This window comes from Sinocyclocheilus rhinocerous, unplaced genomic scaffold, assembly GCF_001515625.1.
Source record: "Sinocyclocheilus rhinocerous isolate Xijiao unplaced genomic scaffold, SAMN03320098_v1.1 scaffold323, whole genome shotgun sequence".
In the NCBI taxonomy this organism is placed as follows: Eukaryota; Metazoa; Chordata; class Actinopteri; order Cypriniformes; family Cyprinidae; genus Sinocyclocheilus; species Sinocyclocheilus rhinocerous.
In genome coordinates, this window is record NW_015643640.1 from 325029 (window position 1) to 384076 (window position 59048).

The 59048-nt window shown below is 36.9% G+C and overlaps 1 protein-coding gene and 1 long non-coding RNA gene across 2 annotated transcripts in view; one reads left to right on the forward strand and one right to left on the reverse strand.

Annotated features, from left to right (window-relative positions):
- Nucleotides 1-17225: 17225 nt before the first annotated feature.
- Nucleotides 17226-35710, reverse strand: LOC107757585 (uncharacterized). Its single transcript, XR_001641948.1, has 3 exons — nucleotides 35700-35710; nucleotides 29969-29971; nucleotides 17226-17313 (listed from the first exon to the last, which is right to left on the reverse strand). It is a non-coding gene; the product is annotated as an uncharacterized LOC107757585 (long non-coding RNA).
- Nucleotides 35711-39239: 3529 nt separating this feature from the next.
- Nucleotides 39240-59048, forward strand: part of LOC107757564 (slit homolog 2 protein-like) — a 69984-nt gene continuing 50175 nt past the window's right edge. Inside the window, exons 1-4 of the mRNA XM_016575082.1 lie at nucleotides 39240-40518; nucleotides 41423-41494; nucleotides 43227-43298; nucleotides 47803-47874. Of these exons, the coding sequence (XP_016430568.1) occupies nucleotides 40361-40518; nucleotides 41423-41494; nucleotides 43227-43298; nucleotides 47803-47874 (374 nt within the window). The 5' untranslated portion in view covers nucleotides 39240-40360. The remainder of the gene's footprint in view (nucleotides 40519-41422; nucleotides 41495-43226; nucleotides 43299-47802; nucleotides 47875-59048) is intronic.

Consider the following 59048-nt stretch of genomic DNA (forward strand, 5'->3'; position numbering starts at 1 on the left):
ACACACACACACACACACACACACACACTCACACACACATGCACACAGTGTGTTCTGCGAAGTGCATAACTGTGGCCCAGTGAAGCATATAAGTATAAACGGTGTTGGAGTTTATATTTCAGGTCTTTTTTAGATCTAATAAGCATGTCATATCAGATTTCATCCCTTGAAAACAAATCTATTACACATAAACACGAATACACCAGTCAGTCATGCTGTGGTATATGATAATTACCACAATCTCATCTCATCTCATCTCATCTCATCTCATCTCTTCTCTTCTCTTCTCTTCTCTTCTCTTAGTAATGAGTTAAATTAATGAAATGATAATAATTAAAATCCAATAAATGCAGAATTAACCCATGATGATGGATAGGATCAGGATCACAATGAGTCCACAATGATCCTGAGCAGAGAATTCAAATATATCCTTGTAGTAAATGAGCTTTATGGAAATGTGTCTGCAGATGTCCATTCATCCATTAATTCATCACACGCTCACTCACTCTAATGTGTTGAACAGTGCACTGAAGTTATGTTGTTAGAACAGGTTGGGGAACTATTTTATCCTGGCTAAGGTTCCCTCTATTTCTCTCCTTTGTCCCGAAGCCAGTGTCTCTCCAACAATAACAGCTTTAATAATAAGAGCGAAGGTTAAGACGCTCAGATTAATATTTGAAGCGACTCAGATTTCACCTTCACCAGTAGAACTCACCACATGGATCCAGGGGGCTAATGTCTGAGTGAATGGGACTTTTCCAGCGGTGAAGAAAGAGCAATTTTGGTTTTGGAGTGATTCATGAAAACAGAAGAGAAAATGCTCACACGTATATGCCAGGTAGATTAGTTATAGAGCCGAAATGGTTTTCTCTGTCTGTCTCTCTTGTGTTTTTTCTTTTTTAATTCAAAGAAGGCTTGCTCACAGGTATCATACTGCTGAATACAAAGAGCCGCACACATTTACACAGACATATGGAAGGAAAAGGTCTTTTAAGGGAGGATGAATCCTTCTAGTTTTATTACAGTCAAGCTCTTCCACAGGTCCATGTGGAAAATCTTTTGTAATGTGTTTCCCTAGAGAAACACGATCATTTCTGTGGGGGAAACAAAGCTGTGAACTCCAAGGATGGACTGTGAATCTCATCTCATTGTTCAGCAGATGTTCTCCATGGGTACCATCAGCCTGGAAATGTGAAATAATGCATGATTTTTCAAAAGATTTTTCCCTGTACTCCAGTGAGGTGTACCTTGTGTTCACTACAAATGAATGGAATAAGATGTTTCAAATTGGTCATTTAGCTTTCAGAGGAAGTTAATAGTGGACAAATGCTATCTTACACACACACTGAAGGTCTGAAAATGTCAAAATAACCCACACCTGAAATGTAGCCAGCATGACAACCTCTTCAATCTTCTCAATCAGATGCTATTCTCTCAATCAAGGGCTCTTTGTCATCATCTGAGACATTGGACGGGAACACTGTTCTATCTTTAGACAATAAAAGCGCCGAGACAGGTTTAACGGGTCAGCTCTTAAACATGACGGATGGTGTGCCCATGCATAGTGAGCTTTTCATTTGCCCAGTGATGTTTTTTTATTCATCCAGACTGCGCCATCTACTCCGTCTCGCTAAGATTTTCACGTAGCATTTTACAGCTAATTGACTGGTGACGCAGCAGCCACACGGGGATTTTTACAAGTTAATTAAACTCTGTGTTCTTTAACAGAGACTCAGCGTTGAAGGTCACAAGGCTATAAAGTTTGAGTGTGGATGTGTCGGCTGCAAAAAAAAAAAAAAGGTTGAACCCCTTAGCTGACAGGTAGCAGAAGAGCTGGTGTTGTCAGAATATATTACGGTGTAGCTTCATCTGCGTTTAGCATTATTGTGATGTCACAAGAGACTCCGCTGACTCTGTGGAACAGTTCGGTACAGTTAGAATGGTGGAAAATGTAAAGTAGGCTGATATTAAGTGGCTCGTATTCAAACAGGTTCTGCAGTGGAAGCAAAGCAGGAACATTAATAGTTTGGTAATAGTGTGCGCTGCTAAATTGCTGTAATGAGATCATTGCCCATAATGACAGCTTGAATTAGCAGAGCTGTCTTTGAATAAGCTACGCACACCCCTGTCTTTTCCCTCCCGATGTGTGAAATGTTGACTCAGTCACTGCAGGCTCCATATATCAGCTGTGTGCGTGTGTTTGTGTGGATGTGAGTGCGTTCATAGTAGCAGCAGATCTCTGGAGGTATCAGCTATGTGCATGTAGGACACTGAACACACTGAACACACTATTTGCTGCCAATTACAGCCCAGAATTCATATATAACTCAAACGTTTTTTTAAGATGCAAAGTTCATTTATTTAAACGTTGTGTTAAACCATTTTTAATTTTAATACAATGATCAGAAACCTCACCCTTACAGTCAAGTTATAAAGCAAAAGCTGATATATTAAACACCAAGTGCCTCATGTTTAAAACTTTGCATTGATTTTATACTAAAAATATAAACAGCTGATTCTGCATGCACAAATAAGTTTTTAAAAGAGTTTTCTGCATGCAGAATTTTTTTTTATGCAGAACCTGCAAAGATCAATTAGTAAAAAGATTGTGCATATATATACAAAACATACAAAGACTCATCTGCATATAATTTATATATGCATATAATGCCATCCAAACTTACATTTAAATTTTTTCATTTAGCAGACGCTTTTATCCAAAGCGACTTACAACTGAGAAAAACACCAAGCGATTCGTCATAAAGAGGCAAATAAACACAGGATGTGCTCGTAATACAACATTTCAGACATTGTTCAGATTAGTACAAGATAGAACAGGGAGGGAGAGATTAGGGAAAAGTAAGTTTTTTTAGTTTTTTTTTAGTAGGATGCAGTCAAACATTGACGGAAGAGATTTCTCAGCTGCTTCAAAAAACATCTTTAAAAAAAAAAAAAAAAAAAATTTTTTTTTTAAAAAAAAATACTTTTGGTACACAAAAAGCCCATAAAACAATTTTGAAGACTGTTTTCACACTATTTGCTGCCAATTACAGCCCAGAATTCATATATAACTCAAACGTTTTTTTAAGATGCAAAGTTCATTTATTTAAACGTTGTGTTAAACCATTTTTAATTTTAATACAATGATCAGAAACCTCACCCTTACAGTCAAGTTATAAAGCAAAAGCTGATATATTAAACACCAAGTGCCTCATGTTTAAAACTTTGCATTGATTTTATACTAAAAATATAAACAGCTGATTCTGCATGCACAAATAAGTTTTTAAAAGAGTTTTCTGCATGCAGAATTTTTTTTTATGCAGAACCTGCAAAGATCAATTAGTAAAAAGATTGTGCATATATATACAAAACATACAAAGACTCATCTGCATATAATTTATATATGCATATAATGCCATCCAAACTTACATTTAAATTTTTTCATTTAGCAGACGCTTTTATCCAAAGCGACTTACAACTGAGAAAAACACCAAGCGATTCGTCATAAAGAGGCAAATAAACACAGGATGTGCTCGTAATACAACGTTTCAGACATTGTTCCGATTAGTACAAGATAGAACAGGGAGGGAGAGATTAGGGAAAAGAAAGATTTTTTTATTTATTTAAGTAGGATGCAGTCAAACATTGACGGAAGAGATTTCTCAGCTGCTTCAAAAAACATCTTAAAAAAAAAAAAAAATTTTTTATAAATAAATACTTTTGGTACACAAAAAGTCCATAAAACAATTTTGAAAAGGTTTTTTTCTAGTACCTTTATATAGTATGTACCAGTGTGCGGTCTGTAGTCTATCTCTCACAGCCTCGTTTTTATCAGTATAACATTCAGTAAATCCGTTTTAACTTTACATCTTGGTCGTAGATGCCACCTGTGCAGATTCCGCTCAGTGGAAGTACCATATATAATATTAGATAAATATTTAGCTATGAAGATTTTGAATTTGATTTTATTTTTATTTAAATGTAACATTACGATTGATTTTTTTTTTTTTTTTTTTAAATGTTCTTTATTAAAAAAAAAAAAAAATAATGATATGTTTTCAATTAAATTATAAAATAAAATAAAATTACGCATTTTTAGATTATTTGAGCTAAACTGGAAATAGTTTTGTACACACTGTGCCTCTTTTGTTTTCTGTATCCAATATATTTGTGATTCAAAAGCCCCAGGCCGACATGTCTTTGGAAAACTCACTTTTAGATGCAACATTATTGTTTTTGACTTGTCTTTTACTGAAGGTGAGCTTGTTTGTGTAACTCTAACACATCTGTCATATACTATCATTGTATTGCTCTGGGCTTTTGTTAAGAATTTGTCATTTTATTGGAAGCACAGTGTCCTTGATCAAACAGTAAGTGCAAAAATAAAGCCTTAATTAGAAGCATATTACCAGATATAGTCCAAAGAAGCAATGCATTTCAATTCGCTGTCTGGCATTAATTTAGCTCATAACGTTACATGCTATTTGTACAAAAAAAAAAAAAAAAGAATATGATTATAGTTAAAAGCAAATAAAAATTGTTTTCCTTCTTCACAGTCAGTGGATGGCTCCTTCCAAATGCAAAATACACATTATAAAGAGCTCAGTTTCTTTGACCTGCATTTACATTGTCTTTCCCCAGCAGTAAGTGATTGATATCACAGGACATGAGATGGCTTTGGTGCCCTCACCAAATAAAAAATAATTTGTTAAATAAACGAAACAATCTTGCTCGATGCAAGACCGGGGCTGTTCCCAGATGAAACTTTAATCATCTGGAAAAAGAGGCCTATCAAAACCCAACGATAAAATAATTGTATAACACTTCACTTAACATGCTGTTTAATTTAAGAGCTGGTGCAAGTGGTAAAATGCACGGACTCTCTCCTTCTTTCTCTCACTGGCTTGCTAACGTTGTGGTCTGCCACATTGTCTGGAGTCATTTGTGTTTGAGGTTTCGAAGCTGTGATGTGGTGTGTGTGACTGCATGTGTGTATGATGTGGTTATAGAACATACTCTTTAAAGCAAACTGCATCAAAACCAATGATAAACAGAATCTGTGCCGCCTTTTATGCATCGTATCACTCCGAGATGCCGAAAAAACAGCACGCCTGGCTTTTGGCCTTTGTTAGCGTACATGTATATGTATATGTGTGTGTGTGCGTCTCGGTCTGTCTGAAAGTATTTGAAGTTGAAAGCACTTAAGAACACTTCACTGCTGGCTCTTCAAAGCTGGAATACTAAATTTGATGTGTGTCTCTGTACGCTGAGTTCTGTCGTGGTTTCACAATCATCCATATATTCATACATCATAGAGTGCATGGCCTGTGATCGCAATGGGTGTTCCCTGACAAAATGTGTGCTCGCATGTGCAGATTGACTAAGTGCTTCTGATGACTAAGGGAGTTTTGTTGTGTGTGTGTGTGTGTGTGTGTGTATGAAAGAAAGATGAAAACAAAAGGCGAACGACATAATCGGATTTCAGAAAAAAGCACCTGATTCCTATTCTCCACACATTCCTGCCTTTTGGTTGAGTCTCTGGCAAATCCCTCTCTTCTCTTGCTTTGCTACCTCTCTCTCTCTCTCTCTCTCTCTCTATCTCTCTCACTCACTCACTCACTTTCTGGAGTGGCAGTAATTGATTCAGCTTTGTGATGAAGGGTTGAGAGAGAAAGAGAGAGAGCCCCTCTACTTCTCCTTTGATTTTTAATTCCCCTTTTCTCTTCTCCTCTTTGATTATCGTTTTTATTCTTTGCGCGTTGCTGTCTGAATTGATTTTCAAAGCAGATGAAAGGTTTCTTTGCACACGTGTCTGCGTATGTTTCTATGTTTGGTGTACATGTGAGAACGGATGCATGTTTTCCATGTTATACTCTTTCACTATATAATAGTTACATTTTAAACAATGATAAAAACCTAAATAATAGGACACAGAAACACAAAGGAGAAAGTAATCAACAGCAAATAATGTGTAGTTGATTAAGACAATCTTATTTGCTCTAGTATGCAAACAAGTCCAGAATTGATACATGGTACAGTGGTAAAAATAACTGAAATATATAAAAATATAATTCCCCAAAAAGTATTTCGAAAATGATTAATAATATAGGTGACCAAAATTCAATGTCAGTTCAACGTCAGTGTTCATTTGATGTCTAATGCCGACGTCAGCTGACGTTGATATTTTGTTGTTTTTCGGTTGTGTTGAAAAGTAACCAAAATCCAACGTTAAGTCAACATTAAAACAACATCAAATTGACTTTGATTTTCATTCTCAATGTCAACCTGGCGTTATATTGACATCTGCCTGCTGGGTCCCTTTAAAGAAAGTTCTGAGTTTCCCACTTGTAATTATGACATTTGTGGTGGCTTCCATGTTCATTCAACTCATAAATATGATCTTTCCAACATGACTTGAATCCACTAATAGCCCCATTATATCCCCCCTCTGTTTCTGTCAATATTTTCTTAATATGCAGTAGATATATTAAGAATGTTATTGTGGTATGTTGTGATTGTCTGACACCTGTGAAATGCAATAATTGTTTGTTTTCTGATGCAGTCTCTTTACCGGCTTTGTTGACATTTCCAGACTGTCTGTGTGTGTGTGTGTGTGTGTGTAGTGTGTGTGTGGGTCTGTGTGTGTGTGTGTGTGTATTGTGAAGACACTGATGGTTTGTGATATTTCTGTCAGGCAGATTCACCAGGCCACACGTCTGTCTGGTAATGTGTGAAAACCAGTGAGATGTTCACATGTACAAACCAAACGCACACGCGCTGATTATTGCTGTCATTAACAGCTGGTTGGAATCCTTACACTCAAAACAAACAACCTAGGGGTGGGAACGGTTGCCAACAGTTACCATGTAGCACAAATGCAATCCTTGCACAGTAATATTTCTTTTTTTTATTCCTCTAGCATTATTCCCTTATTTTTTGTTGTTTTATAAAGATTTGAATTGACAGAGGAGGTTTGAAGAGGTGTGCATGTGTAATGTAGCAGAGCAGAAGTGATGCACACAGACGCGATGTGTCTTGAGGTGAACAGAAATGTGTGGATCACCTTTAGGCTCTGTCATTTAAAGGACAGTGTGACCAGCAGGAGACAGGGATGAAGAACTGGAGCTGTGTGTCAGTATGTGTTGAGGTTTATGTCTGTGTTTGTATGGTACAGAAGTCAAGTCAGGTCAAGTCAAGATTCGTTGTCACTATTTTCATCACAGACTAAGTGAACAAAAAAACTGAACCAGAGTGAAACCAGAGCAAGACTGTAATGAGGGAAATTTCCATTTTAGTAAACACAAACAGCAATTATATTGAGATATTGGAGGTATGGGAACTCTAAAATCTGGCCCAAAGCAAAATAAGACGTGACCACCCATTCACTTGTGCATATAACTTTTAATTCAAATTAAACTTTCTGCAATAAAATTGCTGCGTCTCAGGCCTAAAAGTATGTAATTTCTATCAAATATCATATGTTGTGTTTTTTAGCACATATATATTATTTATATATTTTTGTAGACTCTGAAACTGAAATTATTATTAATATATTGACATCTGAAAAATACATTTGTTTGCATATGAGCAAATTTACAGACAAATTAACAAACAAGTCAACAAATGTTTGTGGATTTAAGTTATAGAATTTCATGAAACTGATACAATTTTATTGTAATTGTTTTGTAAGTTACATTTTTAAATAAATTTACTTTTTCAAAAAAAAGAAATATTAATAAATATTTAAACATAACATTTTTAAGACCATAGCAGTTGACCAATGTTAAATCTAAAATATACACAGTTTACAAATTTACCTGATTTGACGACATTAAGGTTTTGCACACAAATCGGTAAATCTTTAAAACACACATTGCTGTTTCCCAAAAAAAAATCAGTGTTTTAACTATTTATTTCTTCATTTTTATTCATTTCATACTTAGGTTTGATGATAGTTGTTCATATTTAGTTTTACATTTTATAAGCTTTCGATTCAGTGATATTGTTTACAAACGTTGCACTGATGAACTGATGAGATCATCCTGGTATATCAGAGGTACAAGAGGGAAGTTTTTTGTTCTGCGAATTTGCAAAAGATGGAATGTATGTTCTTGATTAAACAATGAAATGGAATGGATTGACCAATAAACTGCCAGTAATTGTTTTTGTTTTATTTAGTAAAATTTTTACAATTGAAATTGACCGTATGCCATTTTAGTTTGTTCTAGTCCAATGTAACATCTAGAAGCAAAGCGTAATAAAGAGCAAGAATTGTCTGAAACATTAATCCAGGGTGCAGAAACAGTATAAAAAGATTTTGTGGAACAAAATGACAGAACAAGAAGATAGATAGATAAGAAAAAGTAGAAAAAAAAAGAAGGGTTATTTGTTAGGTTGACATAAACTGTCATAAAACTCAACACTGTCATTTTCGATGAAAGCTGACATCATCCATTACGTCAACTGTGTGAACAGGCTTCTCTGATCTAGTGCTACAGATCTGACCAGAGTGCTTAGAGCTACCATTGCCATATAAAATATGGAATGAATCAGGGCGTAAATAATGCATGCTAAGGTCCTGAAGTGAGCATGAACGTGTGGTAGTGTAACTTGGATTTATGGCTCGACTGTGTGTGAATTCTGGCTTACAGGTGAAGGTCAAAGATCATCATCTGGTGCATGTTACACCGGATAGAGGTGAGAATAGCGTCTTTTCATGTCAACCTAATAATCTCGTCATTTGTCAGACACCATTTCTTTCCTCCCGGGAATCGGTTGTTTATTTTTCATTTAATTTATTTATTTGGAGCACATTGTAATTTATGTGTTTTTGGCACGAACAAGGAAGTAGAACTCAAATCTAGAACCTTATTTAAGCAAATGCTTACAACAGGACATTGCCATTGCAGATATATCGTTGTGTTTATTTCTCCAATGCTCACAGACAGAGAAGAATGCTCACACATCTGGTCCAAAGGAAAGCAGCCAGGGTGCGTGTTTGTGTATGTTTGACATTGGTTACTCTTCCATCGGCACTGTTTTGTCTTAACTTTGACTGTCTTTCTCTGTGTGCCAATTCTGACATGTCTTTCTCTCTTTTCACAGTGCTTTCTCTGGTTTTCTGGGTGTCACCTTGCTCCAGGGCTGTAGGGGGTAGCGATGGAGTGCTAGCCCCAGATCAAAGCCTCCTGGCTGGGTCAGTGCTCTCGCTGTCCCCTCTCTGAGCTCTGGAGGTGCTGGGACTCACATCTGGTGCTGACTTCAGGCTACTGATGATGTCTGCCGCAATCGGCACTGTCACCTACAATCAGGGACAGAGTGGTGAACATAGTAAACACAGACACGCACAGACTTTTTATATTACCTCTTATAGACGTCATGGCTTGATATTTACTATGCCCTACCTCTAAACCTAACTCTCAAAGAAAGCTATTGAAATGATTAGATTTGACATGATTTGCCAGATTTATGAGCCTTGCAATTGTGAGGCCGACTTCAGAAGTAGGTTTTCAGCATTTTTTACTCTATTTGTGGGGACGTTTTGCAAAAAATGAAATAAAAACTCGTTTTGGACGACAACAAACTATGACGAAAATCATTGGCATTTTCGCCTGTGAATAAAAACGAGATGTTAGGGAGGGAAGAGATACTGTCAGAACGAATCTCCTGCATGGAAGGTTAGATAAACTGTAACAAACTGATTTACCCGGCGAGACATAAATTAGCATATTTGTCTCATAAAATGTTAAAAAATGTCAACGTCTGGGAGTAAGAGAGAGCAGACATACTCAAATCGGTCCGGTTTTCTGCGCGCACACATAGAAAAGTGCCTCTCGGACAGCGCATGGGCACTGAATTCAGTCTCTTTCACGTCTTATCGTACATGAAGAGAAAAATACACATAAAAAGAAGCAAATTGTCATGTAAACGCACTCGGTTATATCTTAAGTGAATGTAAACAGTTGGGAGAATATCAGATGTGTTTTAGTATACTGGATCTTCAGTCTTAAAGGGACAGCGGCCTAATTTAGTTGCTGCTGTCTTTGTGATTAATGCTAATCAAACAATGAAATAAAGAGAGAAAATCACTTGTAATGATTAGTAAATAAGTATTAACCTAAATTTAATTTACATAATTATGTCTGCTTGAAAGAATGAAGAATGTTGTAAACGAGTTGTTATAAAAATGCATATTATATAAGCGTTGGTATGTTCCTGTTTCTTTATGAAAAGTGGATTTTAGTTGACTAAATCTACAGTAGATTTAGTCGACTAAAACTAAAACAATTTAGATGACTAAAATATGACTAAAACTAAATGGCATTTTAGTCAAAAGACTATGACTAAAACTAAATCAAAATTTGAGTCATACCTGTTTATACACTCATATATTGCCATTTTCAATCTTGATTATTTGCTTTCCCTTTTTCTTTGTTGATTTGCAGCTGATGTGCGATCACATATTTTGTGATCAGATGGCTGTAGCAGATCTTTTTGGGTCACTCACTATTTCTTCACCACTCACACTCTGATAACAATCTTTGTCCTTTGGAGAGGTCGGACGGTGAGCTGTGTATCTATTTAACATTCCTGTGGGAAGAGAAACTGCCAAACAAAGATTCCGGAGGTTTTAGCCTCAAATATCTGATGAGATGGACAGCACAAATGAAAACACACAGACTTCCTTTCTCTTTTTCTCTCTGCGAAAGATGCAAACACTGCTTTGATGCTTCAGTCTCATTTGCCAGGAGCTACAAATACCTTGAGTGAGTGTGTGACTGTACAAAAATACCTCTTGTTTAATGTCAAATACCTCCAAGTCTTTTTTCTTCTTCCCTGGAGTATGTTACAGTGTTTTGACATTTGTATGGTTTAAAAAAACTCAACAAACTGAGGTAGATTACTCAGTGATGTGGTTTTCTTGGTTTGTATTACTGAACAAAAACTCAACACATTTACTTGTCTCATGATCTGTGTATAGGTGGTTTTAGTGAATACAGGTGTCTTCCTCTGCTGTCTTATGATTTTATAATGTAGCATATTGGTTTGTGTGTGTGTGTGTGTGTGTGTGTGTGTGTGTGTGTGTGCGTGTGTGTTTTCAGAATGTTAAAGAAACAGTTCACCCAAAAATGAAAATGTAATTATTTACTCACCCTTGTGTTATTCCAAGTGTGCAAAAATTCCTTGAGAAATTTTAAAGAATGTACTGGTCAGTTTTTCCATACAGTTACAATGGGAACTGGCGCTTTCGAGCTTCAAACGCACCATGGAAGTCTGTGTGCTGTATTCCATGTCGTCTGAAGACATACGATAGCTTTGTGTGAAAATCTTGACAGCCGTCTAGCTGTCCTTGGCGCATTTCTCATGCCTAAATCATGAACAAGTTGTTGTTTCCAGTTGAATCTTTTCAAAGAAACAGTTGATCTGGTTCACAGAACTGTTCATTCATGAATCAGGTTTAACTCACTGACTCAATGATCCAGCAGCAGATAAAGCAGTAAAAATCTCACAGAAGAGGAGAGAGAAATTATCAAGTTTTGTAAGTTTTGATAGTTCCTTAAACAAATCTTTCATATGAGTTTGTGTGATACTTTTATGTTGATTTGCATCCTTTTAAAAGCTTTTTTAAGGTTTTGCATCCTTTTTTAAGGTAAAAAATAAGATGATGGTTCACATAATGAATAAAAGATGGCAGAATTTTCATTTTTTGGTTGCCCTTTAAAGCTGCAGTATGTCGTATTGAGCTAGTGGTTGAAATGGGTACTGCAGTCACGCTCACGCGGGTTGCCAGATTGAGGACACACAACAGGAATGAGCGCTAGTGACAATGGAAAGTCACGAGCCTTATACTGTAAGTTGATGAGTTGATTTACATGTGTTTTAATATTCCTCTGGTCACAGAGCTTTTCAGATGGATGCTGAGGCTTTTTAGATCTGGTAGAATCTGCGATCTCTGACTCAGTTCGTTTGCTGGCTTCCATGGCTGCAATACGCTGTGTTTTCCACCAACTGGCAACCCGGGGTGTGGAAATCCTATTGGAGTAAATTGGCAGTGGGCGGAGTCACACAGACCAAAACAAAACCAGACATTCCGACACGGAACGCACAATTTAAAGCAGAATAACTAGCTGTAGCGTTGTTTTTCAGATAAACAAGTATGTGAATGTAGCATGTTTCCTAAATATCTGCAAACATATTATGGTATTTTTATGCTTTAGTACAGTCAAAAAATTACATACAGCACCTTTAAATTGGGGCCACAACTTGTACTACAACATTCCAGTCTCACATACAGAATCAAAAGCAAAATTAAGCTGTGCAACAGTTTATAGTTTTCTTTCTCTCCAATAAAGTGACTTTCACGTGTCAGCGGTTTTGTCTAAACTAAGCGACTCTTTGCGTTTCTGTGCCATTTCAGAGGCATGTCCCCGTATAACCTGCTTGCTGACCCTGTCAGCAAGTGCTTCTTTACATTTCACTTACAATTCCTCAGAAAAAGTTGTAATTCACATTGAAATGAGGCTCGATGAGTTTTCTATTTTTTGATATAATTCAATGTACCTTTTGCATTTTACACTGTCATCTGCAGTGCAATGTTAATTTTGCACTAATTAAATGTCATTATACCTTATTACCAAATCAGCCCTACTTTTTTGCACATTTCTGCTTTTTAATAAACACTGTCATTCGCATTGTAACAGTCACCTTCAAGTCAACACACAACACTAAAGTAATACAGTTATCTAACATTACAAAATAGCATAAATACACCCTGATGTACATAATAACAAAAATAGCAAAGATCATACATTTCTGGGCATTCGCTCTTGTTGTTTTCTAATATTAAAACAAAAAGGTAAAAATGACTTTAAACCTTCAAAAATCCATTACTTTAATGCCATTTAACCATACAATTACACATTTTGTCATGAGAAACATTGTATGGGTTTTCCTGATCAAATTCACTGGTTTTTGCTTTAGTGTTACTGTCACTGTAAATATGTATTTTTTTTGCAAGTGTAGATTTGTGGAATGGGTGGACCTCATTAGAAATACTTAATAAAGCCTGCAGTCTTAGTATCACACTGTGAAGCTCATTAAAACTCAGAAACTAAATCCAGCTGCCGTGCTATATGTACACACACACACACACACACACACACCATAGAACGTAAGTCGGAGCTTAATGTAGCTCTCTGCTGTTAAACTGTTCGCAGTTACAATCATTAGCACATAAGAGTAATAACATATTCTTGTAGCAGACTACGACTTTTAATTCACACAGACCTGAGCCACATAACAGTTACATGTGCTACATATTATAGTTTCTAGTTCTTGTCAGTTCCAATGTAGGTTACTTGTCTAACCCATCGATATGTCTGTCCTTATATTCATTCATAAATGGTGTTCACCCCCCATCCCCCCATCCGCCCATCCCCTCTTGCTCTTCTTGTTTCCTTTCCTCTTTCTTGTCCACTCGGGCGTGCTAAATGGATGTGTTGTCTTTGTAGCGGTTCATTGAAGAACATGACTGTTCTTCATACAAACAAACCTGCTCCACTAATCAGTGCTCTAATGAGAAGGGCTTTGTGTTTGTGAATGAGCAGTTGGATTTCTGTTAGACGACCCCCATTGTGACATACCTACAACACGATATAGCGAGGTGTGTGACAAGTGTGCGTGTGTCCTCAGATTTATACAACTCTATTAACTTACTACTGTTTTGACCAATACAATGCTTTTGATTTTCCCTGTAGCTTTTTCGCATCTTAACTAATAAATAAATATTCCAGGTTCAAGTTAAGCTCAGTTTACAGCATTTTATAACAATCTGCAGCATTTATAATTATAAGTTCCTTCAAAAGTCTTGGTTACAGTGAGGCACTCACAGATGAAGTGAATGTGAATATGGCCATTTTGTAAATGTATACAAATATGCAAGTAATAGCATATAGCCACAAGACATAAAACAATATGTGTTACATGATTTTATAAAAAAAATAATAATACTGTTGCCATGACAACGTAATGTCAAAACCCTCAAACAACTTTATAAATTATTTAAAGGTGCGTGTAAGTGATTTCTGAGAAACACTGTTGAAAGTGGATCAGACCAAGCACCAAAACACACTTATAGCCAATCACCAGTAAGGGGCGTGTCCACTAGTGATGGGGAGGTGCCTGTTGCATAGCATATTCATGAATTTGGGGGTGGGGCTATCAAGATAGGGGTGTGATCCTTTTGGGTAGGGGCCAGTTTGTTTTGGTGATTTCAAATATCAATGGTGTTTTTAAACAGCTTTACAGCTCCAATAATACACATTCACATTTCCGTAACCTCAGTTCTTGCTTTTTTTTTTTTTTTTTTTTAGTTTTAAAGAAGTAGAATTTATTTATTTTCTTTGTGGTAATCAATATTATGCCACAAATGCTGTCAATTACTGACAATTTAACTTAACAATTTAAACTAGCTGTAATATTCCTTGGTTATCAAGAATCAGTATCTTGGTTGTTAATGCATGTAAAAGTTTCTGTCTCTTCCTAAAATTATATTATTATAATAATAATAAGGGTAGTTTGATCAGGGGTCAGTTTTTAATGTTTTGTTACTTTACAATTAGTGCCACTTAAATTAGTTCTAAGCATTTTCTCACATTGTAGGAATCTAATTATTCATCCTGCAACTGTATTTAAAAATGGCAATAGACAAAAATTCTTTGGGGGCTTGAAAATCTTTTCTAATTGTTATCTAACTCTCTCATTTTCTCTGTGTAGTTCGTCCTCTCTCCTAACCTCTTTCGATAGCTTGTGACTGAAAATGCTTTTGAAATGTAACTCGAATCAAGGTTTGGCTCGATGAGTCAGTCTCCAATTGAGTTATTAATTTATCTTCCCCTGCAGTTATAAACATAAATGCTCTCAAATGTCAGCAAATAAACCATTAACACATCTGTCAAGAGAAGCACGTCTGAGAGGTTTCCTGTCTCTATTCTGTGTGGAATTATCACCCTCATCATTTTTATTTCCTGTGATATATTGAAATATCACATGGTCGATGGTGACTTTTACTTTAGTATGTAATCAAAGAGTTGCACATGGATTCAGGCTACAATACATAATTATCCTGCTGGGGAAAACATGTTGTTTTTCATATTTAGCTTGCCATATTGCTTTATTGTTCTCCATATTCTGTACCCAGGTTCAATAAGGTGCATTTTTAAAATAATATTATTTCTATAATAAAAAATGCATCTCACATGTGCAAAATGGCTAAACCTGAAAAACGAACAAACAGCCATTAAAACATTAAGTTCTTAGTTGGGGAAAGAGAAAAATAAAAGGATATTAAAAACAGCCCAGTTGGTGGCAATCTGCATCAATCAAGTAAAATGCCATTTAAACAAATTAATAATATGTAGTATAGTGTACTTTTTCTTTTCATCTGTTTCCATGGTGACTCCTGAATTTGGCGCTTTGTTGGGAATGTATTTCTCTTTCACCGTAGAGGTGCACAAACTCTTCAGGACAACTTTTCTGGAAACAGTAAACCAGCGTAAGTAATATTTTGTTTAATCAACTCAACAGTTTTAGGTTAATGTCATTGTACATAAACCTTGCTTTCGGGAATACATCCCAAAAGTGTGCACTGCCATTTTTAACTTTCAGATGCTTCCAGAGTATTTTAGCAGTACTAAAAACAAGTATTTTTTACCCCAGCTCAGAATTGGACTTTATAACTCGCAATTGTGAGTTTATATCTCACAATTCTGACTTTTTTCTTAGGATTGCAGGATATAAACTCACAATTATGAGTTATAAAGTCAGAATGACAAGAAAAGAGTTCTGACTTTATTTCTCGTAATTGCGCGTTAATTAATATCTTGCAATTCCGACTTTAGGACTCAAAATTGCAAGTTTATATCACAATCTGATATCACTGATATAAAAAGTCATAATTGTGAGATAAATGTGCAATTACCGTTTATTACCTTTTATTCATTATTAACGTAATCATAAACAGACTCGTTTGTAGTGCAAATAATTTACTGCACTTTGTTATTCTTCTAGTTACTTACGCAGCTAATCAGTCAGAAGACTTGCACATTCACTGAAAATAGCTTACTTCTGCATTGAAAAAATAGGCTGCATCCGAATATTGTATAGAAAAATATGCAAAAATAATATGTCTGAATTCGCAGTGTTTAATTAAACAAAAAGTACCTGAATACCTACGATTCCAGCAAAATTCCAGCGCATTCTAAATGCAATGAAGCAACTGAACTGCTGCTGGTAGGTCACATGAATCTAAGAATGAAACTTGCTTTCTCTTGGAGACTGGTCTTGCCAGGCTATACCTTGAAAAAATTAACTTGCATTGATTTGAGGACTCAGAGCGCATCTTTGTGAGAATTGAGATGTGCTGTGATCTTGTTGCTCAACTAATCGTCCCGGTTTCTAACTGTTCAATTCTCTCAAGTCTGCATTGGATACGTCCTCGGTATCAAGAACACATCTTGTGTCCTCTGCACTTGTTCTTGAGTATTGGAATTGAACTTTGATGGTTGATGATGACGTAGTACAAGGACACAATGATGTAAGATCGCTTAAGAACGCATATCGAGAAACGGCCGAAGAATCTAGTAGCCGTCCGGACAACTATTTAGCAAATGCAGCCTAATGTTTTAAAGGTTGAAAAGATGTTTTAATCTGTTCAGTGTACCATAAAACACATGGTCTGTCTGGTTTGAACCCATTGGACTGGTCTGTTGTTTTGTTAGGTGCAGTGAGTCCCTCCTCTAACACCTCCATTTGTAAACACCCACAAGCTTTGAAACTTGTCATGAGTTTTGATTTGGTGGGGTTGTATTGGTACAAGTGTTTCACTCTGAGGCTTTTGGACGGCTTTTGTATTGTTCTTTTGGAAAACCCCAGCATGACATCAGCATGGTGTGGTTCAGATTGACTTTGCCATAAGAGTCAATTAGAGGCTCTCCCACGTGTACTCTGGGTTAGTGCATTTGATCAGAAGAAGGTCTGGAGATGATTGTTGTTGTGTGGCTTTTGTTTCAAAGAGACGTTTGATTTTGGCGCATTTTAACTGTCCACCCCCCCTAAAGTTCAAACGCTATGGCTCTGTTTCTCTCTTTCTTTCTCTGTCTCTCTAGGCCACATATGATGTAGAACTGTTTTGCTTGATATGTATAGTGAGCTACGCCTCGATGATGTGCAAAACATTGGCATAATGCAGTACATTGTTGACACAATCTGTATCGAATAAAGCGCTATATAAATAAAGGTGACTTGACTTGCATTCTTTTCTCCAGCTCTGTCTCTCACTTTCATGACAGGCTCCGTGTGTGTATGTTTGTATTTGATCCTAATGCAAGCAACTTAAACAGCGTTTAATAATATAACAATTCACTCCAAAATGAAAATTCTGTCATTACTTACCCACCTTCATGTTGTTCCAAACCCACAGGAACCATTCAGCAACTCTTGCCATTCAAGTTTCTGTAATAGCACCATTTTTTTTTAATTCTTTGGTGAATAGAAAGTTGAAAAGAGCAGCATTTTTACCAATTAAAAAATGGTCTTGATAAATAAAAGTATTAATTTATTAAAAAAAAAAAGAAAAAATAATCATCCATAAAACTCTACATTCCAAGTCTTCTGAATCCAAACAAGGATTCTGCACGTCGAACAGATTAATATTTCAGTCATTATTCATTTATAATCTTCTCTTGGCCAAAGATTGTGTTCAGATTCCAAATTCTGGTTACAAACTAGCTTCAGAGGAAGCTAAATTATTCTGTGAAGAATCACACAAATTTGGTCAGTTCCTTTGATACACTGAAATGTATTTTTTAGCCGAAAACCGAAAATAAAAACGCTAAAGTAATTGAAATCTTCATGCTGTTGATGGTGTCATGTTCTCAGGTGATAAATGAAACCAGTTGTAGTTCTTCAACAACAAGCTGCCTTTTGATATTTCAGCCTAACACATTTGACTTATTGCTGCAACATAGTTTTATTTTTTAACGTGACTTATTAGTCTTGATAGAAATATAGCGCACAGCTCAAATTGGACAGTTTTTGTTGGAGTTTTTCTTGTCAGTTTTGGAATTTGACAGCCTCTGGTCACTAGAAACTAGGATCTTTTGTAAGACCATACTGATATGGCACGACATGAAGGTGAGTAGTAAATGACAGAATTAGAATTTTTGGGTGAACTATTCCTTTAAGGAATGCAAATATTAGCCCTCACATGCTCTCTGTGACCTTGCATTTTCCACCTCTTTGGCTTTGCAATGATTTTCTATGTGACTTTTAGTAAATGAATATATGCGTTGTTTTGATTTGAGCTCTCTGGAGTGCAGTAATAGCCCTGATGATTACACGCTATGGACAGATTTGATTGGTGCTTAATTCAGATGGTGTTTAGGTTATGCCTAATCACTTACGGCCACTGCTGACAGGCCCAAACATCTCTAAGGCTCACATTCCACAAACTGCTCCCAAGAGTGGGCCTATTTAATCATTAGCAACCACATTATTAGCATTCTGAAGTTACAAAAACAGCTTTGGAGGCGGCATGAGCTCTTCCTAATATTTTGATGGGGAGAGAGAGCGTGTGTACTTATGACCGGCAGTTTATTCCAAGCAGACAGCTTAGACAGATAAACAAACACACACACATGCACAGCCTCACCGTCACTCAGTGACCTCAACTGGAGAGGTAGATGTGTGCATCTGTGTGTGTATGTGGAATTTTTTATCGATTCATTCACGTAACCTTGAGTAAATAAGTAGGCCTATTCCTGGCACAGTATTTCCTCATCTTGTTATTTTAAATAAGTATTTACATCAATAATAGCAATTCAAAACAACATTGACATGAAATTAGTTTTCAGCAGTTAATTAAAAATACCTTCCTGCAGCATAAATCAGAAGAGTTTGTGTTGAAATGCTGAAGGCTAGAAGTTTGTTATTCTTTGTGATGTTGGTTAGTCTCATGATGTCTTGCACTCTCTTTTTCTCTCTAACACACACACACACACACACACACACACACAGGTTTGTTTTTGTGAATTGTGGGGACATTCCATAGGCGTACTGGCTGCTCAAAACACAATGGCCTCCATCATTACTCTTGTTCTCAAATATTTGCAAGTGTCTTATTGAGGAGATTCCGTCTCCATCTATACATGCATTTGGACAGTCAAATGTGTGTGTGTGTGTGTGTTTTCCCTCTTTGTAAAAGTCAGAACACTTTCTGTAGACTGTGGGAAAATATCAAATCATGGGAATGTTTGGAGGTGCTGTCAGCGTTCAGTGTGTGTGGTTTTGTGTTGTCCTCAGTTTCCTTTTTAAATTAAATGTTCATATTTTGTGTGCGTGTGTATCTGTGGTTCAGTGGTGTGTGGTGGACTTCAGAAATGTGAAGGCATTTATTTTTTTTACATGTTCCATTTCCATTTGCTGTTTGATGTTTACACAGTTTCTGGATTAAAGTTATATGGAACACTGTTTACCTTACACTTGTCAACAAGCAATCAAAACTAAATTATATACAATTTACAAAGTGCCCTCCAAAAGTTTGGAAGCACAGTAGGCAAAATATCAGCACAAAACCTGAAATTCTGTCATGCCTTTGCATTGTTAAGGGACAAAACAAACTGTGAAAACATTTTGATGAATAAAAAAAAAAGTTTGAAGAGATATTTCTAATCAGTATCTAAACAGTTTTCTGATTGGAATGTTACTAACCTTAATTAACAATCAGTCAGTAAAGCTCTAAAGGTGTGCTGACACAATGAGCTTCAGAAAATAAGTTTAATCAGACATCACAGACCCATGTCTGACTGTGACTTGTATACAGTATATGCTGGTATTGCCTAAACCCCCACCTAGAGCATAGGGCACTGTATATATGAGTTTATATTAAAATTGTTTTTTTTTTAAAGTAACTCACATCTCTCAGGTTTATGCATAATGTATATTTTTTTAGACCATTAGTCAATAAATGGTGGGTAAACACAACAGGTGTCATGAGTGTATTGTTTTCTCTTTAATTATTCTGTTAATTTCCACCAGTTGCAGACCATCTGCAAACGTTTCAGTTTAGCAAAATAAAATTGTGATTAACCAATTGCAACAAAGGCAACATGAAAAAAAAAGAGATGTCTGCTTCTGAAACTTTATTGTTGCTGTACGACAGTGTATCTGTCAATACACTACCGTTCAAAAGTTTTTTTAGAAAAAGTTTTTGAAAGAAATCTCTTATGCTCACCATAATTGGCTGCAATTATTTGATTAAAAAAACAGTAATATTGAGAAATATTTTTTTCAATTTTAGTTTCAATTTAAAATGTAATTTATTAAATGAGAATCAAGCTACGCGCGAGTTAAGTGACACACTTTGTTGTGTGTGTGTGTGTGTGTGTATACATGGTTGTCATAAAAAATTGAGTGAGCCCATGATGAAAGCATTATTGTAATTCTCACTGTTTGCGTTTCGGCAGTGTAGATTTTCTGTGTGTGTGTGTGTGTATTCCACACTGGTTGCACTCTGTGCATGTGTGTGAAAGAGAAAGGGAATGTGTAATTGATTGTAATTGAGGGATAAACCAAAACGAACTCTGGGCTTAAAGTCCTAACCACACCCGTGATGTCATCTAAATGACATCAGTATTCCCAGACCAATGCGGCCCGCTCCTCACTATGTCTAGTGTGCTTATTACACTATATACTGTAAATGTGTGTATGCTTTTAGATCTGTTTTTTTGGGGGAAAATTCCACATTGTCACATTTTCAGAACAGCCCTAAGGCCACATTGTGCCTCTTATCTAATATTTATGTTTGCAGTTCCAACAGTAATCTTAAAGGGAAAGGGTGCTGTTAATTTACTCATCCTCAGCCCATCCATGTAGGTGACTTTTTTTCTTCTTCAATAGAACAGTAAAGATGATTTTTAGCTGAAACCGTGATCCTTGGTACCAGAAACTGCGAGTATTGATATATTTAATTAACCATGGGAGAAATTATGATTGCAGCTTATATCACGATTGTATGTTTTTAGCATTTTAATTTTGCTTGGAGTTTGGTTATTTTAATATATAAACAATAATTTAAATTCAAATACTTTTCAGTAATTCTGTGTCCCAGAAACCCTCTTTAGTAGGCATCCAAACCCTGCTTGAGAACCACTGAATATCCACCTTTTGCTTAAAGAGCCTCCTGCTTTTTAAATGATGGGAGGCACTTCCGGTTTGGGGAAGTGAACAGAAATGAAGTGAAAAAAAAAAATCATTTCAAATGCACTACAAATAATCCTTGCCTGAATGAGCTGAAAATGTTCATTTATGTTCTGTTTTCAGACATCCAGAGAATAACGTCACGGTTGGTATTTAAATGTGACATGATATAACAAGAATATCCATGGCAAGAGCTCTTCTCACTCTGCTGCATTCTTTTCCTCCTGATTATTTTCTTTTTTCTGTTGTATTCTGCTGTAACAACATGAAAAATGACTGCACATTTGTGATCTGCTCTCCCGATTTAATTTACAATATATTCCATGAATAATTCACTGCAATGCAGTAAGAATCTCTCATTTTTCTTCCCAAATCCTCACATCTCCTTCCAGATTTGTTGTCATACGGATGCTTTAAAATGTAATCATCTCCCATTTTCACGTCTAATCTCTATTAGGAGTCTTAACTGGAATGTTTCAAGAGAATGTTAATACAATATAAAAAATAAATAGATTTTATGTTCAATGGTTGAAGGGTGAGTAGAATAATGTCACTTCATTACCCAGTTTTTGAACATTATTATTTATGCATTTATTTATGAATTAAATATGCATTTTCAAAATTATAATAGATTGTATTTTTTATTACATTTATTCACATTTATAGTAATGTATGACAGATAAATGTTGTAAAACCCCTTTTTATTCAGCACAGCTGTTATTTACTTGTCATTAACTAATATTAATAATAATACGAGCTCAGTAGTTGGGTGGATATGTGTTTTTGATGCTCAGGTTGATATATGCCTCCTGCATGTCTGGTGATTGTAAGCATCTTGCCCTGGCTGTAGCTGAGCCTTATGGGAATTGCAGTTTTTCTGACTTTATGAGCTGTGGACAGCTTCAAAAGTGCAGGAGATTGTACAGAGAGAGCATTCGATTTGGCAACACCAGTAAGGTGTTTTTTCCTCCCTCTGTCTGCCTCTCTCACACACACTCTCACACACATGTGGTTTGAGTTTAGTCGCGTCTCAAGCTCAGAGCTCTCAAATACACACACAGGCCACCCTGATCCCAAATAATGTGCCAAAACTCACTGTGTGTGTGCGTTTCAAAATGCTTGAAACTTATGTAGACTATATTGTGCAGCATTTTGCTCGATCTAAGATGAACTCGCTCTGAAGTGTGTGTGTGTGTGTGTGTTCTTGGAATCAAATGAGTATATATATTTTTTATTATCTGATTCAAAGATGAGATTATATTTCATTATTGTATTTTAGTAAATGTATAAAATTTGACACACACTCGTGCTATATTCCCACTATATTTCTTTCTCTTTCTCACACACATGCTTCTGGGAGATGGATTGATGGAGTGTATTACTTCTATTATGCCATTTCTAAGAAATGTGGAAATTATTTAGCACTCATATCGCCCAAGTTATGTCAGTGGAATCATGAAGTCATACCTCATTCCAAGTGGAAATAAGGCCTAGAAATAGAAAGATGGAGTGAGACACAGAAAGAGAGGGAGAGAGGAAACTAAATAAATCACTTTCCGTAAAAACTTCTCAAATGTTTTATGGCTTATCTAAATAATTTAATAGTTTATAAGAGAGATATTAAGATACATATTAGTTTGTAGACATGTGTTTCCTATCCCCTGCAGTCCTCCAGTCCTTCAAAAGTTTTCCCATCAGTAATACCTACTGAGAATCTATTGAAATGTGTATGTGTCTGTGTGTGTGTGTTGCTAGAAGAGTTGGCTTATTATTATTATTATTAATAGGATAATAATAATAACTATTATAATATTAATAATATTAATAAATATTAAAAATATATACAAAAAATAATTAATATGAATAATATTATTAATCAACACATTAAATGTTCATTTTTAAATCATACAATAATACCCTGCTAAACTCTGATTCTACATTTTATGTTGCACAGCCAAATTTTGCCAGAATAACAGAATGTCATTTTGAAATGTTTGGTTCTGTGGTCATTTTTGGTAACGCAAACTGCACAGCCTTCGCTGTTAGACTTCGTTGGTAGTCTTCAGGTTTAATAGTCTGATCAGCTTTATTCCTTCCAACTTTTTACACCATCAAACTCTCATCTGCGTTTACTCTGACAGGAGGGAGTGGGATGGAGACTCATCCAGTTTTCATTTGCAAAAGAGCACCGCTCACACTGACACACATGCACCACTCCCATAAACAAGCATGAAAGAATTCAATAAAACAAGCATCTGTCACCCAGACATTCACAGACAGCTTCAGCCTACACTTTTAAAAGTACTAAATACGTGACTCTGTGGAGTTCTGAAATGTTTGTGTATAATGACCCTTAAAATATGTATAATTGACCGTTATCCCATGCAATCATTTTCCATATCTGTGCTATAGTTTAAGGTCTCTCTTATCACTCAGTGTTCACTTTCTTTTCACATAATTTCAACTGAAAGCAATATTGTGTGACATTTTTTTTTTTTGCATGTATTTATTTGATAAGTAGCTGTGAGTGGGGTCATGTACAAAAAAACTAAACCTCTTCATTGTGATGCAAGACTCCTCTGTGAAAGGGATTTATTTTGTGTTAATGACAGGATGAATTACATATTATCTGTAGATTTGTGCCAATTAGTGTGACAGGTGCTGTTGAAATTAAACTGCATAGTAATAATATAAGTAATAAAGTAATATTTTAAACAGTATAATACTATGTGATTTAAAATTCAAATGTATTTCTGTACAGACATACAAATGACTGATTGGACCGGATCAGTCCTCTTTGGGAACTTGTGGGAAATGTAAATGACTGTTATTGTGAATCAGTAAAGGTTTTACTGTCGTTAATGTTGTTTTTATTTAAGTAAAATGAAAATACACTGAAGAGATCCTGGTTTTGAGATTCTTTTGCACTCTGCTGAAGGTCATATTATTTATTTTTATTTTTGTATTTTCTGTACGGCACTTTGGTCAGCCTTGGTTGTTTTTAAATGTGCTTTACAAATACATATTGTATTATTGTCATATGTCTGATATGACAATTCTCAACTCGTTTTATGGCAGAATCCTGATTTGACGCTGGACCTCAAGTGGAAACCTAACACAGAACTAAAAATGTTTCTTGTAGCATATATATATATATTTTTTTTACCATGCATATTAGGAGGATATGGACCTAATTTGGCTAGCTTATACAAAGTGCCAGATAAAACTGTAACAAAATAGTGTAGTTTGATTTGATTCTTGTTTTGTCAACAACAATAAAATGTACGAGATGGGATTTTCTTATGCATTTTAAAAGTTTATTTTGGAATCCTATAACACGCAAAATATATGGTTAGTTATACTTTGAATGCATTTAGCATTGTTTTCCTTGCTGTCTCTGACCCTATCAGAACAAACCTTGTGACTCGTTTTTGGTTTGCGACCCACGAGTTTGGAACCTCTCTAATGGGCTACAACATTTTGTATGAGTAACCAAGTCAGTGATATCTATCGTCTTCACAACATGTAGCACATTCAGCAAAATCAGCTCCAGCACTCCATCTTAACTGCTTCCTTTTCAGCTGTAGTCTTAGTAATATCACGGCCCAATACTTGGTGCTGTAGATCAGTCAGTGATCCAGATCTGTTTTAGGACATGCTGTTGTTGTAACTTCATTTGCATGTTTGCTGAAACATTTTCAGCCAGAAGTTCCATGCTGGCAGGCAACTGAAGCTTTCTATGCTTGGAAAGAAAATCCCTGTGTTCTCAGTGCTTGAAGTTGTTAGTTCCACCTTGGATAACCATTGCCTTATAGTGTGTTTAGCTTAGCTGTAGTTTAAAATCCTGCCTGCAAACGTCTACCACTTTGCACTGCTTTGATCAAATCAAATAAAGGCTTTCAGGTCCACCAAAGACAATTTTTATGTATATCCCATAAATTATAATATTTTATCAGTCTTAAGATGCGGTCACATTAGTAAAAAAAAAAGGTCCATTGTGCATCATCAATAGTGTAGTGATGTATAAAGCACAGCTCACACAGCAGTCACTTTCAAACCATGCATTCGCTGATTTTGCTTGACCAGCTTGAACCCGATGCAAAATCTGTGGGGGCAAATGTTTCACCCACCCACAAAACTTAATAGCCTCTTCAGCATTTACTTTTAGCATTTTGTAATTTCTTTGCATGGACACAATCAAGATGTTACCATTACTGCAATGCATGTTAAAAAGACACCTCATCTTATTAACATGCATTGCAGTAAATTACATGGTAACATCTTGCTTAAATGTGTGCATAGTGTCACTTCATATTAGATGACATTTTCATCTATCCGCCTGCATGAATTCCAGCAGATGCATTTACCACATGATAACAGTTATTTTTTAAAAGCCCCTGCTGGATTTAAACTATTTAGACTGAAATGTGACAAATGCAGCCTGCAAGTTGTTTGCGGTCTCATCTGTCCAGAATTCGTCTAAAATATTTACCATGCCATGAGTAAAACATATAATCCATCACAACTCATTCATTTCTGATGTCGTATTTTGGAATGTTTCACCAAGAAAAGCAGTGATGCAAATAACTTTGGGATTATTTGGGATTTGTGTGAGCCTGGCAATATTTTTTAATTTTAGTAGTTGAAGAGAATAACAGTGCTTCATTTTATTATGGTAATGGTTGTACCGTAACGTTTTTTATATTGTCATATATTAACCTCATCAGGATTCTTATTATTGGACCGGCCTTCACACTTTCCCTCCATTTCCTCAGTTTCCTGTATTTGAATGTACCATCTGCAATGATATATTGCAATACTTATCAGAGAATGTGAATACCATGCACTTATTTCCTGTCTGAACTGAATGGAAAGGAAAATTAATTGGATTGCATACCAATTTCTCAGTAAATTACATACATTAATTTGAGACTTAGATGCATAATTTAATAAGTGTTTTTTGAAAGAGAGCGTATATAATATAAGTAATAAATAGTCCAACCATGGCAAGCCGCATTGTTGCTAGACTGCAGGTCTTATGAGGGTGTTTTGTTGGACTCAGTGAATGTGTGTGTGTGTATGTATCCATGTATTTGGGGTGTACCGCTGTGTGTTGTGCTTGGCCTTCTTGCTCTAAATGGAAAGATATATTTGCCATAACCCTTATCTGACTCTCTTTTCTACGCAGCTAATTCAGTCCCTGCCTGTGTGTGTTTGTTAGTCTTTATAATATAATAGGAACATACTGTATAGGGTCCAAAGTTAATGCTCCCCAAGCCCCAAATATGTGTAAAAATTGGCTTTGGAGAGTAAATAAAATGGAGATGATTTGTGGCAGGTAAAATTATAAGAAATTATAAATTTTATATCTAAATTATAAGAAATTATAAGTAAAATTATGTTTTTTTTCTGTGGAGCACAAAAGAAAAGACATTTTGAAGAATGTTTTTTGTCCATATTGGTAACTCCAAAAAGAACATAAATGTAGCATAAAACTATTCCTTACGACTCAACTAGTGCAGTATTTCTTTCTGATGTTTGCCTCAATAAACTCCTAATTAGCTGCTTATTAATAGTTAGTAAGGTAGTTGTTAGGTTTAGGTATGGGGTTTAAGGATTAAGGGATCAATATAAGCCATTATGTGCTTTATAAGTAGTAATAAACAGCCAGTATCCTAGTAATTTACATGCTAATAAGAAACTAGTTAATAGTGAATAGTGTTTCCTAAACAAAAGTGTTACCTTAAATTTTAATATAGTATTAAATATCACACACATATGCAGACTACATCAAATATAGAGACACCAAACATGTTTGCCATATAAACCAGAGGTTTGACATGGAAGTTGATTTGATGTTGTCTGTGTATGTGAATGTTGATCAATATTTTGATTTGATTTGAAAGTAAAAGGCTTATGTTTAATTTCTCTTCATCATACAAAGTGTTTGTGTAGCTACCAGTCGAGTCGTATGGATTAATTTCAGCTTTCATTTTTATGTCCTCTTGGAGCTTGTACATTTTTGACCTCATTCATAATGTGAACAAAACAACTAAATAATTCTTTAAAATATCTAATTTTGTGTCCCACAGAGTTAAGAAAGCCATACGAGTTGAGGGTGATTGGGAGTGGGTGAACAAAGTGTGAACAGTGAGTTGTAACAATACTATGTTGTGTGCAGTTTAAAGGTTGGACAATGACTTATAATATCTGAACAGATTTTAAAACACTGCGCATCCTACACTTGCTGACTTTGTAAATGGTTATGGAAAAAAACTGTGCATCATACACTACTAAACGAACGAAGGTTGCACAATACCAGACTTTCATGTCCTTCCGAACACAACAAACTCGTGCAGAAACAGTCACCTCATTTCTAGAAGAAAACAATGGGTTTTCTCCATGCAATGAGGACTAGACTAGAAAAAAAATAAAAAAATAATCAAAGTCCGTGGCCATCATACACAATACATTTTTTGAGAAGTCTGTCAACTCTGACGTCCCAACATCTGGAGACTGGTTATGACTTTCTGCGACTCTTCCAGATTGCAAATTGTGGCAGAAATCTGGGCAAGAGTTGGGTAGTGTATTCCAGCCTTAAGACAAAAACTGTCTGTGGAATTTTTAATTCACCCTTCATTGGCAGGTGTGGCAAAAAGTTATTTTTGAAGCCTGAGTGCAAATATACTGAACACACATAATTTTAGCACTATTTTGACCACAGTGCTGATAGGTCTCTTAAGAGCTGTTGAAAGTGCTGCTCTATGCGCTCTTTTTAAAGGAGAGCACCCTGAGTGGTCGATATTTTGGTTGATATAATGGTTTTTAATGAGTTTATTTAATGGTTTTTATATAGTTTGGCTGTTCATTTGTGGTTGCTCTTTGGTTTGTGAATGGTTAGTGTTTGGTTGTGTAATGGTTTGAGCGTTTCCAGATCAGTTATCTCTCATGAGAGGCTCATTCAGTGAAACCATCTGTTGCCTGACAACCCACTGTTGCCAGCAGTCACTGTGTCTGTGTGTGTGTGTGTGTGTGTGTGTGTGTTTGGCACAGCCTGAGCTCGGTGAGTGGTTCAGTGGGCCAGCACAGTTTGAGTCTGGCATGAGACCTCAGTGAGAGTGTGTGGAAGTGATAGAGAAATGCCACACTGGCAGATAACGCTCTCACATGCCACAGGCCAACCTTCATTTCTCTCTCTCTCTCTCTCTCTCTCTCTCTCTCTACAGGTTGACTGTGTGTGTGTGTTTATTTGTGTATTAATAGTTGGTTTAATCTGCATGTGTATGTCTTGCTTAGTTATATCACATGGTTTGAGTTCACACTAATATTTTATAGCATCTTCCTGCTGTTTTGACCAGAGACCGTATAATGGGGAGGAGAGGGACCACTCTGAGAAAAATGAATGGGAGAAACAGAGGAATTATGACCCCACATTTCAGTTCAAACAGCCAATTGCCTTTATCCGATTAAAGTCTATGCTCATCTATATATGATTTTAGTTATTTGATGTATGATATTTATGAATATATGATATTTTTGTCAGATTTTATTGATTTTATTGTTACCAATATGACCGTTGAGTGACCTGACTTGCCTTAAAGCTAATAAAAGTTCACCCATAAATAAACATTGTCATCATTTATTCAACCTTGTGTCGTTCCAAACCTGTACAACCTATTTTCTTCTGTGGAATATAAAATAAGATATTTTGAAGAATGTTTTGACTGTTTTTGTCCATGCAAAAAAAAAAAAAATATATATATATATATATTTTTTGCATTTTATTTATTATGCACTTTTCTTAACCCAGAACGCTACAACTGCAAACATAGGTAACAACAATAAGCATGGGTTTATATATATGTTCTACAGAGAAGAAAGTCATACAGTTTTGTAACAACATTAGAGTGAGTAAATGATGACAGAACTTTATTATTATTAGTAGTAGTATTGTTTTTAGGTTAAGAGTCCCTTCTTTTGTGTTAGTGAGATTAAGCGTGTTACCCATGCTGATGCTTGTAACTGTAACTATTTAAAGGGATGTTTCACCCAAATACGTTCGTGAACTGGACATCACTCTGGACAGCTTGCCTGAGGATTACAGGTAATAATGTTATAAATAATGTTCAGTTTCTTGCACAGACTGATTGTTTTGCTTCATAAGACCACAATATATCGTCAGGAGCCATGGCTATTCATTTTATTTATTTATTTTTCCAAAGACGGGCAGCCGCTGACTTGCATTTTATGAATCAGCAAGGCACACGGTTCCAGCTAAAAATCTTCTTTACTGTTCTATTGAAGAAAATCTTGAATGGCCTGAGGGTGAGTAAATTAATAGCAAATTTTCATTTTTGGGTGAACTATCTCTTTAAGATGGGTTTAGGTCATTCTGACTAAAATACATTGTAATATATCAGAGAGGTCACTGCCATTATCATTATTGTTATGGCTATGAATTGAAGTCAGTTCACAAGTATCTGGCATCATTGTTGCCCCCTCCTTTTCCCTCTTTCTCCCTTCCGCATAGGAAATGAATCTTCTGGCTACACAGCAGTCTTATTTTCAGAGCAAACACCAGGAGTGTTTGAAGTAGAAAATCAGCAGTGTGTGTGCGCTTGTGTGTGTTAGTGTGTGTGCTTGTGTGGTAAAAGTCAGCTTTGAAGTGTCTACTTCCTCCTGCTGAAAAACGTCAGGTTTAATCAATATTTACGTGCTTACATACACACACACACACACACATATACACACACTGCAGTCTGTAGCCTAGTTAAACCGCTCTCAGGGACCAAAACGGAGGTTTTATGATAGATCAAAAAAATCATTTTCTCAACCATTGAGACGTCTGTTTTAGACATTTTAACATTTAATGCTCTGGAAAAATGGAAAAGGTATAACAACTGTAACAATCATGTTTAACTTGTTAAACATATCTCATTTTAATGGCTGCATATTGTGACATTTATACTATACGTCCTGTTATGAATATGGACATGTGGTATTATTATTATTATTGAGTGAATAAACTCTCATGACACAATGAATCTCTGTGTACTGTATATCTGCATGAAGATGTCTGGAAAACGTGTGTATGTGAATGAGAGGAAGGAGATAGTGTCTGAGCTGGCTAATGAAGATGAATTGAGTCATTCACTGAATCGCTGGTGTCATTAACTCTGTCTGCTACCTTCTACAGAGAAGACAGGTGCTCTCCGACACACACACACACACACACACACACAGTTTTATGGGCTATGCCTGGCGTGCTCATAAATTTGAGCCTAATCGATTGGCATGTCATCTAGATTACATATTAAAGCTTGTGTTGCCAATTCTGGATTGTTTAGACACTTGGATTGCGAATCAGAAATAATGTGTTAGTCATATCAGATGTCATAGCGTAATGCCACCAGTGATGCAGAGTCTGCTTAAAGTTTATGACTCTTCCTGTACAATGTCTTTCTGTTCTAATGATGCTGCAGGAAGTTTGTAAGATTACGCTGCAGTGTTTACACATTTCGTTCTGTGCACTAAACCAGAGATCTCAAATTCAAATTATATGGGGCCAGGTGGTGTTCTCCGTCAGGGGCAGTTGAGCGTTTACAACCAACACAAGGGGTTTTATAACCATGAATTTGAACTATATGCGCTTATGTTGGTACAGTTGTACAGTTATTGATGCATGGACTTACACCTAGCATACTAATCCAGACTAATTATGCCTGAAACTCTATTACTAGAATGCAACGTTTTCTTGCAGATCAGGCAGGAAGAGTCTCTTTAAGAGGCCAGAAACATAACAAGCTTTGATGTGACAAAATGAATGAAAATATAAAAGGACTAAAATATACAGTATAACAAATAATTCACTTTAATAAACATTACATTTCAAATGCACGGCCAAAATAAAGTTGCTGGAGTAGTTAAAGCATGTCAAAATCACAAATGTGACACCTGTCAGAATAATCTCCAGAAGTTTTTATAATTTTTTTAGTGCTTTATACAATACAGATTGTTTCAAATCAGCTTTACAATTCTAGACAAGAAAATAGTGATTCAGTGATGCAAACAAAATTCAATTCTGCTGTAAATCAGCTCTAAAAAGATAACAGTAAACAGGTAATAATAAACAGCATTAACTAATGCAGTAGGGTACAACGGGGCTAAAGGCGCCCTGGGGTAAAAGGCGCCTTTGATATTATTTTCATCTAAACAACTAGATGGCACAAAAACGTGGCATAGCACTTTCCAAAACATCCGCTTTTCAAGATGCATGTGTATTTTTGTCTGATCCTTGATGCGATCGCGCGCAGCTGCGCAAAGTTGATTCTGTGCTTACTTGATCTAATATTTTCTGTTTTTAAAAATTTTGTAGATTTAAGTAGCAAATGAGAATCGCTAAAATTAATGCATATATTTTGAGACAAAGGTCTTCTTTATGATTTTCATAAATGATGATTTTTGTTTAAGATAATTAAAGCAACAGGCCTTTGTTCACCCCCCGGAGCCGTGTGAGACACTTTTTTATGGATGGGCGCTTTTTATTTAACTTCTTTTGGACTGATGCATGCAACACCTGCTGAGTGGCATTAAACAGCTTGAAAGATCAAAGACAATTTTTAATATAACTCCGACTGGATTCGTCTGAAAGACGAAAGTCATATACACCTAGGATGATTTGAGGGTGAGTAATTTATGGGCTAATTTTCATTTTTGGGTGAACTAACCCTTTAATGTTCAATACAACGTATATATATATTTTTCTGCAATTATACATTTTAGGCGCAGTGAATGACACATTTTTTCTTAAGGTGGGCCTTTAGCCCCGCTGTACCCTATATATAATAAACTAACAGTAAACAACGTTTATACAGCATTTATTAGATGTAGATTAATATTAATTTCTATATATACAAAAATTAATAAACATTTTAATGCAGAGGTTCCCAAACCTTTTTTTCACCAAAACAAGTTGTTCCAAACCTGTATGACTTTCTTTCTTTTGCGAGACACAAAAGAAGATATTTTGAGCATTGTTTGTTGCTAAACAGTTTTGGTTACCATTGACTTCCATTGTATGGAAGTAAAAAAAAACACACACGCTGAGACATTTTTCAACTTACCTTCCTTTATGTTCAACAGAAAAAGGAAAGTAATCTATTGACTCTTGAGGGGCTTAATCTCGAGGGCCGAATATGAGATCTTTGCTCTAAATATTTGCTGTTGTTGTCATAGAATATGCCAAATATGCAATATTAGTAAATAATAACCATAAACAATCTAGTAAAGTTCAGATATGTGTGTTCATGCTTGCATTTGCACAATACTTTCAGTATTTAAACGTTAAGCATGCACTGAAGCAGGTGTGTCTTTCATTAGAGTCGTACAGTATTGTGTACTGTATTCAAAATTCACTGGACACTGTCCAGCTAGCTGTTGAGTACATCAAGTGCACACGCATACCACAACTAACCATCTGTTACACATGCAGAAAAACACACGCAAGGAGAAACAAACACACTCACATTCATGCCCCCATCTGCCATGCGGCTACATAGACATGCTTCACGCAGTCTTGTACAAGCATGTGCACAGTCACACACACACACACACACACACACATGTTGTGTTTCCATGTTTTATGGGGACATTCCATAGGCGTAATGGTTTTTATACTGTACAAACTGTATGTGCTATTGCCCTACACCAACCCTACCCCTAAACCTACCCCTTACAGAAAACTTTGTGCATTTTTACTTTCTCAAAAAAACTAATTCTGTATGATTTATAAGCTTGTTTCCTCATGGGGACCTAAAAAATTTCCCCACAAGGTCAACATTTACTAGTATTACTATCCTTGTGAGGACATTTGGTCCCCATAACGTGATAAATACCAGGTACACACACACACACACACACACACACAGAGGCATTTTGCTTGCCTCAGTTTCACTTGACAAATAGCGCAGATAGACCTAAGCCACTTCAGAGCGCCTTTCTTCCTCCCTTTTCTTCTTCTCTCGATGTTATTCTGTTGTTTCTTTTATGTACAGTAAAGACGTGTGAATGGGGAGGGCGGAGGAGACAGAGAAATTCCAGGGAGGGAAAAAGTTGTCCATTCAAATGCAGGATTATTATTGGCTATTGCTCCGGGCCTCCCTGAACAATCAGCAATATCATTCATTCTTACCGCTCACAGACGGATTCCACACGTATATGTACACACACACACCCACAATTCCTCGTTCTCACACTAATAAACACATGCAAGCAGAGACAAGTGGCCTTTACTTAAAACTCTACCTCTTTCTTTCTTTTCGTCCTCTCTATCATGACCTTTATTTTGTTTCCTTTTTCGGTCTTTCTCTGTGATCCTGCTTTTGGTTGTGTAATACTCCAGGCAGCTTTCAATGGGCTGAATATAACCGTCTGGGGTGCCCACTTCACTTCTGCACTTTGTGTGTGTGTCTGGGACAGTCTGTGTGTGTGTGGATGTGCTCTGATGGTAGAGAGGTACCAAGTAGGTCTTTCTGTTTATCCACCCCACCGAGAAAGAGAGAGAGAGAGAATATAAGACAGAGAGAGGTGGTTTATTGTTTCTTTTGCAGACGGATTTGGAGTGGGAGTCTTATTGATTTTTCCCACACTCTTCTCTTTCTCCCTTTCCTTATTTTTTCTTCTCTCCGCACACTCACACTCATCTTCAAACTTTTCCTCTTCTTTTTCTCCTTCCTTTCTTTTACCTTAATTAGTGAGAGCACCTGACAGTCTGCCATTATGCTAATAAAACATTGTAAGAAGTTATGAGATCACATATTGTTTAAGGAATATTCCAGGTTTAATACAAAAGCTCAGTCAACAGCATTTGTAGCGTAATGTTGATTACCATAAAAATAAAAAGAAGAATTTTAGTAAGGCCCTTCAAATGGAAGTGAATGAGGCCAGTTGTGAAGAATTTAAATGCTGAAATGTCAAGCTTCAAAATGTATAAAAACACAAATTCCTCAGTTAAAATATATGTATATGTATTATTATTTTTATCTGTAAAGCTGTTTATTTGTGATTACCATAGGGTTTATGGTGTTGCATTGTTATGGCTTTACATAGAACAATTTTGTAAACTATTTTTCACAATACAATCATGTTAAGAAATATTATGTCATGTGGACATATTTTTGAAACTGAGTATTTTTTGTTTACAAATTCACCCATTCACTTCCATTATGAATGCCTCACTGTAACCCAGATTTTTTTTTTTTAGGAATAGGACGGAAATGCATTTTTGTTGAAATCAGCATTAGCCCCAAATGCTGTTGTTTGAATAGAACTGAACTGGATAATGACACTAACTTTGCAACATCAACACCGTTATTGAACAGAATTGAAACAACATTGAATTGATTTGAGCTGAATGATGACACTTATTGCCTTCTGTAGAGCTGCTTATAGCTAAATTGAACTTGTTTCATAATGGATGAACCTTTCAACATTTACCATTATTTTCCTGTTTATTAATGTGACGCTGCTTTTAAACTATTTGAATTGTATAAAGCGTTATACAAAGAAATGTGACTTGACTTGAACCTGTTTAGTGTTCACGCTGCTAAATATCCAAAGGCAGTTGACATTATACTATCATAGTATCAGCAAAAGACATCTGAATAATATCAGCAAATTTGTAACTGAAGCAAGTAATGAGATAATTAAGATGAGATGAGAGAATACATTAGTAGTTAAGCGAAGCTGCTTTGTGAGAGTGTGCTGAATAGGCAATGTGAGTTCAGACAAATAATTGCATTCTATGTTTAAAAAAAAGGTCATGATATCATTATAATGCTGCTGCATGCTGCTGAAGTCGGTCGCTGTCTGATTAAAGACATGTGCAGTCGCTCTCTCTCTTTATCTCTTCATCTGTGCCTTCAGTCTGCAAGACCCCCCATCTCCAACTTTCCTTGGACAATACTTCAGAAAAACTAGTCAACCTCCAGTAAATAAGGGGCATTAGTTATTGAAGCGCATGTTGCTCATTTGTTTTGGCCACTGCTAAGATCAGGTGGAAGTTACTGCTGTTATTCCACCGGAATAGAGATTGTATCAACATGCTTGTATCGCCTGAAATAGTTGAGCTGTTTGACTGTTTAGTTGTAGTCTTTAGCAGTGCCTGTGCAAACACACATACCTGACAGCTTTTGTCTGAGAAGGGATTGAAGTCTAATTCTTGTATTGTGGTTCACACTTTGGAGGAAATTAAATGTTTTGTTTAGGTGGAAAACATCGACATGCCTTTCAAACAAATATAGTCATAACCACAGACTCAACATGCCTTCTCGACTGCACAATACCCAACAAAACAAGTAACAGGAAAACACCTGAATTTGGAATGTGGAACACTTTGTTCTGTCTACCTTTATTTTCTTCGCTGCCTTTCTCAGTGGACAGCTGACATTATTTGCAGACAACTGTTACAGTTTTTACGATTGCTTAAGCACAATTTTGAAAACAGGGCCCGGTTTGTCAAAACACTACACACAATTAACACAACCCTACACCAAAGTAGCACAACACTTCAGAAGAGATTGAAATATCAGACATTCAGTGGGACGGGCTTTCAGTATGCCATGAGTTTCATTTGTATTCATTTGTTCCTGGTTGCATTTTTGACTGACTGTCAATTAAACGTGTGTGTGTGTGTGTGTGTGTGTTTGTTTGGTTTTAAACCAGATGTCACTATAATGGGGACTTGGATATTTTAAAAACCCAGTCTTGAAGGAAATTGTCCTTGTTTTGTTTCACAATCTCTGTGACAACATTTTTAGATGCATTTTAGTTTTCAACCTTTTGCAGGCACGAGCCTTACCCAGAATTTTAATGTATTTTATTTAACCTTTATTTAATCAGGAAAGAGCCTCACTTAGTTTAAAAAAAAATCTCTTTTACAGGAGTGTCCTGGCCAGAATTGGCAGCCTATCTTGTCAACATAACTTGCACATACATACCCAAAACCTACACAAATTAAGACAAACATAAAACATGCAACAATAAATAAACAAATAAACAAACATTTACAAATCATTGACATTGACTTCCAAATATAAAGTGATAAATGCAGCTACATTTTACACTAACTCTATAATTTCTCTGAAAACCTCTAAAGATCAAATAAATTGTTAAAGGGTCAATGACATGATGCAACTAAACAAGTAAAACGGGAAAAACAGTAAATGATATCATAGAGAGAACCCCTGAAAACCATCATGACTTACTGTCAAGGTCAGACTTTAAAATAAGTTTGATTCATAAAGGTTCATTAATTTTAACACTTGGTCTCAGCTTTAATTATTTAAGAGGGCTGCAGAGGTTTCTTAACTTTTTAAGAGGTTTCTTAACTATTACATTTTTAAGAATGTGGCATGCATTTTAAACTACATTCTAAAAGATTTTTCCTTTTTCTTTACTTTGTCTTACTGTTTCATTTGTCATTGATCATAAATCTGACGCTGTTATAACACATTAGCTGGAACATAATTTAAAAAGAATTTGCTTCAGTTATCATCTGAATTCCTTTTACTGATGTTTTCATGCTTTCTAATTTATTAACAGATGTCCTGTAGTAGGGCACAGTACAAACTACAAATGTATTTATATTAATCATCCTAAAACAATGACAAGTGCCATTTAAGACCAAATTAATTTTAGCTTCTGCAATAGGCTCATCATTCAGCTAAGACTCGGGGTACTGGCAGATGTTTGTAAGGAACGTTTAGTACTTTACCATGAGGTCTGGTTTGTAGACTCACACACACGCACACACACACACACACACACACACCACACACACACACACACAGTGTGCAGAATAACGTCCATCTGGAAATGTGTTTACTGCAGTCTAAACAACTGTAAATTACAACAAACACAGGTTGTAAACTCACTCTCAGTTTCTTAGTTGCTTACACATCCTTTTTCATCTCTCTAGCACACACAGAAACACTCACTACCACATTTCTGGTGTTCAGTGGTAATTAGAACAGATCAGATCTGAGCTATCAGTTGTCACCTGTCATCATACCTGTCATTGTATTTAACAGAGCTAAAATATCACAGTACCTCGTTTTACTAAATATACTTTTGTAAGCTTACTCGACGCATCAGTTGACTTCATTACCCTACATTACTTAACATCCCTCGCACTGCTTTGTAATACTTCATCTGACCTACAGAATATAGCACATAGTTGTGTCATGTTTATACTGTTTCGATTGTAGTTCTAGAATCACATGTAACTTCTGACCTTCTTAGATAACCATTTTGCTATAGTGTACCTACTAGTTAGTGCAGTCAATTCCAGGCACAGATTCACACACACTATACGACTATAAAAACGTATACAGTTAAAACATGATATTTCCAATTAATTTGTCTAATTTTGATCCACACACACACACACACACACACACACACACAAAAGAAATGTAAATGAACTAATTGGATGAGTGAGTGATTCAATGACTTACTCATAAATACAGTCATTTATCATTTGTTGAAAGGGTCAATGACGTGCTAATGCACTGAGAGTGAAAAAATTTTTTTAAAAAAAATAAACCAAGCGGACTGATATTTACCAATAATATGTTTTAGTAAGATGATATTTTAATGCTTAATTTTATGATCATAGCTCTGTAGTTTTAATTGGGGGAGGCAATGCCTTATGATGATGTACAAATAAACATTCCTCAAAAGCCTGTTGTATCATGATTGATACATTTTAACATGATTTTTTACGATGTATGGATAATTAAGTAAACCTATGTAAGTTGCTTTAGTCCCCTAAGTGTTCATCTTGAAATATCATCAACAATATAAAAGTTATGTATATGTTTGGTTTATAAAAATCTGTAAAATTTTCACAGCAAAAAGACACTTGTACCACATTTTTTGAATTTTCCTAAAAGGCCTTTTACTTGCTAAAGTATACTATCAATTATATGACAAAAGGCATGTGTGCAACAGGTTTTTCAGAAAAGTTTGGATCATGTTGATAATATAGAGGCCTTATAAGTTTGTGTATCAAATATGAAACAGTAGGCTTTATAGGGTTAAGCTACCCATCTGTGCACCTCAGTACCTCACATTACTAAATTTACATCAGTTTGGACAGAGAACCCGGGCTCTGTGAGGTCCATAGCCTACTCACTGGGTCTGGAGGAGGGGATTCATCCATAATCATTTTGTCCTGGGCATTTAAGGGATGACCAGTGACACATGACCCTGACTCAACCTACCAATCTAACTCAATATCTCACATTTCTTATTATATCTCAGCACCTTACTCAACTTACCGGCCCATCTCAATAACCATCGATCTATATACCCTAATACCTCAAATTAAAGTCTTACTCGAGCTACCACTCTAACATGAGAATGAATGAATAATTAAACAAATGAGTAGTCAAAAACATATTTTTTTAGATTAGTGTGGGTGTGTACAATTGTGAGTTTCAGCTTCACAGGAGCTGCAGTTGACCCTTGACCTCTCCCTACCGGCAGGTGCATACTGAGAAGGTGATTGAGGTCATTCCTGCTACTTTCTTTTGCTTCTGTCTCCCAGGCAAAACTCCCCACCTCTCTCTGGCTTTGGTTCCTGTTGTGGTTAACTGGAGTCTGGGTTCAGATCTGTAGATACTCATCTGTAATCTCCTTAAGAAGCTTAGATTGGTTTTGAACAGTTTCGAAACTTTCCCTGCAATTACTAAACGGCTAACCATGGTTTTACCTCATTCAGAAGTAAAACAGAGAGCGTGCGAGAGAGAAACAGATGCTGCCTCACTTGTTAGCTCTCCGTGCGTCACTTGCGCATCGGCTCCCGTCTTTAGACCGCTCGTGATCGCTGTTCATGTCCCTAGAGCGGTAGTGCCGTAGAAGGCAGACTGCACGAGCTCATGCGGCCCGCGGGGCGGACCGAGGGGTGGAGCCGCTCCCGGTGTATATAGAGCAATTCCATGTTAGTCTGGGAGAAAGAGAGAGAGAGAGAGAGAGAATCCCGTGTCCGAGAGCCGCACTTCACCTAAAACAACTTTAATCCGAGCGTGAGAACCGAAAGAATCAGAGCACTGGAGTTTATTCTCTGCACTGCTGCATGCATGGGAATGATTTGATTCACTCACTCCAGGAAAAGCCCATTTAGTCTGCAACTTCATGATTTCAAAGCCGGGATTCTTTTTTTTAAACACTATATTCCTACCTGTCAGATAATATGTTTTAAACGATTCTTTGAAGTCCGAAGTGTCTCGGTGCAGTGAGCTTGAAGGACGGGCCTGACTGTCTCCTGGCTGGACTCGGTACCCGTGTTGGATCGAGAAATTGTGTGTGACTCCTTTACCGAGAATTATCGGTGTGCGCGGCTTATTTCCACACTAGAGGCACCGCCTTTGCTCTGAACACACACACACACAGGTGCCAGAGAGACACACACACTTCCGATTGAGTATTCGAGTAAAGGCAGATCAGCGAGGATCACCCAGGACTTTACGCGGCACCGAGTTGGATTTACAAAGCAGATTTGTCCCTGTGTGACAACATGATGGATGCATGCATGAAGGCGCGCGAGATCAGTACACCTAATTAATCAATACCCTCTAAGCGCACGTGAAGATCAGCTCCGCTGGATGTGTATGACCGCATCTCTATCACCAGGTGGCTTTTCAAGTGCGTGTTTCCGAGCGCGTTTCTCCTGTTGGCGCATAAGGTGTTTTAGGAGCCACTAAGCAAAAGCGCAGAGCGACAATGCGCGTGCGGGGTTAGTTTAAACTTTGCTTTGCAGCGGAATCGTCTGGATCTGGACTCTAAACTCGCGTCCCCTGTACAGAAGAGACTACGTAGACCCCAGGTGGGAGCTGATCTGGATTGCATTGCAATTTGTTTCCCTTTGTAAAAGAAGAAGGGAAAAACATTCCAGCCGGAGGAGATTACAAGTGTTTTCTTCTCAAAGATCATTTGTCGTGACTCCTCTCGTTTTTGGATTTAAAGCTCCTGCGCCTGATTTGGTGCAACTGTTTCGCACCAGGAATTTCGTGCGTTTTATTAGAACTTGGAGGAAACAGCAGTAATGTTTGTGTTGAAAGCAGTGGTTCTCTGTGCATTGCTCAGCGGGGCTGGGGCTCAGTCGTGCCCGTCTCAGTGCTCCTGCAGCGGGACAGCGGTGGACTGCCACGGGCAGAATCTGCGGAGCGTGCCGCGGAACATTCCCCGCAACGCCGAGCGACTGTGAGTGCGCCGAAACACGCACCATAAACACGAATACACTTGCCAGTACTTTACTTTACAATGTGCATTTGAGCCACAAAATTATTATAAAATTATAGTTATTATCTCTTTAAATTAATTCAGCATGCACACAGGACGACCAAATATTCTTCATAATATGCTATGTATAATGTTATTTACTCACGTCTGTTATTAATTTTGACTGTTATGAACAGTGTGCATGTAGTATAATAAGCCACACAAACGATATATTGATATTATTCTGTTACATGCTTCTTGAAGTGCTGTCGTCAGAACAATACCAGACTGTCCTTTTCTATTCCACTCACGCATATCTCAATCTGTCTCTCTGACTGTCTTTCTGAAGTGGGATTCATTAATTAAACTGGCATGAAGTTTTAAACACAACCTGCGCTGCTTTGACGAGGAGATGTTGTTGAACCACCAGACGCAGTTAAAATCCTGCCTTTTACTTAATTGTTAGAATTTCAATCACTCCTGGCCTGTACTATTATTTTCTTTGTTTAATACTACGATATGCATTTTTGGCTGGATAGTCATTTAGAAACGTAGGTTCCAAAGGCTACATGACACCAACGTTAATTGGTCAGGATTCAGAATTCAATTAGAACCCTGCAAAGAACTCATCCACAGTCTAGCACATACTTCACCAGTGATAAAACACACTCAAGGATGGTGCATGATGATGCAGACTATTTAAGCAATCTAGCATGCTGTGGAATATGTGAAATCCACTGTAGTGAAGGCCAGTGTAATGAAGTGGCCAGAAAAAAAAAGGTTCATAGCATAATTTACCACTTAATGGCCTAATTTAGACTTCTTAATTATGGCTAAATACGTAAGTCGTTATTCACCATTTTACCCCCCTCTTTTCTTTCCATAGTGACCTGAATGCAAACAATCTGACTAAAATCACAAAGGCAGACTTCGCGGGACTACGGCAACTCAGAGTTCTGTAAGTACTGAACTAGTTTTATGAACTGGTTTTTTATTCGTTTTAATGTTTGTTTGCATACAACCTAAATGTTTTAAGAGTGTATCTTGCATGCAGAATGCACAATGTAGATTTTATTACAAAAAAAGCAAAAACAACTAGAAAAAAGTTTGTATGTAAAATAGAAAATATGAAATGTTTGCCTATTAAAAATACATATGTTTTTGTTTTATCTTCTGAAATTAATCAGCCACCCACCCACACACACACACACACACACACACACACACACACACACACATATATATATGGCATGACTTGTCACAAAATACATTGTTCTGGGTTTTATTGGGGGTTAAACACTTGTAGTATATGCACACTTAGAGCAAACGAGTTTGAACGATGAAGCTTAACGAGGCAGTGAGCTATGATTGTCAAACACAAACAAAGGCAGCATTTATTCAGAAAAATGATTGCATTATCGGAATGTGAAGTGCCTGTCTATATCTTTCTTTCTTTCTATCTTCCTCTCTGGGTCTGTGTGAGGTTGTGACAGAGCGGGAGATTTTGTGAATGTAGATGTGTGTGAGTTGGAATGTGTTGGTGCGAATGTATGTGTTAGAGAGAGAGACATATAGAGAGCTCATGTAAGAACAGGTTTGTCCTCCCACTTGGAGAGTAGTATTTCAGCTGAAGACTTTCTCACTGTCTGTCTTTCCTTTCCCTCATAGATGCATTCTTTTCTCTTCCTCTCTCACTCTTACTTTTTCTTCCTCTTCTAAGACATCACTGAAATGATCTGTATCTCCAAACTTCATCTAAACTGCCAACACATATACTTGATTCATATGAGAAACAATTAGAACATAAACAAACAAACAAAAAATGATTCTAACCTAGTTTATTATTCTTCTGTGTGGTTGCCGGTGATTTTGACCCATTTTAGAGTGTTCCAATTTAAGACACATACTTTAAATTTACATTAACGTAAATTGTTAATGTCACTTACTTGACATCCTTCACAGACATCTCTCACACAGACACTCAGTCAAACAGAAAATTGTGACTTGTGGGCTGTGATTTCTCATGTAGGGTCAATTTCCAGCTACGGAAGGGTTAAATAATGCATCAGTAAACCTTTGAATGATGTTATAAATATATGATTCCCATACCGCAGGGGTATACATGTGAAAGTTCACCTGGGTCTCTGTGATGTTGTAATGTACTACTATAAAAAGGTAAAAGTAGTAACTACGCTAAAGCTGAAACTGAGAATAAGTTCAATGTTGTTTGATTTAGTGATTTGACACGAATTGTCACACTCTTTTTATTCTTAATCTGAGCGCAGTTGAGACAAACCTGTGTGTCACAGGACAAATCACAGTATAAGAGACTCGATTTCAGCCAATTTTGACAGGCGTTTGCTTTTGTAGGCCAGTGTAGCTGAAGGAAAATGGTGCAATTATGTTTTTTTTTTTTAATCATAGTCTAAGTATAGATGTTGTATTTAGACTGGGGTTGAAAGCTCTTATTTACGGTGGTTTTATAATGAGAGGAGGGTCTCCGATCGTGAGATATCCTGTGAAATGGTGTTTGTGAAAACTATTTGCGGACAATGAAATGTAAAGTGCTTTCTACAAAAGTGCCAAGTATGAACAGACAAATTAACTATTTTAATCTTTAAAAATTCATGCAATGAGTGACTTATCTTTATTTTGGTCTCTCTCTCTCTCTCTTTCATTTCCTTTCTTAGGCAGCTAATGGAGAACAAGATCAGTTCTATTGAGAGAGGGGCATTTCAGGACCTGAAAGAGCTGGAAAGACTGTGAGTGACTAATGCACACACACACACACACACACACAAGATATGATGCACTGGCTAAAAGTCAGCAGCGTATTTGTGAGTTAACATTAACTGTGTGACCTGCCGAGAACAATTAATTGCAAAATGGCATTGCACAATCAAGTGTGTGTTTTCATACCTTAATGGTGGACATTGTATGTTGTGGGCATGTGTGTATGTGTGCATTGTGGTCAAGATTTCATGGAGCAACATTTTTGTCTGACAGCCAACCCAGCCTCAGGGGAACACACACATGCGCAACTAACTCTGGCACACACAGGCCTTTAAGAGAATGACACTGGAAGCAGGAATGGAAAAGGGAATTAAGCATGTTAGTGCATAGTACTGTAGCTAAAGACACTTAAATAGTAGATTAAGTCAGATAATAGTCAGATAATTCTGTAATACAAGACACTGTTTTGAAAGCATTGTTGACTTGAAACCAAGTCGTTAACAAGTTACTACACACACGCACGCACGCACGCACACACACACACACAGACACAAATTCTTTTTTAATCATAAATTGTGTTTTCTTTTTACTCAGTAACTGCACACTACACTGCACTCTTACTTATTTTACTCATAAATTCTAAAAACCCATCTGACATTCTCAAAGGAATCTAGGGCGAATTAGCAATTAATAATGAATTACAATTAATAAAGCTTATTGTGCAGTTCAGTAATGTATTATACAATGAATGAAGGCCACGCGGATCTTAAATTCCCCACAAAACCTTATTTCTCTCCTGAGGAGAGATTAAACACTATGTTAGGCCATTGCATGATCATGATTACTGTCTAGATTCTGACTGCAGAAACAGTATTCTTCTAGATGATTGACTGTCAGTTCCCATCTCTTAATGGTGACTGGCAGATGTTTGGTTTACACGCATGGTCACATTAGAGCTGGCATTTAGAGCCGCGCCGCGTGAGGCTCAGTCAATCACCTGCTCAATGCTCTTCTATTTTTTCTGCTAGTCATTACCTTTTAATTTGGTGAGGAAATGTTTAATGACTGCGACCAGCCCAGCTGAACCGCAAAAGCCTTTTCCCAACTCGGCTCTGTGAGAAACACATATAATTCACTCACGAATTTGATAACTTTTAGTTTAATAAAGGATTTGTGCTAGCTGTGTGTGGCTCTGAATGCTAACTAGCGAAAGGGTCAATGGCATTAACCGTGACTGCGGCTTTGTGCAGTAACATATAGCTCATAAAGCGGAGTACAGCTAACTGGTAATAGCTTGTAATAATACAAACTTGCTTTTGGCGTAAATTGTGCAGTGTTGGCATAACTGAAGGGTTAGGCAGGCGAACGGTTGCGACGAATAGCTCTTTATAGTGATAAGTGTAGGGATAGAGGAGCTAGCGGTAGCGCTGAATAGCACAGCTAAAGTCAGTGTGTAAGATCAGTCCCACTGTGCCGGTACAAAAGCAAGAGTCTAATGCTGGAGGGTGACTGCATAGCTGAGAGGATTAGAACGCACAGACATTATAATGCCCTTACCAAAGGCCCTTCATAAATATGTGTGTGTGTATGTATGCGTATTGGGGATGCATTTAGGTATTGGGTGTGACGACCTCCCGTAGGGAGGAAAAGTGGAGGCTCTGTTCCACGTATGACCCCCCTTTTTAGACACCCACACATCCGCACAAACACCCTTCGTCACGGCTTGCTAGTCATGAGCAATGCAGTCAGGTAAAGTAAACCTATGGAGGACTTGAGCAAGCTCATTTTCATCTCAGACTTTTCTTCATGCGTTCTCTTTCCTTCCTCTGTGATGCCGCTTGTTTTGCCGTTCTTTTTTCCTTTTTTTTCCTGACCAGACCGGCATATAGTCTAGTCCACATTGCAGCTCATTCTCTTTTTGTTTTATTTTGTTTTTCCGTCTCATTTAGTTTAGTTTTGTGTCTTTTTTTTTTTTTTTCGTTTTTGTTTTATTTAGTTTTTCCAAAAAAAAGAAAGAAAAAAGCGGTAACACTTTATTTTAGGGACCAATTCTCACTATTAACTAGTTGCTTTTTAGCATGCATATTACTAGCATATTAAACCCATATTAATGCCTTATTCTGCATGAGCATATTTTAGATCCCTTAATCCTACTCCATAACTTAACAACTACCTTACTAACTATTAATAAACAGCAAATTAGGAGTTTATTGAGGGAAAAGGCCTAGTTAATAATTAGTTAAAGGGGTCATCGGATGCTACATGCACTTTTACAAGTTGTTTGAACTGAAATGTGTGTTGGCAGTGTATGTACACAACCACCCTATAATGATAAAAATCCACCCAGTGGTTTTTTTTGGAACTTAAAATAAAGTGTGACCAAAAAAAAAATGAAATAGTTAAAAAAAATGGCAAAGTTTTATCCATGAACAGTTGTTCAGAAAACTCCTTAAAATATTGCAAAAAGTAATATAGACTCCACAACTGATCATTTTGCAGAAATAAATTAAAATAAATTAAACGCTGACTATCTTTCAAACATTTTGATACCGTTATCTCAACAAACTTCCGCAATTATTTCATTGTAAAAAGCACTCGTTGTATCAGGCCGGTACCTGACTTTGTGTCCCTCTGGGCTTGTGTGCCTATAAGGAAGTTGCACAGTTTCAGCCAATCAGATTAGTGCTTGCCAAATGAAGAAAGTTGTTTCCAGTTTTGTGTGCAATATGCATCAGGCTGTCAGCGAACAGAATGTGTGAACAGTCTACTGATTTATAAACAAAGCCATAAACTTATCTCATTCGCTGTATGTGATTGATTGTGGATCATGTCTGCTTTATGCTACAGTAGTTGTGTGCGTCTTCACACTGACTTTCAATCCATTCTTTCCTCTGTTCAGTCTTGTTGCCTGTTTTTTGGCATTAAAAGTCATTTCACTTTATGGCCCTCCTTGGAAATGACTGTGAGTGCATGTGTCTGTGTGTGTGTCAGAGTCTGGCTATGTGCATTTCTATCTGCAAGTGTGTGTCTGTGTGTACTCGTCTATTTTAAGGGTCGATCTTATTCGCTTTAAGCACCGGGTGTGTGTGAGTCTTTGTGTGTTTCTGCAGCGGGGTCCTCAGGGAAGGCTGTCCTCTGGTGTCTGAGTGAAACACGTGGGCATTTCTGGAGTGTGCAGCACTGTGTACCTCGTTATTATTTCATCATTCATTAAATATTCAAATGGAATGATGTAACCCCAGAAGCCGAACGATGATGTCATCGGCTGCTGTGTTTGAGTGCGCGAGTGTTTGCGAGAGTGTGTCAGAGAAAGCGAGGGTGTAAAAACAGAGAGGGAGAGTGAGAGCTTTATGGTTTCGTACTTTGTGCAGGCAGAGTTCACTTTAGAACTTGGGCTTGTGTGATTGACGTGCGGGAAATCTTGCATGCTGACGTCAGGGCACAAGAACTGAACGGCTGTTTGTGTTATTTTAACATTCTTCCATTATTGTAGAAGTTCTCAGAACTTGGGAGCTTAATAGGCCGCTCTGAACAATCTGTATTCTGGTATTAAAAACATTATTGATTAATCTCAAGCCTCATTAATCTAATGCACAGACAGCAGTGGCGCCACTCTTCATTAATATGCACAGTGGGTATTATATATGTGCTGTTGTCATGCATAATGTCTATTATACATACACTAGTTGGGAATATTATCCAGTTTATTACAATGTCAGAGAATTCAGCAAGAGAGAGTGAGAAATTACTTTTTATTGCCGAATTTTCGTTGAACTAAAGCAAATATGCATCATTTCCTTTCATCACGTGTGTGCATATGTGTTTGTGTGTGTGTGTATTTGCACTGTAAGTTCTTTTGCTTCACTTTGTGTGAGAAGTTCTGTTTGTTTTTCCCACATCTGTTTTTCCGGGCTGTTCTTTGTCTGCGTGTGTTTGCTAGATGCCCCCTCACACTGACAGTGTCTGCCAACCACACACACACGCGCGCGTTTTTTATAACCTTTTTTAAAACAAAAAGCAATAGAATTTTTTTTTTATTTAACCACTGTATTTATAATTAACACAATTTATTGAGACAAACAACAATATTTTTTTGTTTTAACAATCAAACACAATAAAAATTAAACAAATATCGCATTTCTAATGCTTTATATGCAGATTAAATAGGTCTTTATTGTATTGGTCTAATTGTCTCCCGAGACCACAGGAGGGCGCAATGAGCAAAATAATGCAGCGCATTTAAATTGTCAACGCAAGGAAGTAACTCTATAAAAACGTGCATTACTTCTAAATTAACTATATCTATTATCATTTCGTAAATTGCATAAACAATTATGAACAAAACAGCATCATGTATTTATGCATTGCTTAATCCAAAGAGCCAAAGCGCCATTCACACAGACTGCGTCTGATACACTTCATGCCATTTCTGGTGCCTCACAGTCACTGAATGTTGCTCCTGTGAATGTACATAAACTGCACCACTGTGTGTTTTGTGTGATTTCATGTCGCTGCGTGTGTCTGTGTTTGCAGGCGTCTCAACAGGAATAATCTTCAGGTTCTTCCGGAGTTGCTGTTTCTAGGCTCAACCAAACTCTTCAGACTGTGAGTCCTTTATCTTTTAGCCCCTCTTTTTCCCCTCTCTGTTTTTTTTTCTCACCCCCTTTCTTTCTTCTTTCTCTCCTCTTCATTGTCTCTCTCGGTTCTCCTTTTGTTGCCTTTTTAAAATGGGATTTTGGTCTCTTTACCAACGTTTATTAATTAATATAGCTTTTACAAATCTATTTGCATATTTTAATTACATTATATTCTTTTTCACGTATTTCTGTTGCTGTGCTGCAGTCGGATCTGGGATCTTTCACATCTAGGATGACTTTTTAATACGTTTAAATGTTGCTGTTTGCTTCCCTAATGTTCTGTTTGGTTTGTAGATTCGGTTTTAATAAATTGTTATTAATACCAAAAGATAGTGACATTAAATTTGGAGGAAAATTACAGCATAAAACACAGCAAAATCTTGAGATCTGTCTTCTAAATCTCGCTCATTACTCCCAGACAGGAGTGTGTGTGCATATGTGTGTGTGTGTGTGTGTTTATAATTGAGTTATGCAGGACATCTAGAGATCAGCAGAAAGGGAGGTTCAGACCATGAACAGACTAAATTGAGTTAAAAGGAGATACATGCTTAAACATCTGCTGCTCAGAGAGAGCGAGAGGAAGGATAGCGAGCGCTAACAGCTTTACCAGGAAAAACAACATTCTAACAGACTTTGCAGGAGGTTGATTGAGGAAATGTCTGTGTGTGTGTGTGTGTGTGTGTGTGTGTGTGTGTACACTGCTGCACATATCGCTCATGTTTCTGCCGTCATACAGCCACTCTTCATGTTCTAGACATGGTATGGTTGTATGTGTGGTCTCCTAAAAATACACTGGGATCTTCAGGCTCAACTATCAGGTGTGTGTGTGTGTGTGTGTTTGTTAGACTTAAAGGAAAATGCTGGTCTTTAAAACAGATCTTAAAGAAATAGATTAATGTGTTCACCAAAGCAGTTTACTTGTTTTTATTTTAGATTGTGCGTGTGTTTGTGAAGGGGTCAAGTTGTGCCTACATTGTAGGGACCAAATGTCCCCTCAGGGATAATCAAACCTGAAATGAGCTACAATGGGGGACCAGCCAATGGAAAAATGGCTTAATAAACATCCTAAGTAATGTTTTAATGAAAATGTAAAAATGCAGAGCGTTTGGGTCAGGGTGAGGGATATTAAATATTATTAGCTCAGTGTAAAATACAATAGAAGTCGATGAAAAGTGTGTGTGCACTGCAGGCACGTATGGGATTTTATGATTCTTAGGGAGGGTTTTTCTGGTCCGTCAACTCAATTTCAACAAGATGGTAGCAGGTGTGTGAGAGAAAAAATAAACAATGAGGAAAAAAAGAGGTGTACTTTCTGATAGCATTATTTGATTTGATGCCCTGGCACACACACACACACACACACACACACACACTCTCTCACACACACACACACACACACACACACAGTGTTCTGCGGGTGACAGAACCTTCTAGAGCTTGTTTTTTTCATCTTGCCGGGTGCCCTAGTGACCCCGGCTTCTGCTGTACGTGTGTGTGCGCGTATATGTTTGTGTGTCTGTGTCTGTTTGAATATGAGTTATGGTTACACACATACGGCCGCTGCCACAGTAGCGGCTGAAGTATTTCTGCCTTTTGTCTCCTCAGAGGCCAGGCCTGTTTGAAAACCTTTGAATAACATTGGTTATGTTGGAGAGAACGTTCAGATAACATTTCTCACGGACAGCAGGTCGGTCACAGCTGTGTGTGTTTGGATAGAGAGAAAGTGGGAAAGAAAGAAGAAAAGGACTTGAAGGAGAGAGAAAAGAGGAGACGTGAAAGCAGAGAGAGAGAGATTAGTCCATTAAGAACTCTGTAAAAATTCACTATTAGTTTGAAAATGAGAGTGGCACACCCATTAAAAAAAACAGTGAGTGAGAAAAAAACATAGACCTTAAGGAACCAGGTGATAATTGTAACAAATAGATATCACAATAGTTTTTGCATTAAAAGTTTTCTGAAATAAAATATGCAAATGAAAAAAAAATTCCATGTTTCTTAAGAATAAAATAGGTAACACTTTAGTTTAGGGACCTATTCTCACTATTAACTAGTTGCTTATTGGCTGTTTATTAGGACTTATAAAGCACATATGAATGCCTTATTCTGCATAACCATATTCTTGATCCCTTAATCTAACCCTGTACCTAAACTTAACAACCACTTTACTAACTATTAATAAGCAGCAAATTAGGAGTTTAGTCATAGTTAATAGTTAGTTAACTGGTCCCCAAACTAAAGTGTGACCATAAAAGGTTAAATAAACCAGGCAAATGATATATGAACAAACCCCTCTGAATATTGATAGGAAAACAAATTGGAAAGTTTGGTGCCAGTTTTGCTGAAGTGGAGATTTCTGGCTCAATGCATGAGAAAATGGCCTTTAAAGATATGTATTGTAATTGAAATTTACAGACGCAAATCAATAAAGTGTAATAAATTAAACACTCAAATGTTTAGTTTGAAAGTTTTCTTTCCACTAGTCTGAAAAAAAAGTCTGAAAAAATCTAAAAAATTGACCAGCGCATAAAAAAACAAACAAACAAACAGTGGTTTTGCCTGTAGTGTCTTGCCGTAATTGTAATTTTGTAGATGCTGGGGTTGGTAGGGGGCCGTTCAAGTTGGCGCGAACATATCTTTTGGTGCGAACGGCCACTCATAGTTGCTACGGTTACTGTTGTCATGTCATGTAGCCATCATCCCTCATCCAGTAACTGTTAGTGCTGTTTCACACTGTGCAAACTTTCTGAGTGCGTTTGTGGGTGTTTCTGACCAGCGAAGGAATTTCTCCCATTGTGACGTCTATGTGTGGCTTTTATTGAGTCTGTCACTGGTTATTAAGTCAAATCAAATGCCTTACAATGGTAATTGTGTACGTTGTTTCTGCATGCATTTCTTGAATCATAAGGACAGATATTGATCAGTGTTCTTGTGTCTGTGGATGAAGAGATAAAAAAGTTTGGCATCACTTCTTAAAGCTAAAGCGTCTTCAAATTGTTTTTAGGTTAATGGGACAGATCTAAAAATTAATTCCAAATGTTTGTGATTTTTTTGGAGTTTTTGTTATTTTGGTTTGGTGACCAGCTTGACAAAACAACATTGGCTCAACCAATGGTGTGAGTTTAGGGCGGAACTATCTGTTTGACTGACCAATGACAGAGATCCCCCTTTTGAAAATAACCATCATATTTGTAATTCTGTTATGTTTTGCAATTATTTTTGAAATAGTAGCGCAGAAATTACAGCTTTAACCTCAGATCATAAATGAAAACGATCAGGTCTGCTTGTGTTACAAGCCAAAGCAAAGCATCATGAAGTCTCTGGGAGCACTGACGTTATGTTATGAGAACAGATTAGAAAATTAAATGCGTAGAAAAAGTGAGAGGTTGAATATGTGAGTATGCCAGCAGACATCTTCATATTCCTGTCATGTCTGTTAGCAGTGGCTTTGGGTTCACACACGCTTAGCTGGTTTTAAATATGGCTTTGACGATGTGGTTTTCTTGAGAAATGTGCCACGATTTTTCGGGGTGAAAAATCATAGTGGTTTTCTTGCTTAATCCGCACCACCAAACGCTAGACAAGCCAAACTGTTTGCCATCTCAGAGAGTGTGTGTGTGTGTGTGTGTGTGTGTGTGTGTGTGTGTTTTACCAAGCTCGGCGTTTCCTAGGTCACAGTGCTGTAGAGAGTTTGGCTTTTGTCTGCGGAGTGGACGCTTAACCCCAGTCCTCTCAGCTCACAAGACACACACACACACACACACTTGCTAAGCCTTGTCTGTTCACACGAGTTGGTGGGAACAGTTTTGAAATTAAAGACGGATACAATAGAGTGAAGTGTTGCCTGTCTGTTGAAGTATAGCATTATTAGGTGTGTGTGTGTGTCTGTGTGTGTGTGTGTGTGCGCGCGCGTATGTCTCTGTGTGTGTATGTGTGGGATTTAATTTAATTCATAATCAGATTTTAATGAAGACAGGAAAAGAGTTTATAGCCTGTTGCCATAGTGACAATGACTCATAATGGAAAAACCTCAAGCTTGTAGACATGTGTGTACATGTATGTCGGAGTCTGTGTGTTTTCTTGTGTTATTGTGTGTTTATGCGCATGATTTGCATTTCAGACTTTTTCATGCCTCGTCAGAAGATCAGATATAATATATATTTTACAACAGACTCCTAGGTCGTGAAAAAACATGCGATTTCGGGTCGCAGCTTTGAGTAGAATGAGTATATTATGTGTTGAAGCTGCCAGTTCATTAAAAATATGCAAATGAGAATATTTAAGCAAGATGCAACAGGTAAAGGCTAAATCTGTTGCACATCATTTGCTAAACTTCTTCATAAAATATTTGAACATACTGTACGTCATCGCAAACAGTCAACATTTTGAGCAATTGTATGAATATTAATGCAACTAACAGCAGATATGATAGTGTAAAATATTACTAAATATAAACTATTTATAGGTCTCTCAGTTTTAGTAGTCAATTTGATTGATTGATTTATTAATTAAAATGCCTTTAGCAATAATTTTTTTTTAGCAAATATTGATATATGTTAGTTAATTGAAATATCATGTAATTAGAATTGATTGGCAGCCTTAATATTGACTTTTTATGCATTGCAAGGAAAGAAAAGTAAGCAAATTGATACCAAAATTGTTATTTTTTCACATTCTGCTGTTTTCCGTCATGCAAATATAACTCAAACATTTCAGGAAATTCAATTAGATTATTATTTTTGCCTGCAGGCTGTTTGAATAAACTCGTTCACATTCATTCACGCACAGACACAGTCTTTGTTTTGTATTTTTTTTGTATCCAGAAATTTTTTAGTGTAGTAGTATACAGTATATGTTTTTGTTCATGGCATTAGGACATTCGGAACTTAATGGTATTCTGGTAATTCAGAATAGATGCAATAGATTTAAATGCAGTGTTATGAATGTTTGGAGTGCAGATAAAGCTGCATGAAGAATAGCTATGATTGGATGTTTTTCTTAAAGTTGTTTGCATGAGTTCATTTCAACCAGCTAATTCAGTGTAAAGTATTCATTTGATCTTTTTTATTTTATTTATTTATTATTATTTATTTATTTTTGATAGAGAGAATATCTTATGTTTATTTGGTAGGTGAAAGAACCAAGGAGGGTTTTTGGCAATCACACACACACACACACACACACCTGAGCAGTACTCAGGAGAGAGTCTCAGACAGAGAGTCTCCAGGCCAGGCACTGAGCCATCCACAATTATAAGAAAAAACACCTGTGTGTGTGTGTGTGTGTGTGTGTGTGTGTGTGTGTGAGTTTCACGAGACACCCTTTTTTATCAGTTGACCACATAGTTATGGCCTTTGACCATTCAACCACTTGATAAGTGATTTATGTTTGTCTGAACAGGTCAATATGTGTTTTTGACGAGTTTTTAGTTATTTGTGGACAGTACTGGGTAGATTACTTGCAAATTGTAGTCTGTTACTGATTCCAAATTACATGACAAAAATGTAGTTAGTAACGTAATCCATTACATTACACATTTTAGGTAATCATACTTTTTGTAACTTTTGACCTAACTTATCATATTGGTGAAATAACGATAATCGTGAACCATATTGATATACAAGTACAAATACAAAGACACAGACAATATATTCCATTCATTGTTATTAACAACATGAAGTGCATTAAACATTACATTATGTCAAGATTTCCCAAAGTAGGGTTCGTGAATGAACTGCAGGGGGTTTGTGAGTTTAAAAAAAAAAAGCTAATAATTAAATTACATCATAAAAATGTAAAATTAAAATAACAACAATCAATATAAAACACTAACTAAAAAAGATTAAATATTTTATTTGTTTACCTGCATGCCATGTGACCATTAATCAACGTCAGAGAACATGAACATGCAAATGTGTTATTAACTTATTATCTTAAAATCTCAGGGGTACTTCAAGTAAATTAGATATATGTGACCCTGGACCACAAAACCAGTCATAAGGGTCAATTAGATGAAAGAGGTTCAGCTGACAAAGTTTGTGAATCCCTGCGTTACATGTAATAAATAATGTGAATTTGTGCATTTTTTTATGTGTTTGAAAGACAAAAGCCTTCCAAAGACATAGTAATACATGGTTAAATAACCCCCTGAGTGATAATTCAAATAAACATTAATGTGTTCATTAATAGTTGATGCAGTGTTGAGGAAACACTTTTCAAAATTGAAATGGTTTTTGTAAATCCAATTGTCAATTGCTGTGTGACCTCTCAGTTTTCTGTGTAATTATAACCACCTTATTAGTGACTGGTCTTTGTAACTGTAACTGTAACTTTGTAAAGTAACTGTAGTCTGATTATGAGTATTTAAACATGTAATATAATCCGATTACAAGTACTTAATTTTTGGAATTTGATCAGATTACATGTAATCAGTTACTACCCAGCACTGTTTGTGGATGTAAGACAGACTGTTTTTCTACTGAAATCTGATTTTGAACTTGTGAAAGCTTTTGAAAGCCTCATTGGTGTGCAAGAATGTGTGTGTGTTTTGCTTCATGAACAGGGTGTGTTATCTGGACTCTTTTTCCACATTTGACACTAGATTTGGGGATCACGCCGCACAACAACATCATCAATCTCTATTGCTTATTTGACCTGTCAGGCTGCACCACGCGGGGCTTATATTCCTGTCTAAACATGCACCCACATGTATACACACACACACACACACAACTGAGTTTTAAAGATGTCCTTTTCAGTTTGAGCAAGCCACTTTTTTTAATTCTGTGTGGCCGAGTGTATGCTTGTGTGTTTGTGTCAGAGATTGTTTACGTGTGAGCGAGTGTGAGTCTTAGTGACGGGTAACAAGAAGTGGGCAATTTCTCGTTAGCATGTAACTGAAACTCCGGCTGTGTCCTAGCAACCATACTGGCCACTCCATGGTCTTTAGTTTCACCTTCACAACACCACGGCAACAAGAACACAATATCACCACGGATACTGAGCGCCGCACCACTGGAAGCACTTGAATTAAATAATTAAGGCCCTTGATTAGTGTTATATCGGCTAATCTGTTACATTTAGAGTGTCAGATATCGACTTCCTTTACAAGCAAATCAGTGTAAGGAATCAGCATTACGTTTCCACTGAAAGGTGGTCCAGTGGGGGTTGACTTTTTAGGTTTTTTAAATAGGAAATTGTTAAACTCAATCTCTTGAGGTCCATTGTGCGCAGTCCAAATTGTTTTTTGGCACCCTTAGCGCAGTTAGCCATATGTTTACTGCCAAAATAACTTTTTTTTTTAACAAAATACTAAATTGTTGTGTGATATAATTGTGCTTTATACCATGGCAGGTATGCAATAAAACCGTTTAATGCACAGGTAGTTCCAAGTCAGTTTAATCACCGTTATTAATGTTCTGCTTTCATTAATGCACACACACACACACACACACACACACAAACACCACTCACACACATAGATCGGAGATTGTTCTGAGCACACACAGAAACATTCAGGAGCACAGAAACCTTTTGTGAACGATGCCCTGTGACTTCTATTAATAAATTAGCTTTGATACTGAATCGCTATGTTATATTTCTCAGCAACGAGGAGCTAAAATCACTGTTTTTGAAGTGACTAAACCTACAACTTAATTGTTTGAGAGATGTGCAGATGCACGTTATTCGCACACACAAGTTTCATCTCTCTCTCTCTCTCTCTCTCTCTCTTTCTAGAAATTTTATTAAAATAAATGTTATCATTCATTCATTCAAATAAATGTGTTCTTACTGCACTATTCATCTCTGAGGAGGTCGACAGATGCACACTAGTAGTGTCATCCTTGTCCAGCGTCTGCGCTATTCCTCTCCAGAGGTTATGACCGAAAAAATGACTTGTTGACTTGTTCCATCTCCTCTGTTTCTTTTTTGACTGAAACAACAGCCTGGATCATTGTGTCCACCTTGTGCACAAACTAATTAGTGCAAAAATGTAATTTTAGGTCATGCGCACTGTGTGCATATCCTAGCGTACACATAAAACCCAACTATACTTTGGTTTTAACTTGTAATCTAACTTTTGTGGTTGCTGAAATGTGTTAAAAAAAACCTGTTGAAACAAATATAGATTTAATGCTCTGCCATACTTACGTTTTGACGTTTCAACTGTTAATCAGAAGCTTCAGAGCCCCTACAATTTGCATTCAGATATTGTTGACGTGAAAGCTGTCCATTCGGGGTTTATTATGCAGCTGTACGGGGTGTGAACTCTGGAAGGTGGACTCCATCTTGGCTCCGTTTGCTCAGTCACACAGTCGTCTATTCTGAGTGAAAGCGTGGGAGTGTAATTGCTCTGAAGTGGACTCCATTTTGGCTCTGGTCACACAGTGGCACAGTAGGCCATTCTGAGGGAATAGGAGTGAGTTCAGAGTGGAATTGTCAGCATTCTTCAGCACTGCTGTCATCTTTAACCTCTTAACAGAGCCTCTTCACTTTGAGTTCTCACACTCGCAGTCACACAAACACAAACAAGCGAGCATGCACAAAGAAGGACTGACACACACCAGACACGAGGTGTAAGAAGCAAACACTGCGCAAAATTTACACAGGATGGAAACTGTGTGTGAGATAGACAGGGTGACACAAAGTCAAAGTGTATATCTGTGTGCACGTGTATACGTATGTAATACAGTAATAACAGGCTTCGGCCGCAGCTCTGTCATTATTTAATTACCGCTTCCTCCCATCTCCGTGGCAACGTAATGTTTCCCTGATTGGTGTATGGTTGCCGAGTCACTTCCTCACTCCCTGACCTTAAAAGAGTGAGGTGAGGCATTGGCTGCGTTTCAAAATCTGGCGAGCTGTCTACCTAGACAGCATTTGTGGACATCACAGACACGCAGAGATGTTGTCTAGGAAGGTCGTGCTGAGTATTGCAACACAGCTGGTGAAAAAGGAGACATTGGGATGACTGAATCACACACTTCCTATGGTCAACCGAGACTGGACACAAACACACACTCACGCCCTCTGTGGTGTTTAGTTTGTCAGGTTTTCAAGTTTGTCAAACAGCAGTGAGCAGTTTTGGTGGTGTGTGAGAATTTGTGTGTGGGTGTTTGTGGAAGTTGTGTGTGTGTGTGTGCAATGTACAGTATGTGTTTTGCTGGTTTGGCCTTTTTCTTGAACAGAGTCTATTTTTCATTGCTCAGAGAAAAAGTTGTTTAAATAGACCGAACCTTTTTTCTCAGCATGCTTTTGTAAATATGTCTTATTTTGCATTTTAAGTTGAGTGTTGATTGAAGACCCATCCTGAAGCCATATGAGGTCATACATAGCATATGAGCCGGATAATCGTATGTAAGATAATAAATGATCAAATGACCAAATAAAACTATGAATTAACATTCAGATTCAGTTTTTTTTTCAATCTCTCGTACGGTTACATATGAGGATGTTACATTGTAAATCGCGTCCTCCTGGGAAATTCCTACTTGCAAATTTGAAAGACGTTATTATAATGCGGTGTGCGTTCAAGTGACTTTGGCCAGAATAAAAACAACAATGGACAGTTTCGTGTTTCTTTCTCTCTCTTTCAGTTCATGTCATGGATAGGACACTTTTAGAACCTGTATAAACAATTGAAACGATCAAATCTATAGCTGATGCTTTATCTACTGCTCCATTCAAGTGGAGTTGAAAATATCGTTTATGAGTTTCGAGCACATGAATTACCACGCAAAGTCATATTTAAGTGGGAAACTCAGAGTTCTAGATGATACACGAGTCATGATGTTGGAAGGGACGTGTTGTTTTGAAACAATGCAGAAACACTGAACTATAAAATAGAAAATATAATGTGATTTTATTTGCATAAGCCTGTTTTATCATGACCAATTTATATCATCTACAGCAAAATGTATACAGTTTTGCTTCAATTTTACAGTCAACAATGACTCTGAATTACAACTTGCTTCTGCTACAATTCTTTCATTGATTTAGAAATATCATGTTATCCATGTGTTATTCCTTGCGTAAATATAATCATTCCATCATGAGTTGAAGGCGGTTTATGATGAGGTGAATGAGAAGGGGGTCAGAAAGGGCTCATAGGACTCTTTCATTAGAGAGTGTGTCATGTTTATGGGTCAGACTTGCCCAGTCTGAATAGATCATGTCTAAGCGGCATTGTGTGTGAAACATAGAATGTTGTTTGTCCCTCTACAGCACCCATAATCACCACCCATTCTGATACACTACGATCTGAGTTCTCACAGAGTTTTATTCCCAGAAGAATGTCTGCCACCCTGTGTGTGTGTAGTGTGTGTGTGTGTATATATATATATATATATATATGTGTGTGTGTGTGTGTGTCTTGGATGCTGCACAAATCAGGATCTGTTTGAAAGGGTTGAGTCTTTGAATGAAAGCTTAGTGTTGTTCTCTGGCTTACACAGTTGATCCTGTTCAGTGTATGCCCTCTAATCGGCTTTTTCTAATGTGAATTCTCTAACAATCACCGTCACTCTCTTTCTCCCTTCTCTCTCTGTCTTAACCCTTCTCTTTCAAACACTAACAACCATCACATATTTTCTTTTACTTGCTTAATCACTCCGTTGTTTTAGCCAATTAACTGCTGACATAAGGGCAACAGGGTGTGGAAGTTGTCTCTCTCTCTCTCGTGTGTGGGTGTTGATTTTGTTTATACACTGTTTGATCAGGTTGGGTCTGATCACAAACACAAGACTGTACTTGTACTTTGTACTTGGAGGGTATGTTAGTGTATGTGTGTGTGTGTGTGTGTGTGTGTGTGTGTGGGTGTGTGGCTGCACAAATCAGGATCTGTTTGAAAGGGTTGAGTCTTTGAATGAAAGCTTAGTGTTGTTCTCTGGCTTACACATTTGATCCTGTTCAGTGTATGCCCTCTAATCGGCTTTTGCTAATGTGAATTCTCTAACAATCACCCTCACTCTTTTTCTCCTTTCTCTCTCTGTGTCTTAACCCTTCTCTTTCAAACACTAACAACCATCACATATTTTCTTTTACTTGCTTAATCACTCCGTTGTTTTAGCCAATTAACTGCTGACATAAGGGCAACAGGGTGTGGAAGTTGTCTCTCTCTCTCTCTCTCTCTCTCTCTCTCTCTTT